The 60948-nt window shown below is 45.0% G+C and overlaps 3 protein-coding genes across 3 annotated transcripts; 2 read left to right on the top strand and 1 right to left on the bottom strand.

Moving 5' to 3' along the window:
* The first annotated feature begins 446 nt into the window (after positions 1 to 446).
* Positions 447 to 28224, top strand: LOC120029853 (protein HID1-like). The gene is made up of 20 exons (XM_038975160.1): positions 447 to 617; positions 3113 to 3262; positions 8813 to 8983; positions 11598 to 11714; positions 15682 to 15788; positions 16025 to 16141; positions 16280 to 16499; positions 16661 to 16717; positions 16852 to 16992; positions 20649 to 20739; positions 20845 to 20996; positions 21892 to 21970; positions 22185 to 22349; positions 22767 to 22858; positions 24635 to 24779; positions 25095 to 25300; positions 25484 to 25573; positions 25843 to 25934; positions 26312 to 26470; positions 27575 to 28224. Exons 1-20 carry the CDS (start codon positions 552 to 554, stop codon positions 27636 to 27638), a joined length of 2481 nt encoding a protein of 826 aa, XP_038831088.1. The 5' UTR covers positions 447 to 551; the 3' UTR covers positions 27639 to 28224.
* Positions 28225 to 29803: 1579 nt separating this feature from the next.
* On the bottom strand, positions 29804 to 40399 carry LOC120029355 (proton channel OTOP3-like). Its single transcript, XM_038974585.1, has 8 exons — positions 39911 to 40399; positions 39576 to 39723; positions 32560 to 32696; positions 32315 to 32373; positions 31852 to 31991; positions 30956 to 31647; positions 30506 to 30688; positions 29804 to 30289 (listed from the first exon to the last, which is right to left on the bottom strand). Exons 1-8 carry the CDS (start codon positions 40397 to 40399, stop codon positions 30119 to 30121), a joined length of 2019 nt encoding a protein of 672 aa, XP_038830513.1. The 3' UTR covers positions 29804 to 30118.
* Positions 40400 to 42254: 1855 nt separating this feature from the next.
* On the top strand, positions 42255 to 58560 carry LOC120029447 (Usher syndrome type-1G protein homolog). The gene is made up of 5 exons (XM_038974655.1): positions 42255 to 42418; positions 55160 to 55385; positions 56637 to 56867; positions 57143 to 57304; positions 57802 to 58560. Exons 1-5 carry the CDS (start codon positions 42255 to 42257, stop codon positions 58558 to 58560), a joined length of 1542 nt encoding a protein of 513 aa, XP_038830583.1.
* Positions 58561 to 60948: the final 2388 nt, after the last annotated feature.

The following is a 60948-nucleotide window of genomic DNA, read 5'->3' as shown; positions in this document are numbered from 1 at the left end:
GTTGTATTTGAAGCATCAGTCCATCAACATGTATTGCTAAATATTTATTCTACATTGTGCAGTTTCATAGGGAAAGGTAAACACATTTTTTTTTTTAACTACTACAAAATAAACGAGATATTTCATAATGTAAAACATTCATGGCTGGACATTGATGGACATTTCCCACTATTTTCTTGTCTTATAATTAAGATGGTGATGATGATGATTATTATTATTAGTAGGCCTAGTACATGTTGTTACAGTTACAGGTTGCAAATAGCAAGTTTTAGTTGAACTGATTAAACAGGTGTTCAGGTAAATAGTCAAGGAATTGCATCAGTGAATTTCCATTAAGACGTAAATTAAACAAATATGTACATTTCGATCCCGGAAGTCGCTTTGCCTGAATCCTGTTTAGCTCAAATCCTTCTGACTGTGCGTCGCAAGGGTAGCTGGAGAAGGAAGTGGCAGATGAGTGAGATTATCCACGACTACGCAAGAGCAACCTACCGGTGGTTACCGTACACAGGCGATTCAGACGGAGCGAACAGGTTGCTGGCTAGTAGAAAATGGGCAACGTTGACTCCAAACTAAACTTCAGAAAAGCTGTGATACAACTGACAACCAAAACACAGGTTTGTTGAAATAATAACTCTCTTTAGGGTAGCTATGGCAGAGTTTAAATATTTATGAACAGTTCTGTTTTTCAAGATACAAATAGCAATTCCAGTGTGACAGATGGTAGCCTACAAGTTGTAGTTGACACATGGATGAGAGGGTGGATAAATATGGTAAGGGTTACCATCTGTCCAAAAACAGGGTTTACTGGTTTGTCTAAATGTAAACTTTAAATTCAAATGTAGGCATAGGGGATATATATATATATATATATGAACTGACAATTTGATTAATTATAAATACTGCACATTTGTGCTATAGAATTGTAGACTCATAACTTGGCAACACTGTTTCTATTTTGTAATCAAATGTAACATTGTAATCGTACTTCTGTAGTTTATAATATAAACCCCACCAAGAGGCTGAGGCGGATCTGATGCAGAGCTATAATGAGATGCAGGTCTGGATACAGTTCATTTAGTGCCTGCTGTTGTGGCCGGCACTTGAATTGATCAGTTGCACTGTTTACCCGACAATTCAGCTGTTTGAAAAGACAAAAAAAAAAGGGTTAGTCTAGATAACATTACCAGCTACATTTCTGATGATGTGGTTGTTGAATGAATCATAACATTCAGACAATGTGGCTGATTTTTTTATGTGGGCTGAAAGACATTTAAAGTTAGGCAAATAAGCATCAGTCTAAACTGCAGTGTTGGGGTTATATTTACTCTGTCATCAAGGACGTTCTGGAAAGATCTGAGAACAACTGGTATTATAATAGAAAATGCAAATCAAGAACATGTGAAGTAGGCCAGTAGCTCTATCACATGTCTACTTCTTTGGCCGGTTTCCCGGACACCCAACCTGACCACCCACCCACCCATCCTGGACTAAAAAGCAATAAAGAATCTCACTTAAATCTCACTTAAAGTGATTAAGTATTATGTATCCGGGTAACCGGCCCCTGACGTTTATTTCTGTCTATATTTAACTGTTTTTCTCCTCCTGTAGGCTATAGCCAAGCAGGTCTCTGTCCTCCTGTAGGCTATAGCCAAGCAGGTCTCTGTCCTCCTGTAGTCGACAGTCAAACAGCTCTCTTTCCTCCTGTAGTCGACAGTCGAACAGCTCTCTTTCCTCCTGTAGTCGACAGTCGAACAGCTCTCTTTCCTCCTGTAGGCTACAGTCAAGCAGGTCTCTATCCTCCTGTAGGCTACAGTCAAGCAGGTCTCTCTCTCCTCCTGTAGGCTACAGCCAAGCAGGTCTCTATCCTCCTGTAGGCTACAGTCAAGCAGGTCTCTATCCTCCTGTAGGCTACAGCCAAGCAGGTCTCTCTCTCCTCCTGTAGGCTACAGCCAAGCAGGTCTCTCTCTCCTCCTGTAGGCTACAGCCAAGCAGGTCTCTCTCTCCTCCTGTAGGCTACAGCCAAGCAGGTCTCTCTCTCCTCCTGTAGGCTACAGCCAAGCAGCTCTCTCTCCTGTAGGCGACAGCCAAGCAGCTCTCTCTCCTGTAGGCGACAGCCAAGCAGCTCTCTCTCTCCTGTAGGCGACAGCCAAGCAGCTCTCTCTCTCCTGTAGGCGACAGCCAAGCAGCTCTCTCTCTCCTGTAGGCGACAGCCAAGCAGCTCTCTCTCTCCTGTAGGCGACAGCCAAGCAGCTCTCTCTCTCCTGTAGGCGACAGCCAAGCAGCTCTCTCTCTCCTGTAGGCGACAGCCAAGCAGCTCTCTCTCTCCTGTAGGCGACAGCCAAGCAGCTCTCTCTCTCCTGTAGGCGACAGCCAAGCAGCTCTCTCTCTCCTGTAGGCGACAGCCAAGCAGCTCTCTCTCTCCTGTAGGCGACAGCCAAGCAGCTCTCTCTCTCCTGTAGGCGACAGCCAAGCAGCTCTCTCTCTCCTGTAGGCGACAGCCAAGCAGCTCTCTCTCTCCTGTAGGCGACAGCCAAGCAGCTCTCTCTCTCCTGTAGGCGACAGCCAAGCAGCTCTCTCTCTCCTGTAGGCGACAGCCAAGCAGCTCTCTCTCTCCTGTAGGCGACAGCCAAGCAGCTCTCTCTCTCCTGTAGGCGACAGCCAAGCAGCTCTCTCTCTCCTGTAGGCGACAGCCAAGCAGCTCTCTCTCTCCTGTAGGCGACAGCCAAGCAGCTCTCTCTCTCCTGTAGGCGACAGCCAAGCAGCTCTCTCTCTCCTGTAGGCGACAGCCAAGCAGCTCTCTCTCTCCTGTAGGCGACAGCCAAGCAGCTCTCTCTCTCCTGTAGGCGACAGCCAAGCAGCTCTCTCTCTCCTGTAGGCGACAGCCAAGCAGCTCTCTCTCTCCTGTAGGCGACAGCCAAGCAGCTCTCTCTCTCCTGTAGGCGACAGCCAAGCAGCTCTCTCTCTCCTGTAGGCGACAGCCAAGCAGCTCTCTCTCTCCTGTAGGCGACAGCCAAGCAGCTCTCTCTCTCCTGTAGGCGACAGCCAAGCAGCTCTCTCTCTCCTGTAGGCGGATGTATCTGATCCTTGTCTGTTGCCTCATCTCCCCCAGCCCGTGGAGGCTACGGACCATGCCTTCTGGGACCAGTTCTGGACGGATACTGCCACTACTGTCCAGGATGTGTTTGCTCTGGTGCCGGCAGCGGAGATACGAGCTGTCAGAGAAGAATCTCCCTCCAATCTGGCAACCCTCTGTTACAAGGTAATGTAGGCTGTGTGCCTGTGTGTGTGTGCCTGTGTGTGTGGATGTGTTTTAATTATACTTGTGGGGACCATAAGATCGCACAAGAATACTAAACAAACAAATATTTGACCAACTGGGGCCGTTTTGTTAGTCCCCACAAGGTCAAATGCTATTTCTAGGGGGTTTAGGGTTAAGGTTAGAATTAGTGTTAGGGTTATAATTTAGTTTTGGACTAGAAGCTAGTATAGGTTCTGGGGTTAGGGAAAATAGGATTTTGAATGGGATTGAATTGTGTGTGTGTGTGTGTGGCCCTTAACACTCGCACCCATATACGGGTTGAAAATGGCAGATTTGGACATTGACAAGCGCCTAAATATAAACGCAGTGGCTGTACAGTAACATACATGATGTCAGAGCTCAGTGGCTGTACAGTAACATACATGACGTCAGAGCTCAGTGGCTGTACAGTAACATGCTATACATGACGTCAGAGCTCAGTGTCTGTACAGTAACACGCTATACATGCCGTCAGAGCTCAGTGGCTGTACAGTAACACGCTATACATGACGTCAGAGCTCAGTGGCTGTACAGTAACACGCTATACATGACGTCAGAGCTCAGTGGCTGTACAGTAACATGCTATACATGACGTCAGAGCTCAGTGGCTGTACAGTAACATACATGACGTCAGAGCTCAGTGGCTGTACAGTAACACGCTATACATGACGTCAGAGCTCAGTGGCTGTACAGTAACATACATGACGTCAGAGCTCAGTGGCTGTATAGTAACATGCTATACATGACGTCAGAGCTCAGTGGCTGTACAGTAACATACATGACGTCAGAGCTCAGTGGCTGTACAGTAACATGCTATACATGACGTCAGAGCTCAGTGGCTGTACAGTAACATACATGACGTCAGAGCTCAGTGGCTGTACAGTAACACGCTATACATGACGTCAGAGCTCAGTGGCTGTACAGTAACATACATGACGTCAGAGCTCAGTGGCTGTACAGTAACACGCTATACATGACGTCAGAGCTCAGTGGCTGTACAGTAACACGCTATACATGACGTCAGAGCTCAGTGGCTGTACAGTAACATACATGACGTCAGAGCTCAGTGGCTGTACAGTAACATGCCATACATGACGTCAGAGCTCAGTGGCTGTACAGTAACATACATGACGTCAGAGCTCAGTGGCTGTACAGTAACACGCTATACATGACGTCAGAGCTCAGTGGCTGTACAGTAACACGCTACACATGACGTCAGAGCTCAGTGGCTGTACAGTAACATACATGACGTCAGAGCTCAGTGGCTGTACAGTAACATACATGACGTCAGAGCTCAGTGGCTGTACAGTAACATGCCATACATGACGTCAGAGCTCAGTGGCTGTACAGTAACATGCCATACATGACGTCAGAGCTCAGTGGCTGTACAGTAACATGCTATACATGACGTCAGCGCTCAGTGGCTGTACAGTAACATGCTACACATGACGTCAGAGCTCAGTGGCTGTACAGTAACATGCTATACATGACGTCAGAGCTCAGTGGCTGTACAGTAACATGCTACACATGACGTCAGAGCTCAGTGGCTGTACAGTAACATACATGACGTCAGAGCTCAGTGGCTGTACAGTAACATACATGACGTCAGAGCTCAGTGGCTGTACAGTAACATACATGACGTCAGAGCTCAGTGGCTGTACAGTAACATACATGACGTCAGAGCTCAGGGTCTCCGCTTCACAGCTCTGTATGGGTTTTGACTGACAGACGTTCTGAACTGGAGCACCTCGGATGACAAGTTGACCCATCCCTCCCTCTAATTGGACAACTCTTGCACCTTTTTGGTTGTCTGAGTGAGGGAAATACTGTAAATTAAGAGGATTTGATTAGATCTTCTGAATGTATTTTGAAAGATGAGACGTTGAAGATTCTAAGAAATATCTCTTTGATGTCATACAAGTAAGCAAAAACACCTGTGAGTCCAAACGTGCACTTCACATTTCCTTATCATAAAACTCATGTAATGTACAGAGTCAACGTTTATGATCTTTGTGTTTTGATGTACAGCTACATGATGACATGGCGTTATACCCTGGGTTGTCCTGAACATAATGAGCCTATGTTTGTAGTATTGTGAAGAACATTTGCCACGGGCCATGCATCTGAATGCACAAATGACTCCATTCTATGTGGACCAAAAGTACGATCTGCTTCTCTGAATCCTCTACTGAAAGCCTAACACTGTAAGATCGTATTTTATCATTTAGCAAGTCATGTTGTAATAGAACAAGCTTTCAAATGATGCCCACCTGACCCACATTTAGGTTTATAATGGACCGTTTTTGGGTTGCGTAAACAACAGCGGGCGTGCAGGGTTGTGTTCCAAACCTAACAGCTACAAGTGTCCTCGCTCTAGTTCCTCAACAGCACAGCTAGGAGAGCTCAACAAACAACCTTATAGTTGAAGACTCTTTTATGAGTCATAAGTGCATTGAAATTACTTAGGAACTGTGGACACTTTGGAGAGGTGTGTGTGTGTGTGTGTGTGTGTGTGTGTGTGTTGGGCCACTTGGAAACACCAGTTAGTCCTCTACTCAAACCCTCGTCATTGTTTTCGTCTTGTTGCACCTACCCCACATTTCCCAAGAATATTCTTTGAGTATTTTCAGATTTCGTTATCAACAAATGCAGCAAAAATGTACAGTAAATATAAAATCATTAGTGTAATGTTTGGATTCAGTCTTGTGTCAGGTGAACTGTTGTGTCCTCGCCTTTAGTCTAATACTTTTCCCCATAATCTTTCCTTTTGATTGTTACCATGGTTATATATATGCGGTCCATATTTCTTCTGTAAGAAACATTTCAGGCCTCCCAAGTGGGGCAGTGGTCTAAGGCATTGCAGTGTTAGCTGTGCCACTAGAGACTCTGGGTTCGAGCCCAGGCTCTGTCACAACCGGCCGCGACCGGGAGACCCATGGGGCGGCGCACAATTGGCCCAGTGTCGTCCGGGTTAAGGGAGGGTTCGGCCGGCAGGGATGTTCTTGTCCCATCGCGCACTAGCGACGCCTGTGGCGGGCCGGGCACAGTGCACGCTGACACGGTCGCCAGGCGTACGGTGTTTCCTCCGACACATTGGTGCGGTTGGCTTCCAGGGGGAAGTTGGCATTGTATCAAGAAGTAGTGCGGCTTGGCTGGGTTGTGTTTCGAAGGACGCACGGCTCTTGACCTTCGCCTCTCCCGAGTCCGTACGGGAGTAGCAGCGATGGGACAAGACTGAAACTACCAATTCAATACCACAAAATTGGGGAGAAAAAGTAAATTAATAAAGTTTAAAAAAAATGTTCAATGTAGCCTTAACCATATAGGCTAATTCCCAGGAGATGTAAGTGGTTAACTTTTTTTGTTGTCTACCTTGGATACAGTTGAGGAAGTAGCACAATGCAAGTAGTACAGTAACATTACAGTGGGTGTATTCTGAGTGTGTTTAGTGGTGCTGTACTGTAACAGGTGTATTCTGAGTGTGTTTAGTGGTGCTGTCCTGTAACAGGCGTATTCTGAGTGTGTTTAGTCGTGCTGTACTGTAACAGGTGTATTCTGAGTGTGTTTAGTGGTGCTCTCCTGTAACAGGCGTATTCTGAGTGTGTTTAGTGGTGCTCTCCTGTAACAGGCGTATTCTGAGTGTGTTTAGTGGTGCTCTCCTGTAACAGGCGTATTCTGAGTGTGTTTAGTGGTGCTCTCCTGTAACAGGCGTATTCTGAGTGTGTTTAGTCGTGCTGTCCTGTAACAGGCGTATTCTGAGTGTGTTTAGTGGTGCTCTCCTGTAACAGGCGTATTCTGAGTGTGTTTAGTGGTGCTCTCCTGTAACAAGCGTATTCTGAGTGTGTTTAGTGGTGCTCTCCTGTAACAGGCGTATTCTGAGTGTGTTTAGTCGTGCTCTCCTGTAACAGGCGTATTCTGAGTGTGTTTAGTGGTGCTCTCCTGTAACAGGCGTATTCTGAGTGTGTTTAGTGGTGCTCTCCTGTAACAGGCGTATTCTGAGTGTGTTTAGTGGTGCTCTCCTGTAACAGGCGTATTCTGAGTGTGTTTAGTGGTGCTCTCCTGTAACAGGCGTATTCTGAGTGTGTTTAGTGGTGCTCTCCTGTAACAGGCGTATTCTGAGTGTGTTTAGTCGTGCTGTACTGTAACAGGCGTATTCTGAGTGTGTTTAGTGGTGCTGTCCTGTAACAGGCGTATTCTGAGTGTGTTTAGTCGTGCTCTCCTGTAACAGGCGTATTCTGAGTGTGTTTAGTCGTGCTCTCCTGTAACAGGCGTATTCTGAGTGTGTTTAGTGGTGCTCTCCTGTAACAGGCGTATTCTGAGTGTGTTTAGTGGTGCTCTCCTGTAACAGGCGTATTCTGAGTGTGTTTAGTGGTGCTGTCCTGTAACAGGCGTATTCTGAGTGTGTTTAGTGGTGCTGTCCTGTAACAGGCGTATTCTGAGTGTGTTTAGTCGTGCTCTCCTGTAACAGGCGTATTCTGAGTGTGTTTAGTGGTGCTGTACTGTAACAGGCGTATTCTGAGTGTGTTTAGTGGTGCTCTCCTGTAACAGGCGTATTCTGAGTGTGTTTAGTGGTGCTGTAATGTAACAGGCGTATTCTGAGTGTGTTTAGTGGTGCTGTAATGTAACAGGCGTATTCTGAGTGTGTTTAGTGGTGCTGTACTGTAACAGGCGTATTCTGAGTGTGTTTAGTGGTGCTCTCCTGTAACAGGCGTATTCTGAGTGTGTTTAGTGGTGCTCTCCTGTAACAGGCGTATTCTGAGTGTGTTTAGTGGTGCTGTCCTGTAACAGGCGTATTCTGAGTGTGTTTAGTGGTGCTCTCCTGTAACAGGCGTATTCTGAGTGTGTTTAGTCGTGCTGTACTGTAACAGGTGTATTCTGAGTGTGTTTAGTGGTGCTGTCCTGTAACAGGCGTATTCTGAGTGTGTTTAGTGGTGCTGTAATGTAACAGGCGTATTCTGAGTGTGTTTAGTGGTGCTGTAATGTAACAGGCGTATTCTGAGTGTGTTTAGTGGTGCTGTAATGTAACAGGTGTATTCTGAGTGTGTTTAGTGGTGCTGTCCTGTAACAGGCGTATTCTGAGTGTGTTTAGTGGTGCTGTAATGTAACAGGCATATTCTGAGTGTGTTTAGTGGTGCTGTATTATAACAGGTGTTCCATCTGGGTTTGCTTCTAATATGTCTCTTGTGGGTTTTCAATAGAAAGAGGGACTGAGCATGTGTGTGTTTGACCCTTTTCTGTATGTGGTTACCTTGGAGTCCATTGGTTACCTTGGATACAGTTGGTCTGAAAGGAATGCTAGTGTTTACTGTTCACAGTTAAGGTGACTGTAAAGGCTTTATTACTGCAGCAGATGGACAGAACTATTGTAAGTAGAATTGTATGCCTGTGTCGAGCCTCAAGGGTCTACTGTATAATACCTCAAATGGAAACACTCGTATAAGCAAGAAATGAAGCCGTTTGTGTGTGTGTGTTGTGTTGTACTCACTATACATGTTAATGTGTCCATTCCAGGCAGTGGAGAAGCTAGTCCAGGGGGCTGACTCTGGTTGTCCCTCAGAGAAGGAGAGACAGATCGTCCTGAGCTGCATCCGTCTGCTCACACGTATCCTACCGTATATCTTTGAGGATGCAGACTGGAGAGGCTTCTTCTGGTCCACCGTGCCTGGTGCTGGGAGAGCTGGGGTAAGTGTACTGATCTCCTCATCTTGGCTGAGGTTAAACGGACCAGAACGGCACCATTCCAATAGAGATAAGAAATGCTGTGCAGATGTGTTCTGTGCTACCTTAGCCCATTGGACATTGAGCCCTTTTGAAGTTGTGATTTCATCATATATGCAATTTGTGTATCGGTTTATCAGAGGTCATATTAATTACTGTTAGTTTGATTGAGACTCACTTGTCTGTTCCCTTCATTTTTGTCTCCCCTTGGCAAATTAAGAGGGATGCACACTGCCAAGGATGCTAGCCTCTGTTTCCACTTGGCAAATTAAGAGGGATGCACACTGCCAAGGATGCTAGCCTCTGTTTCCCCTTGGCAAATTAAGAGGGATGCACACTGCCAAGGATGCTAGCCTCTGTTTCCCCTTGGCAAAATAAGAGGGATGCACACTGCCAAGGATGCTAGCCTCTGTTTCCACTTGGCAAATTAAGAGGGATGCACACTGCCAAGGATGCTAGCCTCTGTCTCCCCTTGCTAGCCTCTTTCTCAAGCTTTCTGGCAGCTTGAGTTGAAAAGATTGCCTTTTACGCAATCCATTAAATGAACTCAGTCTCTCAGAATCAGTGTGTGTTCGCTTCTCCCTATGAACTTACATCAGCATGCCTGCTATGTCTCTACAGAGAGAGAGAGAGACGTGATTGGATCAGACTAGTGAGTTCATGACTGCTTCACCATAGTCCTTACCCAGCACTGTCACTGACTGAATAAATCATTTAATTTCTGGTTGAATTACTTTATGTACAGATAGATGTACTTTGTTTACAGATCATTGGATAGAGGATTGTTTTTCTCATGGTGAAAAGCATGCTGGGAAATTAGCACCCAAGATTCACTGTGTAGTGGGTTGGAGAGCAGACAGACACAGAAATACTATTCTTTCCCAGCTCCGTGTTTGATCTTTCATCACCCTTTTCAGCTTTGTATAGATCAGATCTTCTACTTGGATCTGTGAGTTCCCCACTCTGGTACTGTTTGGACCCCACTACTGCAGCTACTGCTGTGTTGTCTGGTGGGAACTGTGTCTTTTCAGGTTTTCAAAGCTCTGACCTGCCAGTGTTGTAAGATCTGACCAAGCAGGGTTGTGTTCATTGGGGCACACCTTACACACACTTTTTCAAACATCTTGATAACACACAACAACAAAAAAATGTTTGTTGATTTTTGGACCAGATTATGTTGTGCCTCCCCATTTCAGTCTGTTTTCATGCCTAATGAACACTATCCTGAGGTTGAGAGAGCTCTTTGAGTGGGGGATTTCCTTCTCCCTTAATGTCTGCTAATTGTTGAGCCAGCTGGGTCTCCTGTTACCTGGCCTGAAGAGCACCTCAGCCTGCCTGAACAGTGCTCATATTGTGCCCCCCTTCCCTCTTGCCTCCCATGCATCCCTCCTGGACAATGGTTGAATTGAAGAGGTATTGGATAACCTTTTAATTAAAGTGAGAGGCTGGATGGGTGAATGGTGAACTATTATGGGAATGGGTGTGAATGCAGAATGGCTGTAGCAATCAATGAGGAGGCATTCTCTACTACACTCTGATTTTGGACTGGTTGGGATACTATGGTTATAAAATAGTCTTGATATTTTTCTGTCACATTCTTTATGCAGTTCTACTGAGCCCATCATATACTACAGTAATAATATATAAATGTACTATTAGTATCTCAATGACATGTTTCCTGTGACTGAGCTCTTTCTCTGTCTCCTAGCAGGATTTATTGATTGATTGTTTTATTTGCCAGTTAAAGAAAACACATATATTTTTTTAAATGTGACGGGGATAACACACAGTCAGACTTACAGTATTTCCATTGTGGTTCCTAAAGTACATGGAGCAAAACAAACAACACATTGTTAAAGGGGATACTTTGGGATTTTGGCAATGAAGCCTTGTTATCTACTTCCCCAGAGGCAGATGAACTCGCGGAAACCTTTTTTATGTCTCGGAAGATGTAAGTTAAAGGTAGTTTCACGAGCCAATGCTAACTAGTGTTAGCACAATGACTGGAATTATATTTATTTATTTAACTAGGCTAGTCAGTTAAGAACAAAATCTTGTTTTATAATGACGGCCTACCCCGGCCAAAACCGGACCAATTGTGCGCCACCCTATGGGACTCCCAATCACGGCCGGATGTGATGAAGCCTGGATTCGAACCAGGTACTGTAGTGATACCTCTTGCACTGAGATGCAGTGCCTTAGACCGCTGCGCCACTCGGGAGCCCCAGTTTTATTTGGGTGTCTGTTAGCATGCTAGCAGGTACCCATAGACTTAGTCTCTGCGCTAACGCTAGTTAGCAACTTACTCCAAACTGCACGCAGAGACAAAAAAAATTGTATCCACGAGTTCATCTGAAAAAGGTCAAGCTCGTAGAGTTAAGACCACATGATGTAAGTGGTCAACCCCCCCCCCCCCCCCCCCCCCCCCCCAGATCTAGAGAATATTTAGAAAGCTCTCTGCCTAGGTGAGCTCACAGTGCCATGGGAAGCACGGACCGAGGATGAAGGTGGTGGTGAGGAGGAGGACAAGAATTGGATTGTGTCTTAGGAGAAGGATGATGATGATGTCTTCCAGCAGGATGAAGGTGATGATGATGATGGAGCGAGGCCCCTGGCTGAGTCTCTCCTCCTGGCTGTATCTGACCTGTTTTTCTGTCCAGACTTCACCGTCCAGAGCCACAAGAGGACAGGCTCGGTGAGTAACCCCCTCCACTTCAGACAAACACTCTTGAGAGAAATTTGTAGTTTATCGTTATGTATTTTTTTGAGGGGCCAAATTGTAATTCAAGATCTGTGCACATAAAGGACATTTTTGCGGATATTTGCACGGAACCCAAGCTAGGATTGGTCCGTAAGTCAACACAATGTCCCAGAATGTCTCCTCTGTGCAGGCAGTGGTTCAGGGTTAATGAGTGACTCCAGTGCACAGCGGGAGCCGTGTGAGGTGAGGTGTGGCCCTCGGCCATGTTTGTCAACTGGGCTGAGAAAGGAGGAGGGTGTTAGACACTCCTTATCCACTGAGCAAACACCTATATGATGTTGTTGGCTGGACAGGGCCCAATGGTGTTAGGCAAGGCTGTGAAATAAAGACCCTCCTAATCCCCCAGTTGATCACTCACTCACAGATACACACACACACACACAGAACGTCTCTCACTTCCATGGTTAGAGGCAACTATTGAGAGTGAATCCTACCCTGCAGGACTGACTACACAACACTGTGCACTGAACTCTCTCTTAATATAGTAATCTATGAAGATTAACAATGAGGCTGCTGCTGACAACTAGGTTCTAGTACAATGTATTCAAATGTCTGCCTGGCTGCCACAGTTATCTCTCTCTCTGGTGTTGTAGATTGGTCAAGTCAGGTGAGTGCTCCACTTCGGTGGAAGGAAGTGTGAACAAAAGTTATGTCCCAAATTGCACCCTATTCGCTATATAGTGCTCTACTTTTAACCAAAGCCCTATGGGCCCTGATCAAAATTTAGTGCACTATATACAGATGTAGGATCTTAATTTGACCTGTTTTGTCACAGGAGGGAAATAATCCCGCAGCAGGAGGATTTTAATGTCTGAAGAAATATTTGGAATCGGAGGCAGCTGGAAGCGGTGTTTGTATACAATGCAGTACCATACCTACATTTTACCTGAGACAGTTCAAGTAACCTATGTAGGCTACGTACAGGCTTGGGAATTCTTATGTGGATTATAATATATGGACATATTTGTAGGAGGTAGATGCATTTTTTGTTAGGGGAAATGTAATTGTTTTTTTATTACATGTTCAAGGCAACCAATAGGAAAAATACATTATTGGTGGCCTCAGTGTCTGTCGCTTACAACCGCTGACCCCGGTACACACGTGCCAGAGTTGGGTTAGAATCCCACCCTCCCCCTATCTTCTCCGTCTTTCCAGCACTGTTCTCTCTTTTCAATAAAAGCTTTATGAAAAATTAACTACAGTAGGAGTGGGACTGAGCCACTCCTTAAAAAAATGACTGAAAGAAAGAATTAATCATTGGACAAATAACAATTAGATTGTGAGTGCACTTCCAACATAAAACATGATTTATAAATAATACAAGGTAGGCTAAATTGATTCATAGAACATGCACAGACCTTAGCAAGCAACAGTAGATGCTATTGCTAACTGATTCCACCATTGAAAGAGAGAATTATTATTTTTTAAACAATGAACTCTATGCTGAGATTTAGCTTCTAAGCCTCCAATACATTGCAAGTTTGACTTAAAAAATAATGTTTAGGCTTTGATTCACAGTCTGAATGAAGAGGAGTAGTTTCAGCATTGGATCGTTAACTTTTCAATTCATTTAGATAGACTAATATAGGCTCACAGGTTCACCCTGCATCCATCCCCCTGGCTGGCCCATCAAGCTGTTTGTCTCTGTTAACCTCTAACACCTCCCAAACCCGGATCCGGGAGCACCCCCCACCACCCCCCACTGACTAGCATAGCTAGCATAGCGTCACAAGTAAATAGTAGCATCTAAATATCATTAAATCACAAGTCCAAGACACCAAATGAAAGATACAGATCTTGTGAATAAAGCCATCATTTCTGATTTTTAAAATGTTTTACAGGGAAGACAAAATATGTAAATCTATTAGCTAACCACGTTAGCAAAAGACACCACTTTTCTTACTCCATCAGTTTTTTACTCCATCAGTAGCTATCACAAATTCGTCCAAATAAAGATATAAACAGCCACTAACCAAGAAACAACCTCATCAGATGACAGTCTGATAACATATTTATTGTATAGCATAGGTTTTGTTAGAAAAATGTGCATATTTCAGGTATAAATCATAGTTTACAATTGCACCCACCATCACAACTCGACTAGAATAAATACAGAGAGCAACGTGTATTACCTAATTACTAATCATAAAACATTTCTTAAAAATACACAGCGTACAGTAATTGAAAGACACAGATCCTGTGAATCCAGACAATATTTCAGATTTTCTAAGTGTTTTACAGCGAAAACACAATAAATCGTTATATTAGCATACCACATGTGCAAACATTACACCAGCATTGATTCAAGGCAAAAAGAGCGATAGCGTTATCATCACCAAAATATATTAATTTTTTCACTAACCTTCTCAGAATTCTTCCGATGACACTCCTGTAACATCATATTACACAATCCATATAGAGTTTGATCGAAAATGTGCATATTTAGCGGCACAAATCGTGCTTACACAATGGAAATACTGTCCAACTACTCAAGCAATCTGCCCGGCGCCATCTTGGAAAGACACCTATTTTTATCGAAAACTATTCATAAACTTGACTAAAAAAATACAAGTTGGACAGCAATTGAAAGACAAATTAGTTCTTAATGCAATCGCTGAATTACATTTTTAAAATTATCCTTACTGTGCAATACAGGGTGCGCCAAAGCGAAGCTTAACCCAAAAAAATGGCGACATATGCGTTTAACATTTTTCAACAGAACAACGATTTATCATCATAAATAGTTCTTACTATTAGCTGAGCTTCCATCAGAATCTTGGGCAATGTATCCTCTCTCCGGTCTAATCGTCTTTTGGTCGAAAGATGTCCTCTTGTCCTGTCGAAATGGCCACTAACGTTCGGCATGTACTGGAAAAGTGTCCAACTATTGGAAGTGCGTCACAAAGAAATGCCAGAAAATCGCACTAAACGGATATAAATTGCTATAAAACGGTTTAAATTAACTACCTTATGATGTCTTTAACACCTATAACGAATAAAAATATGACCGGGGATATAGAAGTGGCTAAACCAAAGCTTGGAAGGAGGCCAGTCCGACGTCCATCGTGCGTCAAGCGCAGGGAAGAAAAGAAAGCTACTTCCGCCCTTTGGTCTTTTATAAAGTCCCAGATTGCGCAATCGACTCCATTCAAATTGTCACCACTTACTGACATCTAGAGGAAGGCGTAGGCAGTGTTTGTAGCCCCATAGCATTCACAGGGACCTAAAAACTGACCTGGGAACAGAGGCCAAGATTTCTGAAATCTCACTCCCTGGCAGGAAAAGTGCTGTAGAATGAGTTCTGTTTCACTCAGAGACATAATTCCAACGGTTTTAGAAACTAGAGAGTGTTTTCTATCCAATAATAATAATAATATGCATATTGTACGAGCAAGAATTGAGTACTAGGCAGTTTAATTTGGAGACCAATATTTCCAAGATCGAAATAGCACCCCCCATAGGCTCAAGAAGTTAAACCACTACTGTAGTACCATGCTCCATTTATATCAGTCACCCGTTCATGACCGACGGGCCCCGATGCGTTTTACTTCATGATTCAGCGCTCTCCGTCACAGCCCTCTCCGTCACAGCCCTCTCCGTCACAGCCCTCTCCGTCACAGCCCTCTCCGTCACAGCCCTCTCCGTCACAGCCCTCCCCGTCACAGCTCTCTACCCTCTGCTGATATGAATAAACCATGGCCCACTGTCTCCTTTGTGACCTCAGCACTGTCCCATTTTGACAATCATGAATTCTTCACATGACCCATTGTGCAGTGAACTATGGTTTGTACCATGTTTAGTTAACCAAACAATAATTGTTCTATGTTTTATGGAGTGTAACATTAAAATGGAATTGCTGCTAGACTAGCCTTGAAGGTCACCTCGGTGTTCTCTTCCCCAGGACACAGCGGAGGACATGCAGTCCATAGACAGCTGTGAGTACATCTGGGAGGCAGGGGTGGGGTTCGCTCAGTCCCCCCCACTCAACTACACCCACGACCTCAACAGGTGAGACCCAGGGAAGATGGAGAGGTGGGCATCCCGGAATTACTAGATCTACTTGTGTAGGATAGGTATAATCAATATGGTGACAATTCCACTTGGTTCATCGGGGGCAAGATGAAACTCTCACCATGTTACGTACACCTATCTAGCCCTCTCAAATCTACACAAGTGCCTAGAGGGGACTCGGAGTTGATTTTAGAGATTCTATTTCATATTTTCCTCTCCACTGTCCTGGTCAGGACGGAGCTGCTGAAGCTGCTGCTGACCTGTTTCTCTGAGACCATGTACCTGCCCCCCTCTGCTGACAACAACATCCTCAACCCCTGGGTTACCTTCTTCTGCGCTACAGACAACAGGTAACACACACACACACACACACTTACTCACTCACACATATACACTCTCTCACTCACACACACACGTTATGACTGAAGATTGAGATTTGGTCTGAAGAGTGTGTTACACTAATCCTAACCTCTTTCTCCTCCTCCCAGACATGCCCTGCCTCTCTTCACGTCTCTCCTCAACGTGGTGTGTGCCTATGACGCAGTGGGTTACGGTATCCCCTACAATCACTTGATGTTCTCTGACTACAGAGAGGTGTTGGTGGAGCATGCTGTCCAGATCCTCATAGTGACTCTGGAGCACGAGGCCGGGCCAGCCGCAGCCCAACACAGCCTGGACCACTCCGCCTCCGTCATGGAGGACCTAGAGGTAAAAGAGAGAGAGCCTGATTCTCAAGTCCCCTTCTTGTGGAGATCTGGGAGAACTGGGTTCCTAAGCAACATGGTGGTAGTTCCATCTTGCCTCTGGTCACGTGGAATTGTTGGTTGTTGTATCTGTTATCATAATGTTTCTCTTCCTTGTGTTCTCAGCCTGTGGGACCAGACAACCTGTTTGTAAACTACCTCTCCAGGATCCATAGGGAGGAGGTAAGACACTAACGTACACTGTTCAAACGGTCAATCCAGAACCATATGACTCTGGGTCAATCACATATCCTTTTTTTAAACCCTTCAAGTCGCAGCACATTTTGAAAGGAGAGTTTGTTGTTGTCTTTCTCCAGGACTTCAGCTTCATTCTGAAGGGTCTGGCCAGACTGATGACCAACCCTCTGATCCAGACCTACCTGCCGAACTCAGCCAAGAAGATTCACTTCCACCAGGAGCTACTGGTGCTCTTCTGGAAGCTCTGTGACTTCAACAAGGTTCGGACTGGAGCACTAGTACCTGCATCCCATCATTCCTACATTGAAGGATACAACAGTGCTGTATTAGCCTTTACTAGGACCGTATTACCTTCGCACCGGCAGTCACGGTGACCGTATTACCTCCGCACCGGCAGTCACGGTGACCGTATTACCTCCGCACCGGCAGTCATGTTTCATGACTGAAGTAAAATTCCACTAACGGTAATCTCCTCTTATGCACTCATGTTGGTAGTACCCAACTCACTGATGACCATGTTTCTAATGGCCTGGTACTCAGGGCTCTATTGTCCCTCCATCAGGTCCTAATGACCTGGTACTCAGGGCTCTATTGTCCCTCCATCAGGTCCTAATGGCCTGCTACTCAGGGCTCTATTGTCCCTCCATCAGGTCCTAATGACCTGGTACTCAGGGCTCTATTGTCCCTCCATCAGGTCCTAATGACCTGGTACTCAGGGCTCTATTGTCCCTCCATCAGGTCCTAATGGCCTGCTACTCAGGGCTCTATTGTCCCTCTAACCACTCGGACATGAATGCAATCGGAAATCACATCAAACACATCTTTGGTTAAAGATGTCTTTGGTTAAAGATGTCTGATTTTAAGATGTCTTTGGTATGTGATTCGTCGAGGCTGTACTCCAAAATGTAACTAATTCTAGTAATCGCCCTTGAGTGTAGACTGTATTACTAAGTATACTGGATAGACTGGTTACGTTATGATGCACTCCAAAATGTATATCCCTGAGTCTGGGAGAGAACATATAGCCTTAGGCCATGCTTTTTGTTCATTGATTGTGCATTGTAGCTTACAGAGTTTGCCTACAATTATAATGAATTTGATTTTGAATAGCCTTGAATAGCTTCTATTTTCATATAGGCTGGCACATTACCTTTAGCTACAGAATATCTCACTACAGTGAGTTTCCATCTCCTCCTCTCTCTCCTTCATTCCTTTCTCGAGCACACAGAGAGATGGGCTGTCACCGGTTTAATTAAATATGTTTTGTTGTGAAAACTATCAATGTTCCCAAACAGATTTCACTTCATTTCCCCAAATGAACCACTAGTTAGCTGCAGGAACAAGGTTGGAGGGCCCATGGCATACAGAGTTTGGGTGGAATATCACCTGTCGAGTAGGAAGAGGCTGCATGCTCCTCAAACAGTGGTTGATGGATGCTTGGAGTGAAATAACCGGAGTAGCTAACCTGGCATGATTTGTAAAAACGAACCAACAGGAAAGCGGTGTCGTGTCTTTACTATGGACTAAATGATATGACATGCTATTTTATCAAATCTATTCTCTGTAATTAATATTACCTGATTTAAACTAATCATGTAAATGTAATTAACTAGGAAGTCGGCACCACGGAAGAATGTTTATAGAGCGGTTGTCTTCCGAATAAACTCTTAAAGACCTGGTAACCTTTTATATCAATAGCAGTCAATTATTAATCGTCACCTTATTCAGTCTCATCTGAACATCGTAAAATTCTTGGTTATCTTCACGAACCCTGGCTAACAAGTTGAATCAGCAATACAAAATTGTTTAATTATTTATTTACTAAATAACTAAATAATCACACAGAATGACATATACACAGGATGGATCATACATTGATTACTAATTATGTCATAAAAGAAAAAGTCCCTAGTGGACGAAACCGATATGATGGCTGGTTACACAAAGAAAGGGGGTTGGGTTTGAATGAAAGAGCGAGAAGACTGAGGGACTAAAGGATTGGGTCTCTATCGGACCTTATGAAGCTACGTTATCGTAAATACAGAATCTTATGCATTCTAAATAACCGCCCATTCGGGAAAAGGAAAATGCAAGAAATATATTTACTCTGAGCTGCGCTTTGATAGATTTGTCGAAGATGGAAGGCTGGGTTGCCCAGCAGAGATCTCCCTTGTCCTTTGAAGAATATTTCTGGGCGGATACGTTGTAGTCTGTCGTCATGTGGTAGAACGGATACGTTGTAGTACCCTGTCGTTCTGAAGAGATTGTCCTTCCTTTCCTAGGCCACGCACATTTACAGCTGCTGCTGATAACTCAACGTCTAGGATGTATCACTTCTTTAGTGAATAAGAGTTCAAAGTTCATACCAAGTTGCCATACTATAAGCTCTTGCTATATTCTGGCTGGTATCGTCGAAATTCATCCTTCCAGCGTGGCGATCGTCACCTCTATGTTGAAATTCGCCCTTTTAAACGTATGGACATCAGTCCTCACGTCATAGGGAACACAATGTTAATTTCGTTAGGTTGTAGTCGTTCAACCATTCGCAACCAGAGCTCACGCTGAGGTTGGCTTAGTCCGCCGTGAATTGGTTCACTTGGGCGTGGCCACTGAGTGAGCATATTTTACTTATGAAAACAATTCTCATATTAAACCTACATTTCATTTAATCTTTTTACAAATAGTTTCATATTTAAGCATTTCAATTGCACTACAATTCCATGTTAATCCGATGACTAGAATGTGTATACTTTCCAAGATACAGTTTATGTCATGTTATCATCAGATATGTCCCAGACAACAACTGATCTGACATCATATTCTTTTTAAGTACCGACGGTTACTTTCAACTGGTTGGATTACCGAAATATTGTTCCGTTCCCAACCTTTTGACGTTACCATACTCGCTCTATGTTAACAAAGGGGTTTCCAAGAGTCCATTATGTAGAGTAGAGCGAGAAAAGGGGGAAAGGTATTTATGGGGGTCATAAACCTCACCAACAGGGCAACGTCATGACAACGGCCTACATTCGCTATTCCAGTCAAACAGAGAAAAATATTTTTTCCCCCCCCTCCCCTGTTCTTGCCCATTTGATAATGGGCCATTCTAAATCTAAACAAATTTTACATACACAATATATACAAAAGTATGTGGACACCCCTTGAAATTAGCGGATTCAGCTATTTCAGCCACACCCGTTGCTGACAGGTGTATACAATCGAGCTCACATAGAACGCTGAGAGGGTCGTCTGTAGAACGCTGAGAGGGTCGTCTGTAGAACGCTGAGAGGGTCGTCTGTAGAACCCTGAGAGGGTCGTCTGTAGAACCCTGAGAGGGTCGTCTGTAGAACGCTGAGAGGGTCGTCTGTAGAATGTGGCATATCACACCTATCCACCTCAACACTTCCTGCATCACATTGCTCTACCCTTCTGCCCTCAGCACTGTGCCATCTGTTCATCTGTGTGCTTCGTACACTCCTCGACGCGTCGCACATTGATTACATCCTCCTCTCTCTCTGATGGGGAATGCACTGAGGAGATGCCTATAAGTGTTTACCTCCCAAATACAGATTTTATGTTTTAATGATTTACCTCCCAAATACAGATTTTATGTTTTAATGATTTACCTCCCAAATACAGATTTTATGTTTTCATCACCTGAGTGACATTTGCAGCTTCTCTAGAGAACACGTTTTTAAAAAGATTGTGATAATGTTCTTTTTTAAAAACTTTGACAAGTATTGTCTATTGTCTGTGTCTGACCTCTGGGGGTCTGACATTTTTAAGTACAGTATTGATGTTCCTAACTGTTTCCACAAAGTACAAGCGAGAATATTCATATAATATTGAAGCTCACTATGTTAGTGCCTTTTGTTGATCTTGTTTATCCTACAAACTTGCTATTTATGTGTTTCAGAAGTTCCTGTTCTTCGTGTTGAAGAGCAGTGATGTTCTGGATGTCCTGGTGCCCATCCTGTTTTACCTGAATGATGCACGGGCTGACCAGTGTGAGTCACACAGAGCAGTGTGTGTGTGTGTGTGTGTGTGTGTGTGTGTGTGTGTGTGTGTGTGTGTTTCTTCTTCTTATATGTACTCTGTGTGTGTGTGTGCAGCTCGTGTGGGCCTGGTACACATCGGTGTGTTTATCGTGCTGCTGCTGAGTGGAGAGAGGAACTTTGGTGTGCGTCTGAATAAACCCTACTCTGTACGAGTCCCCATGGACATCCCTGTGTTCACTGGAACACATGCTGATCTGCTCATAGTGGTGAGTAGAGCTGTCTGAGCCATGTCTCAATGCTTCCCTGGATGCCGAGGGATGGATAGGAGGATGGATGGGAGGATGGATGGATGGATGGGAGGGAGGGAGGGAGGGAGGGAGGGAGGGAGGGAGGATGGATGGATGGGAGGGAGGGAGGGAGGGAGGATGGATGGGAGGGAAGGAGGAAGGAAGGATGGATGGATGGAGGGAGGGAGGATAGATGGATGGGAGGGAAGGAAGGAGGGAGGGAGGGAGGATGGATGGATGGGAGGGGAGGATACAGTAGCATGCTCTGATGAAGGTCGTTGGTTACCGATGGCAGAGGCACAAAACAATTATGGCAGGGAGGGAGGGAGGGAGGGATGGATGGATGGGGAGGGAGGGAGGGAGGGAGGGAGGGAGGGAGGGGAGGATACAGTAGCATGCTCTGATGAAGGTCGTTGGTTACCGACGGCAGAGGCACAAAACAATTATGGCAGGGAGGATGCATGGCAGGGAGGATGCATGGCAGGGAGGATGCATGGCAGGGAGGGAGGGAGGGAGGGAGGGAAGGAAGGAGGGAAGGAAGGAGGGAAGGAAGGAAGGGAGGGAAGGAAGGGAGGGAGGATGGGAGGGAGGGATGGGAGGGAGGGATGGGAGGGGAGGATACAGTAGCATGCTCTGATGAAGGTCGTTGGTTACCGACGGCAGAGGCACAAAACAATTATGGGAGGGAGGGAGGGAGGGAGGATGCATGGCAGGGAGGGAGGATGGATGGGAGGATGGGAGGATACAGTAGCATGCTCTGATGAAGGTCGTTGTTTGCCGGCGTGCAGAAACAAACTGATCATAGTATGAACATAACTGTCTGTACGCTGGTGGATCATCTGCCTCATGGCAGTCTTCATATGTGATTGTCTAGATCTTCCACAAGATCATCACTAGTGGACATCAACGCCTGCAGCCCCTCTTTGACTGCCTGCTCACTATCGTAGTGAACGGTGAGTGCTCAGAGATACAATATAATACTACTATTCTATTTCAATCTCTGGGTGAGTGTCTAACTGTCATTGAAATGGTCGCCACCTGTTGGCTGCATCTGGATATTGCAGGTTATTGACACCAGTACACCACCATCCTCCACAGTGTCTCCCTTACCTGAAGAGTCTGTCCATGGTGGCAGTTAACCAACTAACTTCTGTTTCTCCTCCACAGTGTCTCCTTACCTGAAGAGTCTGTCCATGGTGGCAGCTAACAAGCTGCTCCACCTCTTGGAAGCCTTCTCCACCAACTGGTTCCTCTTCTCCGCCTCCCAGAACCACCATCTTGTCTTCTTCCTGCTGGAGGTCTTCAACAACCTCATCCAGTATCAGTTTGATGGTAAAACCTGGCTCTAGTTAGCTCAGGTCCCAGATCTGATTGTGCTTTCTTGTCAGACATGGCAATAAGTGACAACGAGTCGTCAAGACGGCACAAAGTGATCTGGGACCCAGGCTCTAGTCTCATGTTGTCAGACATCACACAGTAGTAAAGCAAATCTAGAATGGTTGTGGTCGAGAGGCTGGCTCCGACTCCTCCAAAGACATTAGACCTAGCATTGACTGGGCAGTATGGGAACGGTGCCCTCTCTTGGTGGACAATGGGATTGCATCAACATGACTGCAGCGAAATGACCAGAACATAACCTGCCAGACTGACACTATTTAAAAGCTCATTTTCCCTACTTCTTTCTGGAGTGTCTCTCTTTTTAAACTTTGACATGATAAACCTGCCCAGTAACTGTCCTTCTCCACGCAGGTAACTGTAACCTGGTGTACGCCATTATCCGTAAGCGTAACATCTTCCACCAGCTGGCCAATCTGTCCTCTGACCCAGCCACCATCCACAAGGTACAGAGAGGTGCTTTCTAAATCAAATCCAATCACATTTTATTGGTCACATACACATGTTTAGCATATGTTATTGGTCACATACACATGGTTAGCAGATGTTATTGGTCACATACACATGGTTAGCAGATGTTATTGGTCACATACACATGGTTAGCAGATGTTATTGGTCACATACACGTGGTTAGCAGATGTTATTGGTCACATACACATGGTTAGCAGATGTTATTGGTCACATACACATGGTTAGCAGATGTTATTGGTCACATACACATGGTTAGCAGATGTTATTGGTCACATACACATGGTTAGCAGATGTTATTGGTCACATACACATGGTTAGCAGATGTTATTGGTCATATACACATGGTTAGCAGATGTTATTGGTCACATACACGTGGTTAGCAGATGTTATTGGTCACATACACGTGGTTAGCAGATGGTATTGGTCACATACACGTGGTTAGCAGATGGTATTGGTCACATACACGTGGTTAGCAGATGGTATTGGTCACATACACGTGGGTAGCAGATGGTATTGGTCACATACACGTGGGTAGCAGATGTTATTGGTCACATACACGTGGTTAGCAGATGGTATTGGTCACATACACGTGGGTAGCAGATGGTATTGGTCACATACACGTGGGTAGCAGATGTTATTGGTCACATACACACGGTTAGCAGATGTTATTGGTCACATACACGTGTTTAGCAGATGTTATTGGTCACATACACGTGGTTAGCAGATGTTATTGGTCACATACACGTGTTTAGCAGATGTTATTGGTCACATACACGTGTTTAGCAGATGTTATTGGTCACATACACGTGTTTAGCAGATGTTATTGGTCACATACACGTGTTTAGCAGATGTTATTGGTCACATACACGTGTTTAGCAGATGTTATTGGTTACATACACGTGTTTAGCAGATGTTATTGCGGGTGTAGCGAAATGCTTGTGCTTCTAGTTCCAACAGTGCAGTAATATCTAACAATTTCACAACATATACCCAATATTCACAAATCTAAGTAAAGGAATGGAATTAAGAATATATAAATATATGGACGTGCAATGTCAGAGCGGCATAGACTAAGATATAGTAGAATAGTATAAAATACAGTATTTACATATGATATTGGTAATGTAATGCAAGATGTGTAAACATTATTAAAGTGACTAGTGTTCCATTTTTATTAAAGTGGCCAATGATTTCAAGTCTGCATGTAGGCAGCAGCCTTTCTGTACTAGTGGTGGCTATTTAGCAGTCTGATGGCCTTGAGATAGAAGCTATTTTTCAGTCTCTCGGTCCCAGCTTTGACGCACCTGTACTGACCTCGCCTTCTGGATGTTAACGGGGTAAACAGGCAGTGGCTCAGGTGGTTGTAGTGCTTGATAATCTTTTTGGCCTTCCTGTGACATCGGGTGCTGTAGGACTCCTGGATGGCAGGTAGTGTGCCCCCGGTGATGCTTTGTGCAGACCGCCCTCTGGAGAGCCCTGCGGTTGTGGGCAATGCAGTTGCCGTACCAACGTAGAACTCTCTCCTCTTGCAGAAAACAGTAAAAGGAGGCTTTAAGCCAACGGTCAATATTTTCCCCCATAGTTAAAAACAAAAAGTTGATGTAGTGTGTTGTGAGTGATCCATGTGAAATGTACTTTAAATAAATCTGACTTGAGAAAACAGTTGGTCACATAAAACATGTGAAGTGGGTCAGTAATCACTTGGTTCAGTTGCTTTGCTGAATAATCGTATTTTCCATTCTTCCAACAAGGCCCTGCAGATGAAGAAGAGGAAGAAGACTACCACAGCCGTTATCTCCCGTATCAACTCCCAGGAGACCGTCTCCATGGAGGGGTCCCGACCGGCCGTCCCAGCTGAGCCAGGGACACTCAAAGCCAGTCTCGTGGCCATACCAGGTACCCCTCTTCTTCTGGAGCTCTCCATGCATGCCTGTATTTTGCAAAGCACATTTCCCTATGGTATGTTAAGGTTTTTATATTTAATTCTATTCAATTCTATTAACTGGGCTTGCCGGGTTTCCACTCAGCTATCACTAACTTATAACCTACTGCTCTGTTTCGTCACATAACTTCTGCAATTCTCTCACCACTTTTATAAGAAAAACAGCAATTGGTTTCTTTTAAGCCGTACCAAAATAATTCGTTTTCTTTCATTGTTAGAAACCATTGAACCGTTCCCTAAGGGTCTTTGTTGATGTTTTGTCCCTGTAGCTATTGACAAGCTGACAGAGAAGGCTCAGGTCTCTGAGGATGGCACCATGGTCTGTCTTCAGGACATGACCACTGACCAAAACGCCCACTCTCCCCAACACACCCACTCTCCCCAACACACCCACTCTCCGCAGTCCTCTGCCGCTGACACCAGTGGTATAGCTGGAGCCAGCGACACAGAGTCCAACTCGGGGAGAGATAACGAGGTAAGAGCTCTGAATGTGGAGACATATGAACGCAGCTCACTGGAAAGCAAGTCTTGTGGGAATCATTTAGAGTGAAGTTATATACAGGACAAAATAACTTGTCAGAGAGATATACAGTATGTTACTGCTCAGTGACATTAAGATTGAGCCTAGTGACTAATGGTTCCTTTTCTTCCTATCAAGGAGGCCTTTCAACCAGAGTCAGAGCTGGCCAGAAGTCGTTTGTCCAGTGTATCATCATCAGCTATGAACTGGAACCCCACTCCAGACTGGGTAAGAGCCCTCCCTCCCTCCATCATTCAGCCATGTCTCCCTCCCTCCATCTAGCCATGTCTCCCTCTATCCAGCCATGTCTCCATCCATCCCTCCCTCCCTCTATCCAGCCATGTCTCCATCCCTCCCTCCATCCAGCCATGTCTCCCTCCCTCCTCCTCAATCATACAGTACATTCACAGCTGTGGTGTTATGTACATCATTGGTAAGATCCCTCCCTTCTAATAGGTCGTGACCTCGTCTCCCTTCTCTGTACTGTTCTCTACTAGGTCCAATCCTGGAAGAGTAAGCTTCCTCTCCAGACTATCATGAGGCTGCTACAAGTTCTGGTTCCTCAGGTGGAGAAGATCTGCATAGACAAGTAAGAGACGAGGATCCTAAGGGAAATGGAGAGGTTATATTTCGTGATTTTGGTTGTGGAACCCTAAGTGTTCCCGAAAACTGAGAGCTTAGAAATAGATGTGTCTATGACTGACAGTATCAATAGGATTGTGATCTTTCTTGATTGTGGAACCCAGAAGTGATCAGAACACAGTGATCAATAGAATTCACTAGAATTAGATTAGCATAGATGAGAGAGACTACATTTATGGATATTACCTTCCCAAGGACTGCTGTTGAAAATTAGCCGGCTGGCTAAAACTGGCACCTTTTACAGTAATGTTGATTTTAATGTGCACCGTCCCTGTAAAACTAAATGTACTAAAGTAAGTTAAGTGACATGTTTATCTCCTCCAGGGGTCTGACCGATGAGTCAGAGATCCTGAAGTTCCTGCAGCATGGAACCCTGGTGGGCCTGCTGCCTGTACCTCACCCCATCTTAATCAGGAAGTACCAGGCCAACGCGGGCACCGCCATGTGGTTCCGCACATACATGTGGGGAGTAATCTACCTACGGTAAGCAACATGGGCCAAATGAAAAGGGAAACATTAAGATATTTACAATGGTTAATGATGGTGATAATGTCAATAGTCGCAAAGTACCCAATTGGCATACTTGAGTAAAAGTATAGATACCTTAATAGAAAGTTACTTAGGTAAAAGTGAAAGTCACCCAGTAAAATACTACTTGAGTAAAAGTCAAAGTATTTGGTTCTAAATATACTTAAGTATCAAAAGTACATGTAATTGCTCAAATATACTTAACTATCAAAAGTTTAAAAAAATCCTTCTATTAAGCAAAGCAGGTGGCACCATTTTCTTGTTTTAAAAATGTATGGATAGCCAACACTCCGACATCATTTACAAACGATGCATTTGTGTTTCGTGAGTCCTCCAGATCAGAGGCAGAAGGGATGACCATGTGTTCTCTTGATAAGTGTGTGAATTGGACCATTTTCCTGTCCTGCTAAGCATTCACAGGGAAAATGTATGGAGTAGAAAGGACATTTATTTTCTTTAGGAATGTAGTGAAGTAAAACTAGTCAAAAATATAAATAGTAAAGTACAGATACCCCCCCAAAAAACTACTTAAGTAGTACTTTCAAGTATTTTTATTTAAGAACTTTACACCACTGAAAATGCCTAATCCGTATACAAAATAAATAAGACTAGCCACTATAGAGTTCAGACTGAGTTAACACATATTTAGGAGTAATTACATTAGAGGAGTGGGGTATTCTTGAAAGCAGGATTATTAAATTGGTCAGCTGATTTTGATAAATATAACTTGATATGCTGGTTAATGTAAGAAAGCTAGCGTTGTATTGGTTGTTATACATTAACTCCATTTTGAGAAATATAAAGATATTTCAAGCAATTTTAGTCATCTGCCTAACTTATTGATCCAGCTTTCTGGAACAGGCCCCCAGCCAGGTCTAGGAACCAGGCCCCCAGCCAGGTCTAGGAACCGGGCCCCCAGCCAGGTCTAGGAACCAGGCCCCCAGCTGTTGGTCAGCCACACCAACTGACAGAGTCACTTATTCCATGAAGTACAGGTGGTGGTTGTCATGGTCACTCAAATCTTATCTTTATTAACAATGACTCTTGTTGTTACCGTAGTAATGTGGATCCCCCGATCTGGTATGACACTGACGTCAGACTGTTTGAGATTCAGAGGATCTAAGTGGAGCTGGTGAACAGGTCTCTACGACTGCGACCCAAATGGCACCCTATCCTGTTCATAGTGCACTACTTTTGACGAGCCCTATGGGCCCCTGTAAAAAGTAGTGCACTACATAGGGGGTAGAACGCCATTTGGGAAGCAGAAAACGTCTCTCTGGACTGGCTGGTTCGCCCTCGGAACCACCAACCGCTCTCTCACCAACTGCCATTTTCAAACCTGAACAGAAGTGTGGAAGAGGAGGATGAGGATTTTCACCAGACACACCTGTTCTAGAAAACAGGAATTTACAGTGTTTGTTTTCTCTATTTTGTTTATTGCGAAGTGCCAACACGTAGAACATGTAACAAACCACTGTCACTAAACCACTTTTCCTACAAGCTGTCTGCTACTACAACTGCCAGAAGATCTGTCATATTAACCCTCTTCTAGTCATGTATTGGCAGCTTTCCAAGGGTATATTCCTTCATTTAACTTGATGTGTATTTTCTTTTTTTTTGCCAAACAAATACATGTAGACACTACTGTATGTACACTTCCGTACATAAGTTTGGGGTCACTTAGAAATGTCCTTGTTTAAAAAATAAAAATACGCTTTTTTTTTGTCCATTAAAATAACATCAGATTGATCAGAAATACAGTGTAGACATTGTTAATGTTGTAAATGACTGTTGTAGCTGGAAACGGCTGATTTTTAATGGAATATCTACATAGGCGTACAGAGGCCCATTATCAGCAACCATCACTCCTGTGTTCCAATGGCACGTTGTGTTAGCTAATCCAAGTTTATCATTTTTAAAAAGGCTAATTGATCATTAGAAAACCCTTTTGCAATTATGTTAGCACAGCTGAAAACAGTTGGTCTGATTTAAAAAAGCAATAAAACTGTCGTTCGTTAGACTAAGTATTGTGAGTATCTGGAGCATCAAATGGTATTAGTTACATGCACCGAATATAACAGGTGTAGACCTTACAGTGAAATGCTTACTTACAGGCCCCTATCCAACAATACAGTTTAAAAGAGCAGCAGAGCCAGAGAACAGAGCCAGTGTGCTCTGTTCTGTGAAGGGAGTAGTACACAGCGTTGTACGAGATCTTCAGTTTCTTGGCAATTTCTCGCATGGAATAGCCTTAATTTCTCAGAACAGGAATAGACTGACGAGTTTCAGAAGAAAGTTCTTTGTTTCTGGCCATTTTGAGCCTGTAATCGAACCCACAAATGCTGATGCTCCAGATACTCAACTAGTCTAAAGGTCAGTTTTATTTATTGCTTTTTTAATCAGGACAACAGATTTCAGCTGTGCTAACATAATTGCAAAAGGGTTTTCTAATGATCAATTAGCCTTTTTAAAAATGATAAACTTGGATTAGCTAACACAACGTGCCATTGGAACACAGGAGTGATGGTTGCTGATAATGGACCTCTGTACGCCTATGTAAATATTCCATTCAAAATCAGACGTTTCCAATTACAATAGTCATTTACAACATTAACAATGTCTACACTCTATTTCCGATCAAACTGATCTTATTTAAATGGACAAAGAATGTGCTTTTCTTTTAAAAACAAGGACATTTCTATGTGTCCCCAAACTTTTGAACGATAGTGTATATGTTACTTAAGATTGTTTAAATGTTTGTTTTAGATGAAGATTTATTGTACTTATTATTTTCAGTTTCTATTCTTGAAATGTTTTTACGGAAAGTTTAATTTTTTTGGTATCCCTTTTTATCACAGTAAAGTTCCTTTTCATTTTGGAAGAGTGTGAAATAGAGACTGACTGAGAGAGACTAGAGAGAGACCTGGGGACTAACCGGGACCTCCGTGAACTGACTGACTGAGACCTGGGGACTGACCGGGACCTCCGTGAACTGACTGACTGACCGGGACCTCCGTGAACTGACTGAGACCTGGGGACTGACCGGGACCTCCGTGAACTGACTGAGACCTGGGGACTGACCGGGACCTCCGTGAACTGACTGACAGACCTGGGGACTGACCGGGACCTCCGTGAACTGACTAACTGAGACAAGAAGTGATATCTCTGGAATGTATGTATTGGCTTTTGAACTGCAGGCAAATGCTGTTGTATTCTGTGTCTGATTTCATTATTTTCAAAGTACCGGAAACATATCACATGTAATAAATAATGTATTACGAATCAAAGTACACATGTTTTTAATGTCAACAGAGAAATGTTTACATGTCTCATCTTTACAGAAATGTGATATTTAGCTAGTCACTAGTAGTCAGTCGGCACAACATTTCACCCAAGGATATGAAAAGGTGGAGGGAGCTCATTGTGGCCTTATGTCCCAGAGGGGAGCAGTTTGTCAGTGTTGTGGTTCCTATCCCTCAGGCAGTGATGAGGGGCTCCATCAGGGCCCCCCTGTAGAAGACTCCCAGAGGCTGAACCAGGTTGACCAGGATAAACCAGGCAGAGAAGAGAACGGGGGAGGGGGGTGGGGGAGAGGATAGGAGCTCAGCCAGTGATGAGGAGCTCCATCAGGGCCCCCACAGAGTGCATCCTGTAGAAGACTCCCAGAGGCTGAACCAGGTTGACAAGGACAAACCAGGCAGAGAAGCCAAAGAACTGCTTCCCCAGGCCGTTCTCAAACTGGGGGTGGGCTCCAAACGCTGGGATCATCCACAGCTGAGGAGAAGGGAGAGAGAAAAGATAGGGGGACAAATTAAATGACATTACATTGGAAAAGGGATAGGGTGTGAATACTAGCCTGATCCCAGATCTGTATGTGCTCCAAGGACAAAGCATAAGAGCAAGCACCAACAGATCTGCCACCAGGCTAGGTAAATACTGTGTAACATGATATTACAAGATCACAGACGTAATAGCCTTGGCGTCACTCACCATGATATTGGAGAGAATGAGGAAGGCACAGATCTCCTGTGTGACTCTTTTGTACCAGGTCTGTTGTCCTTCCTTGACTTGGCCACCAGGTGGTGCTGTCACTGCCTTTCCCCTCTCCAATAGAGACATCGCTCCTTCTACTTTATTCCTGTCATTTGTATTCTCCATGTTCTTCCTCTTCTGCTTTGGCACATGAGAGGGGTCACATTGTCAATGTATTACTATAGATAAAAGTGTGACTATACTTCCGATTGTAATGATACAGTGTGGTGCTATCTCAGGGCACAGAAAGTTATGAAGTAAAGATGGCTGGATGAATACATATTTGTTGTTCTCATATTTTAATTAAAGCAATTTAGTAGGAAAATCAGCCTTGGCCAGAGGGAATTGGAGTCGTCAACATTACTTGAACCATGAAATTGAAGAAGAAGAAGAAGAAGAGTGACTTGCCATGAGTATGCTGCTCCGCTCCTTTCCTTCCCCCTTGGTGAGGACCAAGTTGGGGTGTCGGTGGAGGCCATTGATGATGAAGACATTCTGCAGCAGGAGTTCCAACAGGCTGAGGAGGGAGTAGGAAAGGTCCAGGCTTCCCAGTGGTCCGCTAGGCCCCACAGCCAGAGCAGCCACCAGAGAGAAATAGGACAGGGCAAGCTGGCCCAGGGCTGCCCCAACCAGGAGGGCCACATCCAGGCTACGCGTGGGGTTATTTCCCCTCTCATCTGCCCTCCTCTCCAGCTTATGGACCAACAGGCCAGCCAGGGAGCAGAGGGACATGATGGGCATCACAACTAGATGGTAGCCGTAGAATATCAGAAACGCAGTGTGTCGGTGCTGGCCTCGGTTCACCCAAACTTGATACAGGATGAACACAACCACCCCAGCTATAAGGACCAGACCCCCGAACAACGGCCCGAAAAGGATCCCACCTTCGTGGACGATGCGTAGGGTAATCTTCTGGGCATGGTGGGGTATTGACCCAGGGCTCATACGCCTGCTCACATTCTTCCACATCACATAAAGCATGCAGCCTGCCATCAAGTAGTACTCCATGTTGAAGGGATACAGGACTTCATAACCCTTCCTGAAGAACAGGCACACTGTGTCTGCACTGCACTTGCATAACGTTGCATTTCTCAGCCCTGCTGAAAGGAAATCAGACAGGTTGATGAATAATTTCTTCATAGTATACAGTAGTAATAACATTAGATATTGTTAACATCTTTATAATTCAGTTGTAGGTCCTCGAAATTGTCTGACTAGTGGGCAAGCACAGTTTACCTACTTTCATTGTGATAAAACGTACATAAATGTGTTTTAGTTGTGTAAGGATGTACTACGGTATATACCTGAGTCAGAGCTATCTGCGCTGCGATATGTGGCGCGGCCGTCCTCCTTCTCCATCTCTATCTCCAGATGAACGGTGTCTTCTGTCACCGCGTTCAGCCACAGCAACAGATCTGCGCTCAGAGTAACCATCAGCCCAGACCTGGCGTGGCAGCAGAAACACACACACATATCACAGTTCAAATGTATTACATAACAATATGAAATGAGATGTATGGATGATTCACTCTGAAATAAACACATAAAATTGCATAACAATAAGCTACAAATAAACACATAAAATCACACAATAAGCAACAAAGGGGTTCAAGCGTTCACAAACACCAGCAATCCCATTATTACCTGTTTGCTTTGTAATGTATAGGTCCCTATTGGTTCCTTTAGTCAATGCAAATACCATAGATCTCTCCAATAACAACAAGATGATGGTAAATGTTTTTGTAAATGAAATTGAGAGGCATGCACCTGGTAATGATCTTGTGCTTGTGAATACAGTCTTTGGAGTGAGCCCAGAGCAAATAGGTCTACGAAAAGACATTCATTCAAATGTTAAGGAAATTACATTGTCCAAGTCAATACCAGTTTAGAATACAGGTTCAATACAGGTCTCTATTACCAAAGAGATATGACTAACCTGCTTTAAATAAAGGTTCAATCAAATGAAAATGCATTGAAAATAGTCCAAACAAAAGCCAATGATTGATGACTACCTGTAGGCCAAGAAAGGGAGCCTCGATGAAGGGGGCAAGGACTTTAGCAACCGGCTTACACTCCTTCATCGTGACATAGTAACCCATCTTGAAGAGATGCATCAGGAGACTGAAGGCGGCAAACAGCATCAGGACCACTGACATGGCAGGGGGTCAGGGGTCAACCAGAAACAGAAGTTTTAGTTTAGAGTTGTGTCCCACATGCTATCCTATTCCCTATGTAGGGCACTCCTTTTGACGAGAGCCCTATGGGAACAGGGTGCCATTAGAGACGTCTCATAGATATCTGATAGAATGACTAACTACAAACTGTCACAATATAGAAGCCACCCTCATTGAATTGATTGTCCCTATTGAATTACAACGACCCAACCTGCATTCAATCACTGTAAAGCATTTATGGACGGATGATGGAAATTAGTGCAGGTGTAACATTCTGGTTCTGACTCCTAACCAAGGCAACCAATCAGCAGGGTTGGATATGATGCTACTGGAGCTCATGCAAGTCTTTTATTCTGGGATGACAGACAATATATATAACATTAGATGTTTAAAAAAAAAATATATTTTTTTATAAACAACACAAAAGCATAGACATTCAAACAACTACATCACACCTGCCCAGGCCCACTAGCACACACCCCCATCACCCTCCGCCACATTGTCACGTTGGTATAAATGGGTCGGGAGACAGGTGCAGGAATGTGTATTTTTTTTATTTTTTTTACCCAAATGACAGCATGCCTTGTAAAGGCACGGGGACGAAAACCAAACAAACACGATACAAAACACAGGGTTGAAACCCAACCAAAAGAGCGAGGAGTACCTCGAATAAATAACACAAGCGCACAATCATTAACACACGGGACGAGACCCGTAATCCTCTGCTCAATCCACAATGGCACGAAAGCCCAAAACACACAGCACATGTACTCACACCTACCAACGGACATTGTAACAATAATCAACAGGACACTGGTAAACCAAGGGCACACTTATACAATTACTAATGACTGGGAATAGGGGCCAGGTGTGTGTAATGAAAGTTCCGCAGGGATCCGTGACACACATGGCCTGAAACTGCACCATTTTGTTTCTCTTTGTAGCCCAAGCATTTTCATTATTTAAATACTAAATCATTCGATTTTTCCATTATGTTAATAATGGTGGATTGATTGATTTCCATGTTTTCAGTATACGTTTTTTCAAGATGAGAGATGAGAATCATCCAACCCATTGGGTATCTCACTATACCCCCATACACCATGTCTTGAAATATGCAGACAGATGGATTAAAAGTAAGATCACAGTATAATACTTCTCACAGCCAATTTTCTAGCTCCGCCCAGAACTTCCGGACTTTATAGCATTCCCAGGAAGCATGGATTATTGAGTCATTATTCGTTTTGACTCTGCCATTGTGCTGTAGAATTTGTGAAATGTGTCTCTTGTATAATCAATTCTATACATTAGTTTGTACTGGATTAAGCATACATTTTTTTAACATTACATTAATTTTTGTTAGTTATGCTCCAGCTTTCACTCCCATCTTGTACCAACATCAGTTCTTTTTAAGTCTTGGTTCCAATAGTTTATATTATTTTCTAAGAGATTTTCAGTTGGATAGGCTCTCTGCAAGGTTTTGTACATCTTACCTATCATATGAACATCATTTTCTAACTCAAATAAGATTCCCTCCAGGTTGCTCTGATGTCAAAAAAGATTTCAAATCAACATTTCGTGATATGTAACTTTTAAGTTGCATGTATTTGAAACTATCTACATTGGTCAGTCCAATTTACTTGTTAATTATGTCATGGAAATACATTTATTTCCTGTTACCAAGTAATTTATAGTTTCTATGCCTTTAGTTTTCCATGTGGATACATTTATAGGGGATTTCTGAAAAGTTAACCAAGGATTGTTCCATAGGGTTGTGTTTTTAGGAAGTGATATTGGTTCTTGTAGAATACGTTTCATTTTCTTCCATTTTGTTTTTTAAACTTCGCCCCAGTCTGAGGTCCTGAGGACTCAACCTGGGGCAGGTTTTCATCAAGGATCTCTCTGTACTTTGCTCTGTTAATCTTTCCTTCGATCCAAACTAATCTCCCAGTCCCTGCCTCTGAAAAACATCCCCACAGGCCTTCATGTGCCTTTTACTGAGGAGTGGCTTTCGTCTGGCCACTCTACCATAAAGGCCTGATTGGTGGAGTGCTGCAGAGTTGGTTGTCCTTCTGGAAGGTTCTCCCATCTCCACAGAGGAACTCTGGAGCTCTTTCAGAGTGAACATCGGGTTCTTGGTTACCTCCTTGACCAAGGCCCTTCTCCCCCGATTGCTCCCCCAATTTTCTCCATGCAAATGTTTCAACAGGATCTAATATTTATTCTTGGGTGATCTCTGTTTTTAGTGATCATTTTCTGTCTGCTGATAGTTGCTTCAGAGTTGTTGAGTCTAAGAAGGCTGTAGGATCCGTCCAATTGTCGTTTAATTCTGATTGATATACATTTTCACAGAAGCTTTTTGAAATGGTAATTAGTCGCGTTGTTTCTGAATGACCACTTTTCTATCTTTATCTTTGAAGATTATAACTGGTTCAGTGTGTATTCGTTTTGTGACGGCTGTGAGATATTCACCAGGTTTATTTACCATTAAGTAGCATGCTGTAGTTGTTTGCTCTCTTCAAAAGAAAGCCATCAATTTTATTTTATTCTTTATCTTGTAAAGATTTTTTTGATGGGCTTTTTCTAAAATAGGGATTTCCTTGTCTTTTTCTTTCATTTTAATTTCTAAATCAGATTAAACGTTTGCCAAGTATGAGATTATCACCCCCCCCCCCCCCCCCCCCCCCCTCCCCCTAACGTATGCCTTAAAGGCATCCCAAGTCAGCTTTTCTCTGTCTACATCTACATTTGTAATGGTAAAGGTTTTTATTTTTTCGTTTATGTATTTAAGACATTACGGATCCAGAAGATGAGTTCTTTTCATTCTCCAAATGTTGTCACTTAAGTGTATTTTCTATTGGTGAAATTAAACATGACACCGGAGAATGATCCGATATCACTATATCATTTTTTTTTTTTATCCAGTAAATTGTTGAGTGCATTTTGGGAAATTAAAATGTAGTCAATTCTTAAATAGCTTTTCTTACTTTGAGAAAAAAATGGAATAGTCTTTTGCATTTAGGAATAATTTCCTCCAAGTGTCCTGTAAATCATTTGTGGAGGTTTTTTCAGCCTCTTTATAGGCTTCCTAAAATTGCCTTTTTTATATACTACATCTGTCAACCTTATTGAATGTATAGTTTAAATGTATAATTTATAAATGTATAATTCATGAATGTATCATTTATAAATGTATAATTTATATGTATAATTTATAAATGTATCATTTAAATGTATAATATATAAATGTGTAACGGTTCTCCTCTTCCTCCGAAGAGGAGGAGCATGGATTGAACCAAGACGCAGCGTGATACTTCGACATGATATTTATTAGACACGACAAAACAACGAAGACAAAAAACGAACTATACTTGAATTAACTAACAAAATAACAAAACGAATGTAGACAAACCTGGACGTAAGAACTTACATGTAACACGAAGAACGCATGAACAGGCAAACTGACTACATAAAACGAACGAACAAACAAAACCGAAAACAGTCCCGTGTGGCGCAACATACACTTACACAGACACAGGAGACAACCACCCACAACAAACAGTGTGAAAACACCTACCTTAATATGACTCTCAATCAGAGGAAATGAAAACCACCTGCCTCTAATTGAGAGCCATATTAGGTACCCATTAACCAACATAGAAACAGAAAACATAGACTGCCCACCCAAACTCACGTCCTGACCAACTAACACATACAAAAACTAACAGAAAACAGGTCAGGAACGTGACATAACCCCCCCCTTAAGGTGCGAACTCCGGGCGCACCAGCACAAAGTCTAGGGGAGGGTCTGGGTGGGCATCTGACCACGGTGGTGGCTCAGGCTCAGGGCGAGGTCCCCACCCCACCATAGTCAATCCCAGCTTACATCTCCCCCTTAGAATGACCACCCTCTTTCTCCACCCACCTAATATAAGGGGCAACACCAAGACAAGGTAGCTCAGGACAGCGAGGTAGGTCGAGATAGAGAGGTAGCTCAGGATAGAGGGGCAACTCCGGACTGAAAGGCAGCTCCGGACAGAGAGACAGCTCTGGACTGAGGGGCAGTTCTGGATTACTGGCAGCTCCGGGCTGGCTGACGGCTCTGGACGCTCATGGCTGGCTGACGGCTCTGGACGCTCATGGCTGGCTGACGGCTCTGGACGCTCATGGCTGGCTGACGGCTCTGGACGCTCATGGCTGGCTGACGGCTCTGGACGCTCATGGCTCACTGGCGGCTCTGGACGCTCAGATGGCGCTGCGGAGACGGATGGCTCAGATGGCGCTGCGGAGACGGATGGCTCAGATGGCGCTGCGGAGACGGATGGCTCAGACTGATCCTGTCTGGCGGAAGGCTTTGGCTGCTCCTGTCTGGCGGAAGGCTCTAGCGGCTCCTGTCTGGCGGAAGGCTCTAGCGGCTCCTGTCTGGCGGAAGGCTCTGTAGGCTCATGGCAGACGGGCGGCTTTGCAGGCTCATGGCAGACGGGCGGCTTTGAAGGCTCAATACAGACGGGCAGTTCATGCGGCGCTTGGCAGACGGACAGTTCAGGCGCCGTTGGGCAGACGGCAGACTCTGGCCGGCTGAGACGCACTGTAGGCCTGGTGCGTGGTGCCGGAACTGGAGGCACCGGACTGGAGACACGCACTTCAAGCCTAGTGCGGGGAGCAGGGACAGGGCACACTGGACTCTCAAAGCGTACTATTTGCCTGGTGCGTGGTACCGGCACTGGTGGCACCGGGCTGAGGGCACGCACATCAGGACGAGTACGGGGAGAAGGAACAGTGTGTACAGGGCTCTGGAGACGCACAGGTGGCTTAGTGCGTGGTGCCGGAACTGGAGGCACTGGGCTGGAGACACGCACCATAGGAAGAGTGCGTGGAGGAGGAACAGGGCTCTGAAAACGCACTGGAAGCCTGGTGCGTGGTGTAGGCACTGGTGGTACTGGGCTAGGGCGGGGAGGTAGAGCCGGAAATACCGGACCGTGCAAGCGTACTGGCTCCCTTGAGCATTGAGCCTGCCCAACCTTACCTGGTTGAATGCTCCCCGTCGCCCGACCAGTGCGGGGAGGTGGAATAACCCGAACGGGGCTATGTAGGCGAACCGGGGACACCATGCGTAAGGCTGGTGCCATGTAAGCCGGCCCGAGGAGACGCACTGGAGACCAGACGCGTTGAGCCGGCATCATGGCACCTGGCTCAATGCCCAATCTAGCCCTACCAGTGCGGGGAGGTGGAATAACCCGCACCGGGCTATGCACACATACAGGAGACACCGTGCGCTCTACTGCGTAACACGGCGTCTGCCCGTACTCCCGCTCTCCACGGTTAGCCTGGGAAGTGGGCTCAGGTCTCCTACCTGCCCTTGGCCCACTACCTCTTAGCCCCCCCCCAAGAAATTTTTGGGGTTTCTTCACGGGCTTCCGTGCTAGCCGCGTACCTTCATAAATCCGGTCTTGAGCTTGATTCTCCGGCTTCCAGCCACGTCTCCTAGCTGCCTCCTCATACCACCGCTGTTGGGCTCTCGCTGCCTCCATCTCCTCACGAGCGCGGCGATATTCCCCAATGTGCGCCCAGTGTCCTTTTCCCTCTAATACTTCCTCCCAAGTCCATGAGTCCTGATCTCTTGGCCGCTGCTCGAACTCACGCTGCTTGGTTCTGGAAAGGTGGGTGGTTCTGTAACGGTTCTCCTCTTCCTCCGAAGAGGAGGAGCATGGATTGAACCAAGACGCAGCGTGATACTTCGACATGATATTTATTAGACACGACAAAACAACGAAGACAAAAAACGAACTATACTTGAATTAACTAACAAAATAACAAAACGAATGTAGAAAAACCTGGACGTAAGAACTTACATGTAACACGAAGAACGCATGAACAGGCAAACTGACTACATAAAACGAACGAACAAACAAAACCGAAAACAGTCCCGTGTGGCGCAACATACACTTACACAGACACAGGAGACAACCACCCACAACAAACAGTGTGAAAACACCTACCTTAATATGACTCTCAATCAGAGGAAATGAAAACCACCTGCCTCTAATTGAGAGCCATATTAGGTACCCATTAACCAACATAGAAACAGAAAACATAGACTGCCCACCCAAACTCACGTCCTGACCAACTAACACATACAAAAACTAACAGAAAACAGGTCAGGAACGTGACAAAATGTAGCATTTATATGTATAATTTATAAATGTATCATTTAAATATATAATTTATACATGTATAATTTATATGTATAATTTAAATGTATAATTTATATGCATAATTTAAATGTATAATTTAAGTCAGCTGCTAAAATAAAAGTTCCTGTCTGGATTTGATCTCATATAACTTGAATTGTATCTATATATATTTTTTTGTCCGGTCGGATAAACACTCCAAACCTCCTACCTGACAGCTTGGAGGCGTCCGCATGGTCCGAAAGCACAACCACTGTCCCCAGCTAAAGTTACACCCCTGCAGTATATAGCTACAATTTCCCCCAGTTTCTTATTCAAATAAATACTACATAAGTATCCTATAAGGCATAATCCATGACATGTGTTTCTATCTGTCTATTCAAACCCTAAAGTAACAAACCCTAAAGTACCGTAAATATAACTCCAAGTTTCGAGTTTCAAGTTTTATGAGTTGTATGTACAGGATACACTTGGTATACACCGTCCAATTAAATACTTTCTTGTAGGTTCCTTCTCGACAATGCAGCAACAATTAGAAATGATAAAAGACAAGAATACGAACATAAAGTAAAATAGCTCAGTAAAACAGAGTAAACATTTTGTCATAAGTATAATACAAGAAGGTACAATTTATAGTCCAAATAATAATCCAAGAGGGCCTACCTGTGACGGTGATTCCCCCAGCATGGTGGTCTTTATGTGGGCATATCCCAGGTTTCTTCCTGGCCCAGAGTAGGTACCACAGCATCCAGGCCAGGCTGAGGCCCATCAGCAGCAACATGAAGACCTGGGGCTCCTGGTGCCTGAGGCCCTGAGGGTTGAAGTCTCAGTTAAGGGACCACACATGCAAAGAGGAATTCTCAAGCTGTAACATACAGTGTGCCAGTGCACAGACTATTAGGACATGTTGCTATGAGTTCATTAGAGAGAATTAAAACTAAGCTTAATTGCACATTTTATCCCAAGTGAGTGCTGGTCTTGTTTCATATTTCTTTAACCTGAGGGTTGAAGGCCTGGCCAGCTACCAGAGCTGCCCCAAGGAGGACAACGTTGAGGCCCAGGAGCCCGGAGAGCAGCCGTCTCCCACTGGGGGCCCACACCAGGACTGGGTCTGGGTGCGTATGGTTTCCGGATCCCTCCTCTTCCTCCTCCTCCTCAGCCTTGCACTGACTTCCAGGGTCTATGTTGTCGGCTGTCGCTGTGGTACCAGACTCCTGGCACTGACTTCCAGGGTCTATGTTGTCGGCTGTCGCTGTGGTACCAGACTCCTGGCACTGACTTCCGGGGACCATGGTGTCGGCTGTCGCTGTGGTACCAGACTCCTGGCACTGACTTCCGGGGACCATGGTGTCGGCTGTCGCTGTGGTACCAGACTCCTGGCACTGACTTCCGGGGACCATGGTGTCGGCTGTCGCTGTGGTACCAGACTCCTGGCACTGACTTCCGGGGACCATGGTGTCGGCTGTGGTACCACGCTCTGAATCCATACTTACTGACTTTAATTAGTCTGACTCCTTTTACTTTCACTATATCCACTCTGCAGCTCCCTTTTCAACCTCTCAATGTCTCTCTCTCCCTCTCTTGCTCTCCTTGTATCTCTCATTTATCCATTCCGTATCTAGAAGTCTCTCTTGTTCTTTCCCTCTTCCTCATAATTCAAATGTAATGAGCGTTAGGAAGCTGGTCCTACCCAGTAAGTGTGTGTATTAAAATCCAGGTGAAAAACCTAACCTGCACTCCCATTGGTAGTCCCAAGGTTGTGTAGATGTGGCGGAATCCTATATGTGGGACTAATCATGCCACGCCTTTAATACAATAAATAGTCTTCTGTTAGTCTGTGTACCAAATGGCAGCATATTACCTTTATAGTGCACTACTTTTACCATGGCCCTATAGGGCTCTGGTCAAAAGTAGTGCACTATATAGGGAATATGCTGCCATTTGGGACACACCCAATAAATCTCAGTTGACTTATGTTGCACGTTGACCTTAGTGTTTTCATTGTTCAAATAAACCATGAATGAATGCTCAAAGCCAGCTGTGCAGCGAGTGGATGTCACCATGAATCACTCCTGTAGTGTTCATTTTATATTGTTTATTTCACTTTTGTTCATTATCTATTTCACTTGCTTTGGCAATGTAAACATGTGTTTCCTGTGCCAATAAAGCCCCTTAAATTGAAAATTGACAGAGAAAAGAGAGAGAGAGTGTGTGTGTATCTCAGGACAACAGGGCAGGAACCAAGAAGAAGCAAGAAGAGACAGAACAAAAGTCAATCGTTCCTTTTATAACCGTTTGTAATTAAAATCATTTGTTGACCAATCACAGACCAAATCTGAGCAACACGGCCAATTAAATCATACCAACCAACATCTGCTAGGAGCGGGTCACACCTTGATGTGATGACCTGAGGGAATGGTCTGATTCACTCTGAACAGACAAATTTTCACAGAGATATATTACACATCACATCCATTTAGAAGGCATCAAAGTTCCCACCAGAGAACAAGTTCCATAGATACCAAACACTGATCCAAAAGGTGTTATATTCTAACACACATTTTTAAAAGACAGTTCTTTGGATTCTTTGTTGTTTCCAATTCAATTATTCAAAGAACTCTGTCATGTGTGAGCATGTCTCCAATGGATACGTAGGGCCTGTGTGGTTTTTGGTGAAATGTTTGTCCAATGTGTGGTTATGTATACCAAAGGAAAAACGTCAGTGCCTGTTACTGCTTGTTTGAACACAGCCCAGCACCATTCACTGACTGCAGAATGTGTTTATATTAGCTAGATGTAGCAGAAGATAACAACTCAAATATTCTGATACTAAAGTCAGAAAAGCATACTCGTCAGGCTACTGTTGAATCGTTTCCGTGTTCTGAGCTAGTAATCTACTGTACAGTGACACATGTTATTAAAATGCAATAATGAATATTGGCATTACTAATTGATTCAGTAAAATTAGCCGGGCCTAATTTAAATTGTTAGGCTACTATTCAGAATTGAATACTGTTAATGGATAAAAATGCATTCACAATTCATTAGCTAACTAAGGTTCAAACTAAAACAAATGATTACAGCGAGATCTCCATGATCTGCACAGGTTTAAGGCTGTCAACTTCTCTGAACCCCTCCCTGTTTGACAACCGTCTGGTGTGTCCCCCTGGCAACCGCTCTGGCTTCTGTAGTCCCTGCCTCCTTCCTGAGGGAAGCATCAACCTACGACCCAACGGAACACCGAGCGTCTTGTACAAACTTGCCCCCTCGGAGGGAAAGCTCTTACCACACCTAGATGCCAAATAACTGACCATGAGCCAGGCTATCAGAGCCGTAGGCACTATGAACGACAAGTACCACCGGGCAGCCCGGGATGGCTACCTGGACCTACTCAGAGAGGCCACTCGGAAGCAGCTCAACGCGCCCGATGAAGACGGAATGACACCGACGTTATGGGCTGCGTACCACGGCAACCTTGACGCGCTCCGGCTCGTTGTGGAAAGAGGGTAAGTTTCGTTACGTTTCCTAAGCAGCCGATAAAGCCTATAGCTTCTCTTGCGAGGAAGTAAAGGGCAACTAATTTAAAATGTAGCTCAGGTGTCCCGATTGCAAATTGGCCTACCAGTTGAAGTATCAACAAACAGGTGTGGAGGTGCATTGTCGCATGTCAGTGCAGCGTGCGCAGAGGCAAGTTTGCAATTTATGCACAGTATCTTCTCACTTCCTTCCACCTGAAAGGGCAGAGTCAGAGCAATATAGCCTAGACCAGAGACATGCAATTATGTATATGTTTATAGTCAGACCCCTTGACCTTTTCCACATTTAGTTACGTTACAGCCTTATTCTAAAATTGATTAAATCGATTTCCCCCCTCATCAATCTACACACAATACCCCATAATGACAAAGCAAAAGCAGGTTTTTATAAATGTTTGTAAAAGTATTACAAATAAAAAACTGAAATATCACATTTACATAAGTATTCAGACCCTTTACTCAGTACTTTGTTGAAGCACCTTTGGCAGCAATTACAGCCTTGAGTCTTCTTGGGAATGAAGCTACAAGCTTGGCACACCTGTATGTGGGGAGTTTCTCCCATTCTTCTCTGCAGATCCTTAAGCTAAGTCAGATTCTCTCCAGAGATTGGGTTTAAGTCTGGACCACTCAAGGACATTCAGACACTTGTCCCGAAGCCACTCCTGCATTGTCTTGGCTGTGTGCTTAGGGTTGTTGTCCTGTTGGAAGGTGAACCTTCACCCCAGTCTGATGTCCTGAGCGCTCTGGAGCAGGTTTTCATGAAGGATCTCTCTGTACTTTGCTCTGTTAATATTTCCCTCGATCCTGACTAGTCTCCCAGTCCCTGCCGCTGAAAACATCCCCACAGCATGATGTTGCCATCACCATGCGTCACATAGGGATGGTGACATGTTTCCTCCAGATGTGATGCTTGGCATTCAGACCAAAGAGTTCAATCTTGATTTTATCAGACCAGAGAATCTTGTTTCTCATGGTCTGAGAGTCCTTTAGGTGCCTTTTTGGCAAACTCCAAGCAGGCAGTCATGTGCCTTTTACTGAGGAGTGTCTTCCGCCTGGCCACTCTACCATAAAGGCCTGATTGGTGGAGTGCTGCTGAGATGGTTGTCCTTCTGGAAGGTTCTCCCATCTCCACAGAGGAAGACTTGAGCTCTGTCAGAGTGACCATCGGGTTCCTGGTCACCTTTGGTGGTTCCAAACTTCTTCCGTTTAAGAATGATGGAGGCCACTGTGTTCTTGGGGACCTTCAATGCTGCACAGATGTTTTGGTACCCTTCCCCAGATCTGTCCCTCGACACAATCCTGTCTTGGAGCTCTGCGGACAATTCCTTCGACCTCATGGCTTGGTTTTTGCTCAGACATGCACTGTCAACTGTGGGACCTTATATAGTCAGGTGTGTGCCTTTCCAAATCATGTCCAATCAATTGAATTTATCACAGATGGACTCCAATCAACTGTAGAAACATCTCAAGGATGATCTTGTGAAACAGGATGCACCTGAGCTCAAGTTTGAGTCTCATAGCAAAGGGTCTGAATTCCTATGTAAATAAGGTAGTTCTCTTTTTTTATATTTTTAATACATTTTCAAAAACTTCTAAAAACATGTTTTCAGTTTGTCATTATGGGGTATAGTGTGTAGATAGATGAGGAATTTTATTTATTTAATCTATTTTAGAGTAAGGCTGTTAACGTAACAAAATGTGGAAAAAGTCAAGGCGTCTGAATTCTTTCTCGAATGCACTGTATATTTCTGTTGGTCCAGGAATCGAACTCACTATCCTGGCATTGAACTGCAGAAGAAAACCTTCAGTCAACTGGTTCAGATTACTGTCTAGGAACAACATTTACATTCAAACGGCCACTTTAGTGCCAGCTCAGGATTTATGTCTGCTAATTTGACCCTCCTCACCCCGTCCAATAGGGCTGTTAATGTGATGGACACCTCTGTGTTCCCATTTTAACAGCCTAATTTAAAGGCAAATGTCACTGACAGGAGGATGGCCTGCTAACCAATAGTCTCTCAGACACCAATGCACAACCGTGCTGCGTGAATACTTATGCACGCGTGCAAGCGTGTACACACACACACACACACACACACACACACACACACACACACACACACACACACACACACACACACACACACACACACACACACACACACACACACACACACACACACACACACACACACACACACACCTCTATGGAAGTAGCGGTGGAAAGGGAAAGGGGGATACCTAGTCAGTTGTACAACTGAATGCCTTCAACTGAAATGTGTCTTCCGCATTTAACCCAACCCCTCTGAATCAGAGAGGTGCGGGGGGGGCTGCCTTAATGGCAGTAGTAGTATTAGTATAGGACTGTAGCGGAGCATGAAGACTAGGTTGGTTCATCAATCATTACTAAATTAATCCTTCATATGTGGACCTCCAGTCATTCATTGATGGTAGCTCTGATTCTGAGTTGAATGGAGGCATCTCATCCTGTCTCACAGGGCCTCCCTTCCTAGATAATAAATCCAGCTCAATTACATGAGATGCTTGTTTTCATTCAGACCGACTTTTGAAAGGGCCCACTCCTCCACCACATTGTTAGCCTGCAGGTTAGCTCGGACTCCTGTCCTTGTGAGCTACAGTGGTAGGCAGCTACAGCCAGATGACGGCTATAATGTTGGTTCCCCACACAAACCACTTGGCTACCGAGTGGCGCAGCGGTCTAAGGCACTGCAAATCAAATCAAATGTTATTAGTCACATGCGCCGAATACAACAGGTACCTTACAGTGAAATGCTTACTTACGAGCCCCTAACTAACAATGCAGTAATTAAAAAAAAATGGATAAGAATAAGAGATAAAAGTAACAAGTAATTAAAGAGCAGCAGTAAAATAACAATAGCGAGACTATACACAGGGGGGTACCGTTTCAGAGTCAATGTTCGGGGGCACCGGTTAGTTGAGGTAATATGTATATGTAGCTACAGTGCCTTGCAAAAGTATTCATCCCCCTTGGCGTTTTTCCTATTTTGTTGCATTACAACCTGTAATTTAAATGAATTTTAATTTGGATTTCATGTAATGGACGTACACAAAATAGTCCAAATTGGTGAAGTAAAATGAAAAAAAGTACTTTTTTTTTTTTTTTTTAATAATGTAAAACGGAGAAGTGGTGCGTGCATATGTATTCCCCCCCTTTGCTATGAAGCCCCTAAATAAGATCTGGTGCAACCAATTACCTTCAGAAGTCACATAATTAGTTAAATAAAGTCCACCTGTGTGCAATCTAAGTGTCACATGATCAGTCACATGATCTCAGTATATATCCACCTGTTCTGAAAGGTCCCAGAGTCTGCAACACCACTAAGCAAGGGGCACCACCAAGCAAGTGGCACCATGAAGACCAAGGAGCTCTCCAAACAGGTCATTGACAAAGTTGTGGAGAAGTACAGATCAGGGTTGGGTTATAAAAAAATATCAAAAACTTTGCACATCCCACGGAGCACCATTAAATCCATTATTTAAACATTTAAAGTACTTGGCACCACAACAAACCTGCCAAGAGAGAGCCGCCCACCAAAACTCCCGGGCCAGGCAAAGAGGGCATTAATCAGAGAGGCAAAAAAGAGAGACTAAAGATAACCCTGCAGGAGCTGCACAACTCCACAGCGGAGACTGGAGTCTCTGTTCATGGGACCACTTTAAGTCGTACACTCCGCAGAGCTGGGCTTTACAGAAGAGTGGCCAGAAAAAAGCTATTGTTTAAAGACAAAAATAAGCAAACACGTTTGGTGTTCGCCAAAAGGCATGGGGGAGACTCCTCAAACATATGAAAGAAGGTACTCTGTTCAGATGAGAATAAGATTGAGCTTTTTGGCCATCAAGGAAAACGCTATGTCTGGTCGAAACCGAACACATCTCATCACCCAGAGAACATCATCCCATGGTGGTGGCAGCATCATGCTGTGGGGATGTTTTTCATCGGCAGGGACCGGGAAACTTGTCAGAATTGAAGGAATGATGGATGGCGCTAAATACAGGGAAATTCTTGAGGGAAACCTGTTTCAGTCCCAGAAGTTTGAGACTGGGACGGAGGTTCACCTTCCAGCAGGACAATGACCCTAAGCATACTGCTAAAGAAACACTCGAGCGGTTTAAGGGGAAACATTTAAATGTCTTGGAATGGCTTAGTCAAAGCCCAGACCTCAATCCAATTGAGAATCTGTTCTATGACTTAAAGACTGCTGTACAGCAGCGGAACCCATCCAACTTGAAGGAGCTGGAGCAGTTTTGCCCTGAAGAATGGGCAAAATTCCCAGGGGCTAGATGTGCCAAGCTTATAGAGACAAACCCCAAGAGACTTTCAACTGTAATGTCTGCAAAAGGTGGCTCTACAAAGTATTGACTGTGGGGGGGGGGGGGGGGGGGGGGTGAATAGTTATGCACGTTCAAGTTTTCTGTTTTTTTTGTCTTATTTCTTGTTTGTTGCACAATAAAAAATATTTTGCATCTTCAAAGTGGTAGGCATGTTGTGTAAATCAAATGATACAAACCTCGCCAAAAATCTATTTTAATGCCAGGTTGTAAGGCAACAAAATAGGAAAAATTCCAAGGGGGGTGAATACTTTCACAAGCCACTGTAGAGTTATTAAAGTGATTATGCATAGACGATAACAACAGAGAGTAGCAGCGGTGAAAAAGGGGGGGGGGGGGACAATGCAGATAGTCTGGGTAGCCATTTGATTAGATGTTCAGGAGTCTTATGGCTTGTGGGTAGAAGCTGTTTAGAAGCTTCTTAGACCGAGACTTGGCGCTCCGGTACCACTTGCCATGCGGTAGCAGAGAGAACAGTCTATGACCGGGGTGGCTGGAGTCTTTGACAATTTTTAGGGCCTTCCTTTGAGACCGCCTGGTGTAGAGGTCCTGGATGGCAGGAAGCTTGGCCCCAGTGATGTACTGGGCCATACGCACTACCCTCTGTAGTGCCTTGCGGTCGGAGGCTGAGCAGTTGCCGTACCAGGCAGTGATGCAACCAGTCAGGATGCTCTCGACGGTGCAACTGTAGAGCCTTTTGAGGATCTGAGTACCCATTCCAAATCTTTTCAGTTTCCTTGAGGGGGAATAGGTTTTGTCATGCCCTCTTCACGACTGTCTTGGTGTGCTTGGATCATGTTAGTTTGTTGGTGATGTAGACACCAAGGAACTTGAAGCTCTCAACCTGCTCCACTGCAGCCCCGTCGATGAGAATGGCGGCGTGCTTTGTCCTCTTTTTCCTGTAGCACACAATCATCTCCTTTGTCTTGATCACGCTGAGGGAGTCAATTTCTTATAAGCTTCCAGGTTAGAGTCCCGCTCCTTGAAAGCGAACATATTCCAGTCTGTGCTAGCAAAACAGTCCTGTAGCTTAGCATCTGCTTCATCTGACCACTTTTTCATTGTTCGAGTCACTGGTGCTTCCTGCTTTCATTTTTGCTTGTAAGCAGGAATCCGAAGGATAGAATTATGGTCACATTTGCCAAATGGAGAGCGAGGGTAGAGTTTTGTATGTGTCTCTGTGTGAGTGGAGTAAAGGTGGTCCAGAGTTTTTTCCCTCTGGTTGCACATTTAACATGCTGATAGAAATTTGGTAAGACAGATTTAAGTTTCCCTGTGTTAATGTCCCCGGCTACTAGGAGCACCGCTTCTGGGTGAACGTTTTCCTGTTTGCTTATGGCGGAATACAGCTCATTCAGTGCGGTCTTATTGCCAGCATCAGTCTGTGGTGGTATGTAGACAGCTACGAAAAATACAGATGAAACTCTCTAGGTAGATAGTGTGGTCTTTAGCTTATCATGAGATACTCTACCTCAGGCGAGCAAAACCTCGAGACTTTCTTAGATATCGTGCACCAGCTGTTATTTACAAATACATAGTCCTCCGCCCCTTGTCTTACCAGACGCCGCTGTTCTGTCCTGCTTATAGAGCGTATAACCAGCCAGCTGTATGTTGATAATGTCACTGTTCAGCCACGACTCAATGAAGCTTAAGATATTACAATTTTGAATGTCCCATTAAACTACCAATCTTCCGTGTAGGTCATTGATTTTTTTCTCCCAAAGATTGAACGTTTTCTAGCAGAATGGAGGGAAATGGGGGTTTATTCGATTGCCTTCGAATTCTCAGAAGGCAGCCCGCCCTCTGGCCCCTTTTTCTCCGCCTTCTCTTCACGCAAATGACTGTCATCTGGGAAGTATGTCATTCACATCAGGCTCGTCGGACTCGTTAAAGGAAAAATAGGATTCTGCCAGTCCGTGGTGAGTAATCACAGTTCTGATGCCCAGAAGTTTTTTTCGGTCATAAGAGACGGTAGCAGCAACATTACATAATATATATATATATATATATATACACAATAAGTAAAAAAATAAGTTACAAACAACACAAAGAAACAAACAAAAAACAAAATTGGTTACGAATATGTAAAACGTCAGCCTTGTTCTCCGGCGCCATCTTGTATCTCAGTGCTAGAGGCGTTACTACAGACCCTGGTTCAATTCCAGGCTGTATCACAACCGGCCGTGATTCGAAGTCCCATAGGGCGGCGCACAATTGGCCCAGTGTCATTAGGGTTTGGCCCGGGGTAGGCCGTCATTTAAATAAGAATTTGTTTTTAACTGACTTGCCTAGTTAAATAAAGGTAAAAAAATGTTTTAAAATACATCACCTAGTCAGATGGTCCTGTACGGTCACAATACACCCTCAGCACTCTAGCAATGGTGCTTTCTGACTTCCAATGGGAAACAAGAGAGACACGGGATTTAGGAGTAAGGCTGTATTATCGTTTGATAAGTCAGCTACTCTTTCAGCTACCGAAGCTCCTTTGTGCATGTGTACAGACAGTACAGGTAAAAAGACCTCTCTTTTGTTGAAGGTTTAAGTGCTGGACAAGCAGGTGTGGATGGAAGGGCTATAATGCCTATTTAGAGAGCCTTTTGATAACCCACTATGGTGGAGACAGCACCCAGGAGAACCAGAGTAGAAGAGAGGAGGAGGGTAGGGGGAGAGGACAGGAGGAGGAGGGTAGGGGGAGAGGACAGGGGGGAGAGGACAGGAGGAGGAGGGTAGGGGGAGAGGACAGGAGGAGGAGGGTAGGGGGAGAGGACAGGGGGGAGAGGACAGGAGGAGGAGGGTAGGGGGAGAGGACAGGAGGAGGAGGGTAGGGAGAGAGGACAGGAGGAGGAGGGTAGGGAGAGAGGACAGGAGGAGGAGGGTAGGGAGAGAGGACAGGAGGAGGAGGGTAGGGGGAGAGGACAGGGGGGAGAGGACAGGAGGAGGAGGGTAGGGGGAGAGGACAGGAGGAGGAGGGTAGGGAGAGAGGACAGGAGGAGGAGGGTAGGGGGAGATGGGACAAGAGGAGGGTAGGGAGAGAGGACAGGGGGGAGAGGACAGGAGGAGGGTAGGGAGAGAGGACAGGAGGAGGAGGGTATGGAGAGAGGGCAAAAGAGGAGGGTAGAGAGAGAATGAGGACAAGAGGAGGGTAGGGGGATGGGGACAAGAGGAGGGTAGGCAGAGATCAGAGGAGGGTAGGGGGAAGAAGAGAGTAGGAGGGTAGGGTCAATACTCCAGGGATATGTCAAGACCTTAGTGACAGGTTTATAAGGCATGATGGTAATTAAGTGTGGCGAGAGCAGTAGATATTGATGCCTGAAAGAAGCGGCAGTGTCAGATGTGTAAAATAGATATTAACAGCGTAGATTTTGGCTGTAGAGGAAAGGTCAGGGTGAGGGATAGGACTAATAGGACAGATAGATCCTCTAACAACACTCCCAGGGGCGTTGATGCTGCAGCAAAGGCCCAGGCTGGTGGTGGCTGAGCTAAGGATGGACAGGCCCAGGCTGGTGGTGGCTGAGCTAAGGATGGACAGGCCCAGGCTGGTGGTGGCTGAGCTAAAGATGGACAGGCCCAGGCTGGTGGTGGCTGAGATAAGGATGGACAGGCCTAGGCTGGTGGTGGCTGAGATAAGGATGGACAGGCCCAGGCTGGTGGTGGCTGAGCTAAGGATGGACAGGCCCAGGCTGGTGGTGGCTGAGCTAAAGATGGACAGGCCCAGGCTGGTGGTGGCTGAGATAAGGATGGACAGGCCTAGGCTGGTGGTGGCTGAGATAAGGATGGACAGGCCCAGGCTGGTGGTGGCTGAGCTAAGGATGGACAGGCCCAGGCTGGTGGTGGCTGAGCTAAGGATGGACAGGCCCAGGCTGGTGGTGGCTGAGCTAAGGATGGACAGGCCCAGGCTGGTGGTGGCTGAGCTAAGGATGGACAGGCCCAGGCTGGTGGTGGCTGAGCTAAAGATGGACAGGCCCAGGCTGGTGGTGGCTGAGATAAGGATGGACAGGCCTAGGCTGGTGGTGGCTGAGATAAGGATGGACAAGCCCAGGCTGGTGGTGGCTGAGCTAAGGATGGACAGGCCCAGGCTGGTGGTGGCTGAGCTAAAGATGGACAGGCCCAGGCTGGTGGTGGCTGAGCTAAAGATGGACATGCCCAGGCTGGTGGTGGCTGAGATAAGGATGGACAGGCCCAGGCTGGTGGTGGCTGAGCTAAAGATGGACAGGCCCAGGCTGGTGGTGGCTGAGATAAGGATGGACAGGCCCAGGCTGGTGGTGGCTGAGATAAGGATGGACAGGCCCAGGCTGGTGGTGGCTGAGATAAGGATGGACAAGCCCAGGCTGGTGGTGGCTGAGCTAAGGATAGACAGGCCCAGGCTGGTGGTGGCTGAGTTAAAGATGGACGGGCCCAGGCTGGTGGTGGCTGAGCTAAGGATGGACAGGCCCAGGCTGGTGGTGGCTGAGATAAGGATGGACAAGCCCAGGCTGGTGGTGGCTGAGCTAAGGATAGACAGGCCCAGGCTGGTGGTGGCTGAGCTAAAGATGGACAGGCCCAGGCTGGTGGTGGCTGAGCTAAGGATGGACAGGCCCAGGCTGGTGGTGGCTGAGCTAAAGATGGACAGGCCCAGGCTGGTGGTGGCTGAGATAAGGATGGACAGGCCTAGGCTGGTGGTGGCTGAGATAAGGATGGACAGGCCCAGGCTGGTGGTGGCTGAGCTAAGGATGGACAGGCCCAGGCTGGTGGTGGCTGAGCTAAGGATGGACAGGCCCAGGCTGGTGGTGGCTGAGCTAAGGATGGACAGGCCCAGGCTGGTGGTGGCTGAGCTAAGGATGGACAGGCCCAGGCTGGTGGTGGCTGAGCTAAAGATGGACAGGCCCAGGCTGGTGGTGGCTGAGATAAGGATGGACAGGCCTAGGCTGGTGGTGGCTGAGATAAGGATGGACAAGCCCAGGCTGGTGGTGGCTGAGCTAAGGATGGACAGGCCCAGGCTGGTGGTGGCTGAGCTAAAGATGGACAGGCCCAGGCTGGTGGTGGCTGAGCTAAAGATGGACATGCCCAGGCTGGTGGTGGCTGAGATAAGGATGGACAGGCCCAGGCTGGTGGTGGCTGAGCTAAAGATGGACAGGCCCAGGCTGGTGGTGGCTGAGATAAGGATGGACAGGCCCAGGCTGGTGGTGGCTGAGATAAGGATGGACAGGCCCAGGCTGGTGGTGGCTGAGATAAGGATGGACAAGCCCAGGCTGGTGGTGGCTGAGCTAAGGATAGACAGGCCCAGGCTGGTGGTGGCTGAGTTAAAGATGGACGGGCCCAGGCTGGTGGTGGCTGAGCTAAGGATGGACAGGCCCAGGCTGGTGGTGGCTGAGATAAGGATGGACAAGCCCAGGCTGGTGGTGGCTGAGCTAAGGATAGACAGGCCCAGGCTGGTGGTGGCTGAGCTAAAGATGGACAGGCCCAGGCTGGTGGTGGCTGAGCTAAAGATGGACAAGCCCAGGCTGGTGGTGGCTGAGCTAAAGATGGACAGGCCCAGGCTGGTGGTGGCTGAGCTAAAGATGGACAAGCCCAGGCTGGTGGTGGCTGAGATAAGGATGGACAAGCCCAGGCTGGTGGTGGCTGAGCTAAAGATGGACAAGCCCAGGCTGGTGGTGGCTGAGCTAAGGATGGACAGGCCCAGGCTGTTGGTGGCTGAGCTAAGGATGGACAGGCCCAGGCTGGTGGTGGCTGAGCTAAGGATGGACAGGCCCAGGCTGGTGGTGGCTGAGCTAAGGATGGACAGGCCCAGGCTGGTGGTGGCTGGGATAAGGATGGACAGGCCCAGGCTGATGGTGGCTGAGATAAGGATGGACAGGCCCAGGCTGGTGGTGGCTGAGCTAAGGATGGACAGGCCCAGGCTGGTGGTGGCTGAGCTAAGGATGGACAGGCCCAGAGCTGTGGTGGATATCAGAAGGCCTGCTAGAAGATTAAAGGAGCTTACATACTACTGGAACTTAGCAATGCTGATCTGCTTCTACTTCTTCTCTGCGTTATACAGGCCTCTTTCTATGTCGTATCTAAAAGGTACAAGGAAAAGAATGGGGCTGAACATATAGGTCAGGGTGGTTTCCCAGAACCAGAATATTATACATAATCTTGGACTAAATGGCACTGAATGGAGATGCTCTGACTGGGGAACATATTTCATACACTGAATGGAGATGCTCTGACTGGGGAACATATTTCATACAAGTGTCCTATTAACATTTTCTGTTAGAGATTGAGGGAGCAGATTTGGAAATCAGAAGCTGTAGCCTATTTTCAAATAAATGATATATGAAAACAAGAAAGTGCTGAGGCTCTGTTTTAATTACGTATTAACCCCAGTTGTTTTGGTCTTTAACTGGGCCACATTGTAGGGTTGGCTTACTGTTGAGTCAGATCTCTTGGCTGTCCCGTTGATAGTCAGATCTCTTGGCTGTCCCGTTGATAGTCAGATCTCTTGGCTGTCCCGTTGATAGTCAGATCTCTTGGCTGTCCCGTTGATACTCAGATCTCTTGGCTGTCCCGTTGATAGTCAGATCTCTTGGCTGTCCCGTTGATAGTCATATCTCTTTGATGCACATTGATGGTGATGATGACGATGCACATTGATGACGATGCATATTGATGATGATGATGACGATGTACATTGAACCTATAAATGCATGAATGATCAAATGTGTTAGTATGGACTATTTACATTGTGTCCCCCCCCACAACCCCTCTTTTATGCTGCTGCTACTCTCTGTTTATCCTCTATGCATAGTCACTATACATTCATGTACATATTACCTCAATTAGCCCGGCTAACCGGTGCCCCCGCACATTGACTCTGTACCGGTACCACCTGTATATAGCCTCGCTACTGTTATTTTCACTGTCATTTTACAGTTTTTTATTTTAATTTCTTTACTAATCTATTGTTTACCTAATACCTATTTTTTTACTTAAAAATTGCATTGTTGGTTAAGGCCTTGTAAGTAAGCATTTCACTGTAAGGTCTACACCTGTTGTATTCGGCGCACGTGACAAAAACTGTATTATTAAGACAGAGTTAGACTCCTTTTAGATCATAATGAATATGATTATGTAGACAGGGGGTGACCTGATCCTTGATCAGTTTGTACAGACATGCAGGAAGTAGAAATCAGGGTCAAGTGTATGAAGAACAGCCAGCGTTCATCAGGACGCAACATTTTAGAACGTTCAGATAGAAATATGTTATGTAGAACAAACATGCCTCTCTCTGACATGTAGAATAATGAATCACAACTGCTCTATTTGTGGCATTTCTATCTGCAATGTTCGACAACATTTGGCAACTGAACATGGCCCAGGTGTTGACCTTGTGGCTCTCTGGGGTCACAGCTTCTCTGGGTGTCTGTGAGAGAAAAGATTCTCAGTCCATATGTTGAATAATACATGTTAACATCGCTGTAATGTTTCACCTGCACCACCTCAATTATTAATCACACCATAGCCACGCTGGGCCGGATGGGTGAGGGCAACACAGGAAAGGGGAGGGGCTCTGAGACGCAAAGCAGGAAGTGATATATCTGTCATGTCATGACATCCATGTGTTGTGTAATGTTTGCGCCTTTTCATCAAAAGATCCCTCACTGTTTGAGGGTATATATTTCACTTTGTATTTATTTAAAGGTATAATTATAAGTTGCAGAGTCATGGTCTGTAGTCAGCAGAGTAGAAATGGTAGTCAGCAGTATCGTAGAACTGAAAACGACATGAGGTCACCCAATTGGGTCATCTTACTTCCTGAATTTAGTGTAATGTGAAAGAGGATATAGGCATAGCTAAGCAGGGGTGGGTTCATTTTCTCTGTTCTGTAAACCTGTTGATTTACAGAGTCATTATCGGGTCATTATCAGGTCTTTATCATGCCATTATCATGTCATTATCATGTCATTAACATGTCATTACCAGGTCATTATCAGGTCATTATCAGGTCATTATCGTGACATTATCAGGTCATTGGCATTATCATGGCATTATCAGGTCGCTATCAGGTCATGATCAGGACATTATCAGGTTATTATTGGGTCAAAGTCAGGTCATTATCATGTCATTATCGGGTGTCACACACATACAGTAGGTACACACACCATGGCTCAGTTTCCCGGAACCAGATTAAGTCTATTCCTGGATGGAAATCGAGTGTGATTTTTTTTGTCCAGAAGTAGCCTAAATCTGGATCTAGGAAAGTATATGTTAACATCTATAATTGATGGACTATGCTGAAGCAGGGGGTAAAAGGCCTGAGTTTTATTATGTACTGTGTCTTTTTAATCCCTGTGTTCCTTCTCCTCCTCTCCCTCCTCCCAGAGGTGACCCTGACAAGTGTGATATCTGGGGCAACACGCCGCTCCATCTGGCCGCCGCCAACGGCCACCACAGCTGCCTGTCCTTCCTGGTATTGTTCGGTGCCAATGTGTGGTGCCTGGACAACGACTACCACACGCCCCTTGACATGGCTGCCACCAAGAGCCACATGGACTGTGTCCGATACCTGGACTCCATCGCCGCCAAGCAGTCTGTTCACAACCCCAAGGTGAGGTATCAGGAGCAATGACAAGGATCAAATGCAGGAAGAAACTTTACTGAGACTACTAAATTACCATTGGCAGGTATAGCCTACATATAATTTTTAAATGTATGTAGTTCTGTCCTTGAGCTGTTCTTGTCTATTAATGTTCTGTATTATGTAATTTTTCATATTCAATGTGGACCCCAGGAAAGGTAGTTGCTGCTTTTGCAACAGCTAATGGGGATCCAAATAAAATACAAATACCAATTTTATACCAGTAGGTTGTAAAAAATATATTTTACCATCATATTTGTATCCATTTTAACAAAATATTTGTATTTGAATTATATTTCAGTTATTGTTTAAATTATATTTGTTACATATATATATTTGTTACAAACCCGTTCTGCCAGTCACATTCTGACGAAAATCCCCAAAGTACACACATCCATGGGTCGCTCCTCTTTTCAGTTCGCTGTAGCCAGCGACAGGAACGAGCTGCAACAAACACTCAAACTGGACAGTTTAATCTCAATCGCTTCATTCAAAGACTCAATCATGGACACTCTTACTGACAGTTGTGGCTGCTTCGCGTGATGTATTGTTGTCTCTACCTTCTTGCCCTTTGTACTGTTGTCTGTGCCCAATAATGTTTGTACCATATTTTGTGCTGCTGCCATGTTGTGTTGCTACCATGCTGTGTGGTTGTCTTAGGTCTTTCTTTATGTAGTGTTGTGGTGTCTCTCTTGTCGTGATGTGTGTTTTGTCCTGTATTTTATTTATTTATTTTAAATCCCAGCCCCCGTCTGGGATTAAGGGAGGCCTTTTGCATTTGTAGTTGGCCGTCATTGTAAATGAGAATTTGTTCTTAACTGACTTGCCTAGTTAAATAAAGGTTAAATAAATATAATACTAATTAGGAACAACTTCCTAATATTGAGTTGCAAACTCAAACTGGTGCTCCTGGTGCCTATTTTGCCTTGCCTATTCAACCTCTGAATGGCACACATACCCAATCCATGTCTCAACTGTCTCAAGGTTTAAATATCCTTCTTTAACCTGTCTCCTTCCCTTCATCTACACTGATTGAAGTGGATTTAACAAGTGACATCAATAAGGGATCATAGCTTTCCACCTTGATTCACCTGGTCAGTCTGTCATGGAAAGGGGTATTCTTAATGTTTCGTATACTCAGTTTGAATTGTATCGCCTAACCTGCAATGGTGTATTTGTGATATTTAAATAGTGACTGAATAGATCTGTCTCTTCCTCAAGCTGGTGGGCAAGCTGAAAGACAGAGCGTTCCGCGCGGCAGAAAGGAGGATAAAGGACTGTGTGAAGCAGCAGCAGAAACACCACCGGCGCCTGGACAGAATGTTCCTGAAGGAGAGCGTACCGTCGGATAACTCAGACGCCATGAGTTTCTCTAGTTATAACAGCAGCAGCACGCTAAGCCGCACGCTTCCTCAGTTCAACACGGTCACTTCCAACATGCCATACTCACAGGTCAGAGGTCAAAAGCATTTCTTCCCTGCTAACTTCACTGTCAATTTCTCATGAATGCATTTGATATTATTTTGATAGTCAATGGCAGTTTGAGTAAATCATTTGATATTGTTTTACGTTCCTTGATGAATAAGTTAATGAGTAAGCTCAAGATATTTCAGCTATTGATCATTGTCCTTTTTCATATGTCAAACTCTGTCTTGCTGTACATTTAGTAAATTATCTGTTTAATGTCCTCTCCTGAGTCCACGTTTCGATCTATGCAATCTATACAGGCCACTGTACACTCCACAACCAAGGGGAGGACCAAGATTCACAAGAAGCTAGAGAAGAAGAAACAGGTGGACGGCACCTTTAAGATCTACGAGGATGGGAGGAAGAGTGTTCGCTCGCTGTCTGGCCTTCAGCTTGGCCAGGACGTCATGTTCCTCAAGCAGGTAGAACAAGTAGCTACTGTGTGCAAAGACACAACATCCAAAACAGTTGGTTCTGAATAACGGAAAGTTAACTTTAGAAAATAAACGCACTGTATTCTTCCAAACCCATTACATTTCCCACAGGCTTAGTGCTGAAACCTGGGTTATTTCCATTACATTTCCCACAGGCTTAGTGTTGAAACCTGGGTTATTTCCATTACATTTCCCACAGGCTTAGTGTTGAAACCTGGGTTATTTCCATTACATTTCCCACAGGCTTAGTGTTGAAACCTGGGTTATTTCCATTACATTTCCCACAGGCTTAGTGTTGAAACCTGGGTTATTTCCATTACATTTCCCACAGGCTTAGTGTTGAAACCTGGGTTATTTCCATTACATTTCCCACAGGCTTAGTGCTGAAACCTGGGTTATTTCCATTACATTTCCCACAGGCTTAGTGCTAGAACCTGGGTTATTTCCATTAAAATGGTTTGTCTTCATTGATGTTCCTTCAACAGGGCACTTACGCCAACTCTAAGGACCACTCGCGCCTCAACATCCGGGACATGTTCCCTCACCACGGCAACAACCACGATCACCATGACAACGACCACTACGATGACGATGAACGTGCCGACACCCTCTTCCACATCTCCCGTGCCATCAGCGACCCGGTTCTCCACGAGGCCACCTACTCCGAGATCAGCACTGACTCGGGACGTGACTCCCTTTTCACCCGGCCCGGTCTTGGAACCATGGTGTTCCGACGGAACTACGTCTCCGATGGCCTCTTTGGCATTGGAGCCCGTGACGAGGGTTCCGTGGCTGGCTCTGAGCCGGTGGGCCGTGCCCCTAACGTCCACCTCCGTGGCCGTCTCCCCCGGCGCCAGCCCAGCCTGGATGATGCAATAAAGATAGACAGAATCATGAGCGCCCTGAGCCTCCCGGAGAGGACCCTGCAGGAGCTGCCCTGGGAGGAGGCTGACGTGGGCCTGGACGAGGAGCTGCCCTGGGTGGAGACTGACGTGGGCCTGGATGAGGAGCTGGAGTCTGAGAGTGGACGCCTGGAGACTTTTCTGGCCTCCCAGAGCCTGGGGGAGTTCATGCCCATTTTCAGGAGGGAGAAGATTGACCTCGAAGCTCTTTTGTTCTGCTCAGACCAAGAACTGACCTCCATACACATCCCACTGGGACCCAGGAAGAAGCTGCTAAAGGCTTGTAAGAGACGGCTGGACACCCTGGAGGAACCAGAGGGCATCAAGGACACTGAGCTCTGACGGTCAGTATTACTGTAGAAATTACTATATGAAGTCTATGACAGGCAAAGCACGTTACTTTGTTAAACATGGCTCAAACAGCAGAAGGAATCATGGACACTGTTCAATGACACTGAGAGGGTCAGTACAACAGACTTCCTTCCTATGTGTTTGTATCTGATAGATAAATAGGGCCAGTTTGTAGCTGATAGATAAATAGGGCCAGTTTGTAGCTGATAGATAAATAGGGCCAGTTTATATCTGATAGATAAATAGGGCCAGTTTGTAGCTGATAGATAAATAGGGCCAGTTTGTAGCTGATAGATAAATAGGGCCAGTTTGTAGCTGATAGATAAATATGGCCAGTTTGTAGCTGATAGATAAATAGGGCCAGTTTGTAGCTGATAGATAACTAGGGCCAGTTTGTAGCTGATAGATAAATAGGGCCAGTTTGTAGCTGATAGATAAATAGGGCCAGTTTGTATATGATAGATAAATAGGGCCAGTTTGTATCTGATAGATAAATAGGGCCAGTTTGTATCTGATAGATAAATAGGGCCAGTTTGTAGCTGATAGATAAATAGGGCCAGTTTGTAGCTGATAGATAAATAGGGCCAGTTTATATCTGATAGATAAATAGGGCCAGTTTGTAGCTGATAGATAAATAGGGCCAGTTTGTAGCTGATAGATAAATAGGGCCAGTTTGTAGCTGATAGATAAATAGGGCCAGTTTGTAGCTGATAGATAAATAGGGCCAGTTTGTAGCTGATAGATAAATAGGGCCAGTTTGTATCTGATAGATAAATAGGGCCAGTTTGTAGCTGATAGATAAATAGGGCCAGTTTGTAGCTGATAGATAAATAGGGCCAGTTTGTAGCTGATAGATAAATAGGGCCAGTTTGTAGCTGATAGATAAATAGGGCCAGTTTGTAGCTGATAGATAAATAGGGCCAGTTTGTAGCTGATAGATAAATAGGGCCAGTTTGTAGCTGATAGATAAATAGGGCCAGTTTGTAGCTGATAGATAAATAGGGCCAGTTTGTAGCTGATAGATAAATAGGGCCAGTTTGTAGCTGATAGATAAATAGGGCCAGTTTGTAGCTGATAGATAAATAGGGCCAGTTTGTAGCTGATAGAGAAATAGGGCCAGTTTGTAGCTGATAGATAAATAGGGCCAGTTTGTAGCTGATAGATAAATAGGGCCAGTTTGTAGCTGATAGATAAATAGGGCCAGTTTGTAGCTGATAGAGAAATAGGGCCAGTTTGTAGCTGATAGATAAATAGGGCCAGTTTGTAGCTGATAGATAAATAGGGCCAGTTTGTATCTGATAGATAAATAGGGCCAGTTTATATCTGATAGATAAATAGGGCCAGTTTGTAGCTGATAGATAAATAGGGCCAGTTTATATCTGATAGATAAATAGGGCAGGTTTGTAGCTGATAGATAAATAGCGCCATCTAGTGGAGTGCTATAGTAAAACACCTGTGATTGAAATACATGTAGACTATTAGTCATATTTATTTCCTCTATATAAAAAGTCAATTTCTAGAACCGAGATCATATTGTATGTATTTTGTTTTGTTCATCCACAGAGAGATGACATGGTGACATCTGGATACTTTACTGTCATTCAAGATGACACACAGAGTCCTGTCTGACTATCAGCTCAAGTCCATGGAGAGCTGTGGCCCTGCCTATCAGCTCAAGTCCATGGAGAGCTGTGGTCCTGTCTGACTATCATCTCTAGTCCATGGAGAGCTGTGGTCCTGTCTGACTATCATCTCTAGTCCATGGAGAGCTGTGGTCCTGTCTGACTATCATCTCTAGTCCATGGAGAGCTGTGGTCCTGTCTGACTATCATCTCTAGTCCATGGAGTCCTGAGATGGTGTTATGATTATCCACACAGAGCTGTGGTCCTGCCTGACTAATGGCTCTCCCCAGGGACAGCACTCCCTGGCTGGTCCTCCCTCCCTAGGGTCCTGGTGCCGTGCATGAGAGGGCGTCTTTAATTACACACCCAGATGGTCTGGCAGGGCCAGGTGTGCCGTGGGACGGTGCCCACTCACTGTCACTGGCACGGAACAAACACACTCACATGTTTCACATATGGAAAACTGTCATTCATTTGCAACTGAGCATTTGATCATGTTTTTTGTCTATATATTTGTGCAAACGTGTAATGTTATTTATGTATTTATTATTTATTAATAGAAAATGTTTTGTTTATTGTTTATTACAGACATTACTGTACAGTTTTGTTACTTTAGTATGTATAATAGTGGTACAGTACTCCAGTTAGCTCAGATGAACAGCTGACCATGTCCTTGACACAGAATATAAAAAGGATTAAACTCTGTTACATTTTTTAAAATGTTTATTCAACCTTCATTTAACTAGACAAGTCAGT

This window comes from Salvelinus namaycush, chromosome 35 (genome assembly GCF_016432855.1).
Source record: "Salvelinus namaycush isolate Seneca chromosome 35, SaNama_1.0, whole genome shotgun sequence".
NCBI classification, from domain to species: domain Eukaryota; kingdom Metazoa; phylum Chordata; class Actinopteri; order Salmoniformes; family Salmonidae; genus Salvelinus; species Salvelinus namaycush.
Note: the sequence above shows the minus strand (reverse complement) of the source record. Positions and strands in the feature narration are given on the sequence as shown.

Excerpts from the sequence above, each read along its gene's own strand:
- LOC120029853 (XM_038975160.1), top strand. The coding sequence starts at position 552 with ATGGGCAACGTTGACTCCAAACTAAACTTCAGAAAAGCTGTGATACAA. Across the intron at positions 3,263-8,812 it reads TGGCAACCCTCTGTTACAAG|GCAGTGGAGAAGCTAGTCCA; the intron begins GTAATGTAGGCT and ends TGTCCATTCCAG. Across the intron at positions 20,997-21,891 it reads ATGCTGATCTGCTCATAGTG|ATCTTCCACAAGATCATCAC; the intron begins GTGAGTAGAGCT and ends GTGATTGTCTAG.
- LOC120029355 (XM_038974585.1), bottom strand. The coding sequence starts at position 40,399 with ATGGATTCAGAGCGTGGTACCACAGCCGACACCATGGTCCCCGGAAGT. Across the intron at positions 31,992-32,314 it reads AAGCACAAGATCATTACCAG|GTCTGGGCTGATGGTTACTC; the intron begins GTGCATGCCTCT and ends CTGCCACGCCAG. Across the intron at positions 31,648-31,851 it reads CGCAGATAGCTCTGACTCAG|CAGGGCTGAGAAATGCAACG; the intron begins GTATATACCGTA and ends ATTTCCTTTCAG.
- LOC120029447 (XM_038974655.1), top strand. The coding sequence starts at position 42,255 with ATGAACGACAAGTACCACCGGGCAGCCCGGGATGGCTACCTGGACCTA. Across the intron at positions 42,419-55,159 it reads CGGCTCGTTGTGGAAAGAGG|AGGTGACCCTGACAAGTGTG; the intron begins GTAAGTTTCGTT and ends CCCTCCTCCCAG. Across the intron at positions 55,386-56,636 it reads AGTCTGTTCACAACCCCAAG|CTGGTGGGCAAGCTGAAAGA; the intron begins GTGAGGTATCAG and ends CTCTTCCTCAAG.